Genomic DNA, 72,089 nt, shown 5'->3' with positions numbered 1-72,089 from the left:
TAGTAGGAATCTCGTTTCCTGGAGGACTGCAAAAGGGCTTTCTCAAAACCTAGGAGCATGTTACTTCTGTAATTTTATCTTCAGGGTTATCTTCAGGGGGGTGGGTTGGGAGGGTTTTGTATTGGGGATTTTTTAGACCATCTCGTGGGGGACAAACCATGCGCCACACCTCCCGTGGGATGCGCGATCTCGCACCTTCTTTGTCCATGAAAGTGTCCCTTCACGGTCTGTAATTTTATTGGGCCTTTTGTTTATTTGCTTTTTCAACATGAGTCAGGATGGAAAACAGTGAAGAAAAAGGCTTCAAAGCTTCCCGAACCAGCGGGGCGGCTGCTCCCACAGCTCGCCTCCCTGTCCTCCTGGAGCTTCACTTGACACACGATGGCTTCCTGGGTGAATTACGTTATAAAGATGAAAGGGCTTTTTTCCCTTAAGGATTTTTCTAAGGAAAAGAGCCTGAAGGATGCTCTTCACGTTCTTGGGGATCACAGGCTGCTGAGCAGAATTCATCGGGGCTAGCGCCCACGGATGAAAGATCCCATTACTGGACGAGTCGGGGTGAAGGGTGCTGCCACGGAAGCCGTTATTTGTGGAGGACGAGGCCAGGTGACTTGGGAAGACCCAGCTGGATCCTGTTACTCTATGATCAAATGCCGAGAGTTTCCTCCAGCAAGTGGCTGCCCTAGTTTTACTCCTGCTCATGACCAGGATTTCAAATGGGCTCTCCTTGGTCTCTGAAAACCCCGTACATTCTGTCATCGGCCCAAAGTCACCATTGCACACCTCCTCTTTCTAACCATTAACGCTTCCCTCCTCCTTCCAGCGGGCTGAGGGTCCCGCTCAGGCTGCAGTGAGAAACCGGCCGGAAGCAGTTGGAAGGACACCCTCCTGCCGAGTCACCTTTGACTTCACCTCCTCTGCGCACCGCTAAGCGCCGTCCGCTTGCTGCCCTCCTGCACGAGGTTGTATTAGAAACTCCATTTCTCCCGTCTTTCAGGAGCTTCTGTCTTATGATGAAACTCTGTCCCTTGGATGCTCCTAATGTCCCATCAACATCCTTTCGTCAACATGATACGGTGTTCCCATGCCCAGAGTGTGCCTGCAACACGTGGACCCCCTGGCCTCCCTCACCAGGGGGCTCCGTCCCCGCGCCCCCCAGCATCTGTCTGGAGTCAACCATAGCTGCCATCTTCACCGCCTCCTCTCCTGGATCTAGGGCACCTGTGCTCTTCCACTTATTCTGTCTGATAAGCTGCGAGTTGTAATCATTAAAATAAAATTTTAGGGGTGCCTGCGCGGCTCAGGTTGGCCATCTGTCCTCGGCACAGGTCACAATCCCGGGGTCTGGGGGTCGAGTCCCACTTCTCCCTCTCCCTCTTCTACTCCTCCTGCTCATGCTCTTTCTCTCTCAAATAAATAAAAATTTTTAAAAAAAAATTTAAATTAAAAAAATAACATAAATACTATATGCACAATATGGAAACTATAAGCAAGAAGGAACAGAACAGAAACCCCACACATCCACAAACAGCCACTAGCAACACTGATTCAGGTCCTTTCAGGGGTGTTCCTACACACTTGTACACAGACGACATCTTATTAGTTATGATTCTTTCCCTTTCAAAGATGGCAAATCAGTTCAGATGAGGCAAGGAAAAACTGAATTTCCCAGACCATCCAACTGAAAAGCGGGCAGGTTACGGGCTCAAATCAGGAAGCCACACAGCTCTACCAACACCAAGGGAGCACTGCCGTCGTCTGGCCTCTGGAGAGTGACAGAGGGATCACAGACACACTCACCACAGCTGCGGTGGCAGAGAGTCACACTGTGTGGTCAGATGCCTTCCCCAGCCCCAACCAACCCCATGAGCCCGGGAAAGAGGGAGGGCCATTTCCCCCAAAATGCTAGTGACCCAAAAGAGTGTCTATCTCAACAATCATGCCATAATAATATTTTTACACTATTTCTTTCATTAATAACAGGAATATTTCCCATGTCAACAAAACATAAACGTTTTGCAAAACCCGTCTTAGTGACTGAACCCTCGTCACATGTGTGGATGTTTAACAATGTAACTGTTCTTTATCGATGGCCATTTAGCACGTTTCCAATTTTCCTCCAGTCAGTCAGTACTCGCACACACACACTGAATGAACTACTACACTTCAATATTTTCGATAAATGGAATTTCTTTAAAAATTTTTTTTTTAAGAAATGGAATTTCTGAGTCAAAAGGCATGTTTAATGCTTTTGGGTAGGTTTTTACTCACTTATTACCTTCTAGAAAACTGCAAATGTACAACCCCACCAGCGAGATAAGAAATTACTACTTTCCTTCCGTGTATAGTAAGTTTTTCTCTGTCTCGGTCCAATCCTATAAATAATTTTAATTGTTTTCCTTTTGTGTTCATCTGATGACCGTGAGGCTTCCCTGCTCTGTTCTTGCTGTGTCTGCAGGAGCCTCGCGGTGGTTGTGGGTTAGCGGAGGGTCCACACTTCCCTGAAGCCTCCCCGAGAAGCCGCGGGTGGTCGTGATAACAACAGGACAAGCGGGGACGGTCATTACTTACGGAGTCCTTACGAGGGGCAAGTGCAGTGTCAGCTGTCATCAGGTCATCCCCTCTGGGTGCACCCTCCCGCCTGCCGCCCTCCCCCACCCAGCCTTGCACACTGCCCCCGGGGCCCTCTGACCCTTCCCTGGGATGCTTCGTTTGTACTGGAATATTCTGCCGGCAGCGTCCACACAGCCGCCTCCTTCATACAAGCTGGATTTCTGTTTCATTATCAACATCACAAGGAAATCTCACTTCAGTGCCTGAATCTACATCAGTCCCTGCCCACCCCGCCACGGTCCCTCAGCCTGTTTTCTGGTCCAGACTAGTTCCTAGTTGTGTGAAGTCATCTTGTCGGTTTCTTTGTGCTCTGATCATCGGTTTCCCCATGAGAAGGGAAGTGGGGACCTGTGCTCTGTCCGTCCCGTGTCTGCGCGCCTGGATGCCCACCTCACCTTTGTCCAGCCCTCCGTGTCTGTCGAGGGAGTGAGGGCTCGTGGCTACCCAGGTGGAAAACCATAGTCAACCTAGACTCATGTTTTCTTTCCCTTAAGGCGTACTCATTGGGTTTTCCTTTTCTAAATTCTCTTGAGTCATTCACGTCTCCTGTTGAAGAATCACTGGATGATTCTGAGTCACTTACATCTGGAGTATCTTAATGCCCTCCTCAGTGCCCTGACTTTATTCAGCTTCTCTCTCTACTCATTCTTGTAAAAGGCTATGGCATTAGCGTTTCTGTAAAAGTGAGAGAGAAACATGTCATGTGTAAATCAAAGCTGGTGGTAGCTGTTTCTGAGTGGAAGAGATCCCATCGGTAGGGAGGTGAGCTGCTGGAAGGTCTCCTCCCGCAGCAGCTAACTGGGGGGGAAACGGGGACATGTTAAAGCATCTGGCGGCTGTGGTCCTGGGAGAGGGCGTAGCCGGGGACATGCGCCCTGACTGCAGGTTGAATATGCGGAGAAACCCCAGAGCTCTCTAGGAAGCGGGAACCCAAAATGCTTTCGGTCATAAATCAAGGGAAGTTAGTTTAGTGAGAAAGTCAAAGGGGAGGGAGCGGAGGCGGGAACAGAGTCTGGGAAAAGCTGGCAGAGCAGCAGGTGGGAAGGAGCCCTGTTTGTCACAGACATTCAGTAAGGTCTTTACACCACAAGTGCCTTGCAGGACAGGCGATGGCGGGAAAGGCATGGACAGGGAACCTTATTCACATCCCAGGGACCTGGTGCAGGAAAGGATGGGTTAAACAGCGTGTGTGCCCTCGTGTATCTCAGCTCGGAGAGGAGGAGGAGGTGCCAGCTGGACTGGGGTTCTTCAGAATAATGGGACAAGTGTCCTTGTCCGAGCAGGGGCACCGGGCAGCGCTGGCTTGGAGCTCAGAAAGTGAGATACAGAAATTGACCTCTGAGACACATTTGAGGCCACTTTTCACTGTAAATCCGCTATGGGGTAAGATCTAGGGCCATCCTCTGCCTGTGGATGAGTATAGGCTGCTTAGCCAAACATCCCAATGTCTCCATGTTCTGGCTTTTCCTAATCTCTGTAGAGATTCTCCAGACTTTGCCCCTAGGGAATCACGTTCTGTGAGCAGAGGAGACCGGAACACACGTTTTTGGCACCAAGTTTCGGATCAGTGTTGGGAGGACGGTGAGACTCAGGGTCATCTCAGGAAGACAGGACGGAAGATACTCCGTGCTCTTAGCCTGGAAAAGGAAGATGCTGAGGACGCGGGATATTTCTTTATTTTTTAAAAGATTCTATTTATTTATTTGACATAAAGAGAGAGAAGTCGAGAGAGAGAGAGAGAGAGAGAGCGAGCACGCACGCACAAGAAAGCGGAGGGCAGAGGGATGAGTGGACTCTCCGTGGAGCTCTGGGGTGACTCAGCCTGGCGAGGGCCTCCTCTCGCTCAGAAGGAAGTGTTGGTTTCTCTTCCAGAAGCCCAGGAAAGGCCATGCAGATATGGGGTGGGGGTGTTCTGGTGGATATGGCCTTTGTCTCACGGCTCTAGGGCCTTGGGAGAAATAGCCTGACTTTGCCAGGACAACATTTCCATCAGGTCAAAGGTGTTTAAAGAATTAAAATGACTTTTTATGGGGCACCTGAGTGGCTCAGTCATTAAGTATCTGCCTTCAGCTTAGGTCATGATGCCAGGGTCCTGGGATCGAGCCCCACATCATGTTCTCTGCTTGGTGGGGGGTTTTCTTCTCCCTCTCCTTCTGCCTCCCGTTGCCCCTGCTTGTGCTCGCTCTTGCAAATAAATAAATGAATACTAAAAATAAAAACAAAATCACCTTCTATGAAATAAAATAAATGTGTTCTAAAAAGGTGCCGTATTTACCCTGTGGCATGCTGTGACTCTCCCGCCCTACCCCACTCCCCCCGCCCCTGCCCAGCAGCAGGACCCATTCCCATGTCTGAGAAGAACTTGGCTTCTCCGGAAGAGGTGCAAAACATCCCCAAGAACATCCCCAAGTCAAGCCCAGAGCCACTCAAAGAATGTTGCTTTCAGTTTTGGGGTTTTGGGGGGCACTAAAAGAATCATTAGCGTCACCATAATCCACCCTCTCACCAGTGCTCAGAACTGAACCAGACTTGTGGGTTCAAAGGGCCAACAGTGGAGAAAAGTAGACACTTGGAGCGGGTCTTGTCCTCGAGGCAGAAATCTGGTTCCGGAACCTATGGTGGCATCCGTAGTGAGGGTGGGAAGCGACTCACTGAAAACTCAGGGGTTCTGTGGTCCAGGCGTCCCTCTGGGAAGCTCTACTCCAGACATGATTAAGAAATCTTTGAATAACACTGTGAACACGAGCGTCACAGGATACAAACGATTGAATTCTGGACCCAACTGGCTGGTCATACAGAACTTCAGGGACACGACTGGTGAGAGGTGGTGTTGTTGGCACCTAGAGATGAACCGTCCGATGATATTGTTTCTGTAGGAGAAAACGGCCGTAAGCACACAGATCACCCACTCCTGGACTCTCAGAGCCCGTTTGTAGATCACGAGCTGCCGGTTATTATGTGGGAATTTTAAGTTTAAAAAGTACTTCGAATTTGGCTCAAATTGTGTGCAGATAATCATTGTAATTAGAAAGATAATATGGCTGAGAAAACCTACAGGCAGAAGTTCAATAAAATAATTTAGTATCGAGTGACAAGGGCATAGACCCGGTTCAAGTATACATAATTCTAGCTTTCAAAGCCCTTGGAAAAGGGAAACATCAGTAAACCATCTGCTTTCCTCTGCTAGTAAGACTTTAACATATTCATATGTATAGTGAGAAGGTAGAATTTTTTTTCTGGAAAGGGAATTGGAGACAATCAGAAGACATTTTATTCCTTCATGCCAAGTGCACTGAGCCTGTGTGGCTGTGTCCCCTTTATACTGTACCACACCACGACTGAAAACAGCTCCGTCATCCGGTTCCTGAAAAACCACAAAGTGAGCTGACATTTCATTAAAGGAACAAGAGCAGATCATCATGCCTGGGACATTCTTCTAACAAGTACATTTACTGACCTTTCCTATGTGAAAGTCCATGGCATTTTCTTTTTTTTAAATTTTTGTTCTTTTGGGAATCTCAGAAGAGGAAAGCTAATGAAAAGAGGATTTTATGCTCCAAAGTTAAAAACACTTTACTGAGAAATGGGAGTGACGAAGGGCGTTCAGGAGGGCTCTGAAATACCCACAGACATACCCTAATTTCAAAGTCTTGAAATGCTGTTTCACAAGGCTAATATTGGGGCTGATGATTCATCCAAGAGAAATGATACACCCTCGGAGTTTCGCTCCTGCGTGGGATGTGGAGAGCCAGGGGACTGATGTCATCTGGGCTCAGAGGGGCCAGAATCCCAAGAGATTTCCCGAGCTCCTCCGGCACCTGTAGCACAGACGGGACCCTTCTTGAGGCTCTGGGCTCCCCATGGGACTGGCTATGGGGAGTATCACCTGCTGCTAAGACGGCACTGAAGGGGGGGAGTCTCTTCTGTTCCTCTGCACCAGCCTGTCGCAGGCGAGCCTGTGCACCTGAGCCTCAGGGCTGGGCTGCTCAGTGTCCTGGACCTCCTCCCCGAGGCAGACCAACTCCTTTCTGTTGCCCGTGGAGGAGGATAAGGGTTTCCTGCTCCCCTTCCATCCGGAGACATCTAAGGAAAGAATCAGCGAGCTCAAAACTAGGTTAGGAACAGCACGAAGGTAAAATACAAAGAGAAACTGGAGTGAGAAAAGGAACAAAACCAAACCAAAACCAAAAAAACCACAGTCAGGACTACAGGGATATTACAAATGATCTAACATACGTGTAACTAATTGCTGAACTGGAAGGAAAAGTAAAAATGAACAAGACAGAAGAAGTATTTCCTAAATTAAAGAAAACCAGCAAGCCCCAGATCCAGGAATTCTGGAATGTCCCATGCAGGGTAAACAAAGAAACAAATAATCACACAAAAATCCTCTCCGCGCAGTGCTGGGGCAGGTGGGCTGTGGAGCCAGGACCAAGAGGGCTTACAGGAAAACAAAGAATTTTAGCTGACGTCTCCTCAGAAGCGATGTAGGTCAGAAGGTAACTGAAGAATGTTTTTAAAATGATGAAAGATAAGATCATTGTCAGAGAGAATTCTAAACTCAGAGACAGTTTCTTTCAACGAGAAGGGAAGTAGATTAGCGGGGAGAACAGAGCTTGTCAGGCGCCCCGGAGAGGGCGGACACGGACACGAGAACGGAACACGTCTCCAGTTCACCCACGAGCGTGGATCCAAGGTCGTGTAGAACTTCCGCAAAGTACAGATCTTTCTCAACAAGTTTCCCTTCCATCGGTACAGGTCTGCATTCATTGGCCTCCCGGTTACCCTGTACCGTGCGCGGGCGGGTGCGCCCTTGCTGACCTCTGTCACGGTGACTGCCTCCTGGAAGGTGGGCCCTTTCTCCGTTACACCCGCCAAGCCGACCGGCAATCACTAGCCCAGGCTGTGGAGTGCGTTCCCGCGGCCCCCACAAGGCCGGGCACCTTGTACTTCACCACTGACCATAAACAGTACGTTATCATCCCGCTGATACTGCCCACACGGTAATCAACCACTGACATCTGCCCACTAAGCCGTGAGGACCCGCAGCCAAGTCAACCTGTTGAAAATGTTTTCTTATAAGGGGGAGAAGATCTTTCCACCACGTGTACTCGGTCCTCACAATATTACGTTAATCTTTTCTGGAATATGTGGAAATATACGCCAGTATGAACCTGTAGGCTTTGCAAATGAAAACTGAAATAAATGTGTAATAGTTTGGTCTTCCACTTCCACGCCTGATTAAATTATCATCTATAAATGCTGTTGCCAATTCAATTTCAATGACTTGGCTACAGTTTAATTCAAATTAATATAAATCATGCTGAAATGCATTAATAAGTATGAAAAACAAGTTTTTAAGAGAAAAGGTTTACCAAGAATTTAGCAAATGATTTTTTTTGGCTGGTCTTTTATTTTTCTTTCTTAAAAATGTAACTATATTAATTCATTTAATTTATTTATATTTATAGAGATGTCCTAGGAACTCAGCGTTGGTTACTTATGGTTTAGATGGACTGTGATATCCACTATTACAGGATTTCTAAATAAAATCATACGACTTGAAAGAACTCTAAATCAGCCAATCTGAATGCCTCCTGGGAGACACTGCTTAGAGAATGAATGTCCAATCTCGTTAGAAAATGAGATTCTTCTTTAATTCAATCACAGTGATTATGAGCTATAGGAATCACATAGAACCAGTCCAAGATACAAAATAACACTCCATGGGTATCGAGTAGAAGGGAGAATTGTACAAATCGGGATGTGTCAGGAGGTAGTCATCATGGGTGGGAACAACCTCAAACAGAACCAAAGTCAAAGGCAGCCATGCTGATACGTGAGGCGTCTGGGATGGGCCCGCAGCTGCCGTGCCTTTGCTAGTCTCTGGCCCTCGAGTCTAACAGTCCACCACCAGCTAGTCCTTCTTCTCTGAGTAAAGCATTACTTTCTGCTGGAGTGTTACCTGAAATGATAGACTGAATATTCGGACATTAATACATTGGGTGAGTTATTTCATTTGATCACTTTCTTCCATGAATGAAACAGGACTGTCTGAGGAATTGCTTGGAATTGGCAGCCTGGAAGGAAGCTGGAGGTTGGGCTAGACTATGTAGGTGCTGGGTGCGTGGCGGTGGGGCTTCCGTCAGGCCCTCGAGAGCTGAGGAATAACGCATGGTACATGTCATCAGAGGTGTCACAGTCCAACTGGGGACACCAGACACACACGTAAAAGGTGAGCAAAAACAGAAGCTATTATGTTCTGTTGCCATGATTGGCACAGACAGGACACTCCACAGAGAAGGGGGAAATCAAGCGATGACAAGATCTACAAGTGGTGTGTTCCGACTAGGAAGAGCCAGATGGGAGGCATCTGACTCCCACAGAAGCAAGGCCAGTCTGTCACCACAGACCCTCAGGGCTGGAAAGGGTCTAAGGGAGATTTATGACAATCGTCTACACTCAAGGGGACTATCCCTCCCTCGGTTTGCCTATGTGCTTGAACGTCTCCAGTCAGGAAGTTTATGCCTTGGAACAACTTGTTCTGGCTCTGCTGTTAGGAAGGTCTTCCCACATGGATTCAAAACTTGCCTCCTTTTGCTTTTCAGCTCAAGATCTCAGTTACCCTTGGGAGCTGCAAATATGTTGACCATCACGCTCCCAGTTGACATTTTTCAAATAAAGAAATGTTCCAGGGCATCTGGGTGACTCAGTCGGTTGAGTGTCTGCCTTCAGCTCAGGTCGTGATCCCAGGGTCCTGGGGTAGAGCCCCTGGTATTGTCTGTCTGCTCTCTGCTCAGCAGGAAGTCTGCTTCTCTCTCTCCTCTGCGCCCCCCCCCCCACTCCCTGCATATGTGTGAGCTCTCTCTCTCTCAAATAGACAAAATCTCTTTCTTTCTTTCTTTCTTTCTTTCTTTCTTTCTTTCTTTCTTTCTTTCTTTCTTCTTTAGAGTAGTTTGGATAATTAAGGAAAATGAGTAAGGAAGGCTGAGTGAGAGCCATGGACTCATAGCCCAGAACCCCCCAGAAGGGTGGTAATGTGGCAGACCCAGGGGTTATGGGGGTTAGAGAGGGTTACAAGGGTTACATCTGAGCATGCGTATGTATTGGAGTCGAACATTTTGGAGAGTCCTTCCAGCAGATGACATGCTTCTGGGTGTGATGTCAAGACTGAGACAAATCAATTGGAGATGAAAGTCTTTATACTTAATATGACCTGGGAGTACCGAGGCCCCCACAGCTGCTGAGAAGCCCTGATCATGGCTGGGGTTGGGTACAAAAAGGGGTTTCAGTCTCCATTGAACAGGGGAGACTGACCAGGAGGTTGGGAGGTGGTAGGGTGGCCACAGCCAGATGATGCTGTGGATGAAGCGGTGAGCCTGAGTTGGACACTAGGCTATGGGGAGTCAGGAAATCGCAAGCCAGGCCCTCTGTCCCATAGCCCTCCCTAACACCAGGACTGCAGGGTGAGGGAGGGTCAGAAGCTTCTGTCTCTAAGGGCTGTAAGGAAGCAATGTCACAGAGAAGTACCATGTTTTAGACAAGTCAAGGAAATGGGGAGATTTTTCTGTAAAATCCAGAGAAGAAAGGGGTTTGTTTATAACACAATGATGGTTCTGGAAGGTATAGCAGGTGTGTATATGTGTTGGAATTTAAAAGAAGCAGGAATGAGAAAAAACATATGCATAGAAGAATAGAAAGCTGAGGAATTATTTAAGGGGATTATTAGGGGACTATTCATCGACACAGAAGTAGAGGCGTGAGGTACAGTTCAATAGAAGGAACTTCAATCTCTTAAGGTTGGTGGAGGCAGGGGTGGTGGGTTATGTGTTGGCACAGGTGCCCTAGAACAGTGAGGGCCAGGAGTTGTGCCATCAGAGGGGGTGAGGACTTCTTCCCCAAGGGCCAGGAGAGCCCTGACTGGGGCCGTGATTAGGATGCTTCTGGAATGGGAGCAAGGGCTCTGGTTCAGTGGGGGTGAGGACACTGGCCAGGAGCATGTTGACAAGTGCTGTCTGGTACATGGTTGGAGCTGAACACGTTTGCTGAAGGAATGAGCACAAAGGAACCTGTTGCAGCGGTGCTGGCCAGATTCCTGGTGTGACGGGCAGGAAAGGACCCACACCACAAGGTTCCAGCACTGTGTAGACTTGCTCCGAGGCAGGCTCTGGCTGGTGGAACTGGACACACCCACCCTTTCATGCACTGCTCCGTCCTCTCCACATCCTCCCGAGTACACACTCTGGGCTTCACACCAGCTGCCCATAGCGGTACAGAGAAAAGACGAGAGCAGTAAGATGGTGGCATTCATGAAGCTTGCCGTGTAGACAGGAAGGGAGACATCCAGTAGTTAATTATTCATGCTGGGCTTTCATTACAGCTGTAGTCTTGAGTCTTTCAGGAAGGAATGGGCTGACCTGAGTCCCACTAGGGTTCCAGAGTCCCTTTGGTTGGTTTCCACCACCGTGTCCCTCTGTGCTACCTCTTGATGGACGAGAACATGCTCCTTCTGCCTGAACTTTGAACTTCCATGCTTCTCCTGTGGTCCCATCATACTCACTTGGCTTGTTTTTGAACTGAAGCTATTACCTCATTATGTTTCCTACTTGTTTTTTTTTTTTTTTTTTTCAGCTTTCCTGAGTTCTTTATGTTTTTCTGTGAAATCATCATTGGTGTTAGAGTACAGATGCCCCAAGCTGGACGCTTACTAACTTAGCTCTAATCTGGTCAAGTTTGGTCAAAATGAATGTTAAGTACATTACCTTGGACCTCTTTAGAATACTTTGAAACATTTTATGAAAGTAACTGAAAGTAGAGACTAGCATGACCAGAGCTCCAGGATAGAGAAGGAACTCATCATTCTTTCTGTCCGTGGTGCCTCGGATAAACAGTGGACATTCGAAAGGATGGTCAGTGAAAGAATGTCTCTGTTTATTAGGATATGGGAAGCCAGGGTTTTAAGCAGTATTTGAAGATTATTGAAACAATACAGATGTTTATCTGAGGGTGTATTTGTCAATTATTGTGATTTTGGTAGAAAAATGATCCAACAGATTATAATCATGTAACATTCACTATCGTGCTTCTGTTAATGTGACTTGGCCCAGATCAGAATTCTGGAGAAGAATGCACTCTGATGGCACCTTTTGTTAACATTGGTGTTTCTACTCAGTTCCAAATCTTGTTGAAGGAAAGGGCTTTGTCACTCCTCCTTGCCACTTCCCCATAGCACATGTCATATGAATAAATATTGATTGGATACTTATATAAGTCACAGAATGAATTTTCCATGGAAAGAAAACTTTACTCCTGGGTAAATTAAAAAAAATCAATATGAAGTTAAATCTCTTTCCTTAACATTGGGAAAAGTGAGATGTGCTTTTAATGACATACATGAGTATGTGGAAGGGTTCATATCCTGCTGGTCAAACCTAAACATGGGCTAGATTGTCATTTCTCCAAAATTACTGGCATTAGAAGTTTAATAATTTCAATATGTAGATTCTGTACTTGTTTTGTGAAGTATTTACTGAAGGATTTCATTTTCTTTGGAGTGAATATAAGTGACATTGTGCTCTTAGCATCATTTCTCACATGATCATTTTGACTGATAGAAATACAAGCAGTTTTTATATGTTACTTTGTATCCTCTGATGTTGCTGAACACACTTTATTAGTTACAAAAGGTTTTTTGTTGTTTTTTCTGTTTTGTTTTTGTTTTTGTTTTGTTTTGGTTTTTTAGATTTCTTGAGATTTTCTACACTCATGTTATCTGCAAACAATCACAGTTTTGGTTTCTTCCTTTCCTATTTGTATGCCTTTTATTTTTCTTGCTTTTTGTATGGGTTACAACTCCCAGTACCGTTTTGAGTAAGCGTGATGAAGTGGATGTCTTCATTGTTTCTGAACATCGAGAGAAAAGTTTCACAGTTGACTACGTTGTTAGCCATAGGTTTGTTTCAGATGATTTTTTCAAGTTGTTGTAATTCATCTGTGTTCCTAGTCTTCTGAGTTCTTTTCCTGAGAGATTTTGACATGAATGGACGTTGGATTTGTCAAATGCTCTTTGTACATCAATTTTTATGATCATATGATTTTTTTTCCAGATTGTTGATTTGGTGGTTTTTAATGTTGAGCGAGCATTGCACTTAATTCTTTTATTCATTGTTTGATACAACTTGCTAATTATTTGAGGATAATTATGTCTAAGTTCATGAGAATTATTTGTTTGTAGTTTCTTCACTTTGTGCTGTGTTTATCTGGCTCTGATATCAGGATAATCCCAGCCTCATAAGATGAATTTGAAAGTATTCTTGCCTGTCCTGTTTTCTGGAGTAGATTGTGCAAATTGGTGTTCATTCTTCTTTAAAGATTCGGTCAGATTCTCCACAGAAGTCTTCTGAATCTGAAGATTTTCCTTTGAGAGTTTGGTAATTACAAATTCCATTTATCCAATGGTTACAGGGCTATTCAGATTATCTATTTAATCTTAGTTGATTTGTGGTAATTTGTGGATAGAGTACAGAGAATCATAATTTCACAAAGATATCTCAAGTTTGTATGGTGAAGTGAAAATAATGTGACGGATGGAAATCGGATGCTAATGACCTTGAAACAGGGAGAGTAAAATCGATTACCCAGGTGGTCACCGTGTGAACAAAATGTTCTCAGAAAGGGAAGGGGGTGACAGCAGAGAACCAACAGAATTCCCGGGAAGGCTGGCATCTGGCCCATGTCATTGGCTTTGCAGATGGTGCCAGGAGCCAAGGAGTGTGGCGCCCCTAGCCGCGGAGAAAGGTAAGGCAATGGACTCTTCACCAGGGCCCCCAGAAGGACTGCAGCCTGCAGACCCCTGATTCTAGCCTGAAGTTGTGGTAACAACTTCCTACTTCTCACTGCAAGAGCTGTAAGATCATAAACTTGTGTTACCTTGTGCCACTGGTTCATAATTTGTCCCGGAAGCCATAGAAAACAAAATGCATTTTGAGGAATTGGTTCATTTCTCCTAAATTGTTGAATTTATCCTACCATTTCTTTATGATGCGTTTAATCACTATAGGGTCTGGAGTAACCGTCACTTCCCCCTGATGTCAGTAACTTCTTTCTTCTCTGTATCTCCATCACTTGCTTGAGGTTGATGAACAAAGAACAAGCTTTTAAGCCGTTGGTTTTCTCTTTCGTTTTCCTTTTTTCAGATTCATGGATTTCTACTCTTTGAAATTTATTTTGTGTTATTTATTATATTCATTTATTATTTCCCTCATTATGCTCACATTTGTATTATTTTGATCATTTGTTTTCCATTTCTTGGTGTAGGAACGGTTTTAAATGGAAGCTTTCTCCTTCCTAGCGCCGCTGTGTTGGCCTGTGAATATGGCCTCCCCACTGACTTCCACATATCCCACCATGCTGTGTTTTCCATGCCCTGCATTTACCTTTGTTTTAATTTTCCTTCAGGAATTCTTCCTTGACTCATGGCTCATTTGGAAGTGCTGTGTTTAATTTCCAAGAGCCTGGAGAATTTCTTGTTGTTCTTTTAGTATTGATTTCAAGTTTGATGCCGTTATGGTTACAGAGCCTCCTCTGAAGGGTTTAAACTCTTTTAATCTTGCTTGGGTTTATTTTATGTCTCAGGATGTGGGACATGATTTGGGTCCTAAGCCAAGCTCCTCTCCTGGTCTCTTTGGGGTGTCTTGTATCCATGGCCTGCACAGGTCCCTTGCCCGAGGTCTTGGCATTTAGTAAATTAAAGACTGACTTTTCTTTAGCCAGAAGTCGAAAAGCAATATTCTTCTCTTATCAAAACAGCATTGTTTGTTCTGGAGGCCATGTTTTTCTTGCCAAGTCTAGATAGTACGTGCTTTCTTTCTCTGCAGGGACTGTGTTGTTTGATCTTGTGAAAACAAAAGAAATATAAGCTCTTAAAATATCATTCACATCTGTAATCTTACTTAATACCAACAACTGTCCGTTTGAACAGCTTTTGGTCAGTCAGGATTAACTAAGACCAACCCTTTGGAGATAATAATTAGTGCAGATTTCTTCTTTAAAAAAACTATCTATTTATTTAATTATTTATTTATTTGCCAGAGAGAGAGAGAGAGAGAGCTCACAAGCAAGGGGAGCAGCGGGCAGAGAGAGAGGGAGAAGCAGGCTCTGCACCGAGCAGAGACCCTGAAGTAAGGCTCTATCTCAGGGCCCTGGGATCATGACCTGAGCCAAAGGCAGATGCTTAGCAGACTGAGCCCCCCAGGTGCCCCATTAGTGTAGACTTCTTCATCTAAACAGCAAAATGTGTTTGGCAAGGCATGAGATTTTTAGTTGATTTTCCAGAAGGCACTGATTGGTTTTGATCCACTGAAATTCCTCTCCCATTCTCTGTAGAGAACATCATCTGTTTAAAAGATGATTGTCTGTGATTAGGGATTTAATATGTGTTTATTAGAAGGGGCAAAGCTGGTTGGTCTACTGGCCAGCTCTGTTGGATGCCCTAGGTAATGTAAAATTCCATTAAAAATTCTATAAAATAACTTGAGACTTGGTATTGTTTAAATAATTCCAGTTCTCTTGTGTAAGTATTTCTTTAATGAATTTATTAAGTATAAATACTTCTGTCTTTAGAATTACATTTTAAATGCTTTTTACTTTATCACTATTTATTAAAGGATTTCTATGATTACTCCAAATTGTATTTTTAAATCAGTATGCCAATGATTATGTAAGCAATAAATCCTTGGCAGGATTGATGTATTCCCATCTACCTTACGAGTTAATCATGCTTCATCATTAGTATTACTGCTCAGACAATGCATATATTTTTTTTTTTTTTTTACTTAGCAAAGGCAAAAAGTCAATGCTGAGAAACATTCTGAGTTATGGTCTATCCAACAAAGTTTTCTAAATTTCACTATCCTATAGGCACAGGTGCACCCTGAAAGGCAAATGGTCCACTGTTATCAGAGAGACAAACGCAGGGACTTTTAATAATGGGCTTGAGGTACTTCTCCAATGGATCTCCCTGCCTCATTCTCAAACCTTTCAGCCTTTCTCTGTGTTGTTAACAGAGGGAAATTTCAGGGGCGCCAGCCTGCCTTTTCTTCACCCCTCAAAAGAGTTTCGGTGAAAAACCCCCAGCCACGGCATCCACAGTGATCTAATGCCGGATCCCACCTGCCTCACGGGGTTTATCTCCTGACTTCCATCTGGGGCACCTGCTCTTTTTGTGGCTTTGGGGCCAAGAAGAACAGAATGTCTCCTGAGCAACTGCTGTGTTTGTCTGTGAATTATGCACATGTTGAGAAACCCAAGGGGTAGGTCTGTGATCAGCTGGAGTCAGCGTGTAGGATTTCCTTGCCGTGATACCTGCTGGAATCTGCAGGTTTGTGAGAACAAATACTTTGAAACACTAGAGCCTAAAGCAAAACAGAGTTTAGGAATGACTGTAGATACATTCTGTTTTTTTTCCTCTGCATCCTGCTTGGCAGCCTTTTCGTTCTGTTTCGCAGCTCAATCCGAGACGATCTCCCCTTGAGATCCTTAATTACACCGGTAAAGACTCTTTTCCACGTAAAGTCCCATCGGGAGTTTTGGGGAGTCGGGACATGGGTAAGTCTCTTTAAGTCACTACACCACCCATACTCCGCTCACTGCACGCACGCTCACTCCCGTGAATGACTGACAAGAGCAGAGGGCACGTTTCTGCCAGCATCATAGGTGACCTCAGGTCCCAAACAAGAGTCCCGGGAGAAGAGGGCCCCCAGGACAGTGCCGTGCTATCTCCCCAGCTGGCCCTTCAGATCACCATTTCCAGATCAGGTCTCCACGAACTGGCAAAAAAGTGGTAGGATAAGAAAAACTGCGACTTGTAGCTTATCAGGTTTTTAATGACTCGTATCCAAGTCAAGTCCTACTTTATAAAATGTTTTCGTTTATTAGATTTAGGTCTTCACTGAAAAATTGATCTGAGAATTACTTGCCTTTGCAGACCAATCGACTTAGGATGTCTCCAACTAAAATGAATCAGAATGAACAGTGAGCTAAAGAGTGGCCAGTGATGGCTGGGCGCCTGCCTTCGTGGAGTCCTTCAGTACCCAGCAATGTTACTAAAACTCTAACCATCACTTACACCCAGAACAGTCATTGAGTCTTTTCATTCGTACCTGCACTAGACCGTGCATTTCTCTGTCTGTGTGCAAAGGGGTCGAGAACATAACGCTTTTCATTTGTGCTGGAGTGACCGTGCCGTTCATGCAGGACTGCCTATCTCTTAAAACAAAATAAAACAAAAGAGCTGTTCCCCACCCACCCCCCTTACCGACATTGCACGTTTAAAAATTTCCTTAAATATGCTGATTCAATTTTGGCACTGGTTCAGCTCCATGCAATTATTCAGTGGAGGTTCAAAACTCTGCAAGGATTAACCCATAAATCTGTGTCTGTGCACTGCCGGGGCAAAGATGATGTTTGCATGGTAAGTCAGTGACCGTAGGGCAATGTTAAATGCCCATCCAGTAGATCTTATTTTAAACATATCCAGGGGCTTTTGTGAGTTATTTAGCCTGGTTATAATGGGTGCCATAAAATCTGGTTCATATATAATTTATAAGTGATGTGATAAATGGATTAACTTTGCTTAGCATTTATTGGTTCTTCCCATATAATGAAATAGTGTGCTTCTATTTCAATATATCATTTTGCTGAGTCACATAGATGCCTTGATCAGGGAAAATTGCTGGAAGCATGACAGGCAAATGATAATTAAACCATTATTGTAGCTGGCTTTTGCATGGTCTGATAGAAACTGCACTTACTATGCCCAAAACAGGATAAAAAATGTGTTTTTCTATGTTCTCATACCCTAACCTGCTTTCTCCACCGTGTCCTGGTTGAAGTGGAAGCTATCAAAATGCATCAAAATGCCCAAGCCAACACCTAAAATACACTCTCAAAAATTTTGTCTTTCTTCTGTTTAACATTTTAAAAATTAAAAATAAGTCAATAGGCTTCATTTTTAGAACAGTTCCAGGTTTACAGAAAAACTGGGCAGAAAGTACAGAGACTGCCGCCCACAGCGTCACCTGGCTAGCTTCCTGCCCTCGTGGGATGCATTTGCTACAATTGATAACCTACACGGATACATCCTTCCTGACTGAAGCCGGTGGTGCAGGTCAGCCTTCCCTCTTGGGCTGTGCAGTTCTGTGGGTTCGGACAAATGTGTCTGCTGTTACAGTGTTACACGGAGTGGTTTCACGGCCCCACCTCTCTGTGCGGCCCCGTTCACCCCTTCCCCCAACCCTGGCAACTGCCGATCTTCTACTATCTCTGCAGTTTTGCCTTTTCAAGAACATCACGGAGCTGGAGTCCATAGTCTGCAAGCTTCTCAGATTGGTATCACCCTCGCAGTGATAGGCATTTGGGTTTGCTCCTTGTCTTTTTGTGGCTTGACGACCCTTTTCTTTTTAGCACTGAGTAATATTCCGTTGTCTGGATCTGCCGGCTTGTTGGTCCGTTCATGTGCTAAAGGGCATCCCGGGTGCTTCCAGGCTTGGCCGACTGTGATCAAGATGCTATAACGTCTGTGTGCAGGCTTTCCGGTGGACATACGTTTTCAGCTCATTTGGGTAGATACCAGAGACCACAATGGCTGGATATTACAGTAAGAATATGTTTAATTGGTAAGAAACTGTCCACGTGTCTTCTGTCGTGGCTGTGTGTTCTGCATTCCCAGCAGCGATGAGCGAGCACTCCTGTTGCTTCCCGTCCTGGCCAGGTTTTGGTGCTGTCTGTGGTCTGGATCTTAGCCCTGTAGGGCTACCTCATGTTTGTTTCGTTGGCATTTTATTGATGGCATATGGTAATGGGGCACCTTTCCATGTACCTATTTGCCATCTGTATGTCTTCTTTGGTGGGGTGTCTGTGTCTGTCAAGATCTTTGGCTCCATTTTTACCTGGGTTATTTGATTTTCTCTTGCTGAGTTTTAAGCATTCTTTGTATATTTTTGATACAATCCATTTATCAGGTACGTGTTTTGCAAAGATTTTCACCCAGTCTGTGGCTTCTCATTTCATTTTCTTCACACTGTCTTTTGCCATCTGACATTTTTAGTTTCCATCAATAATTCTTTCTTTCATGGATGCTGCTTTGGTTTTATACCCAAAAAGTCATCGTCAAACCCAACGTTCCCTGGATGTTCTCCTCCACTCTCTTCTAGAAGCTTATAAAACTTGTGTTTGACTTTTAGGTCTATGATCCATCTCAAGCTAATTTTTGTGATGCATGTAAGGTCTGTGTCTAAAAATTTTTTTTTTCTTTTAATGTAGATGTCCAGTCGTCCCAGACTCATCCAATGAAAAGATGGTCCTTTCTCCATTGAATTGCTTTGTTGCTTTGTCAAAGACCAGTTCACTATATTCGTATGGCTCTTTTTCCGGGCTTCTTATTCTGTTCTATTGATCTGTTTGCTCCTTCAGCAACCACACCGTCTTCATCGCTCACAAAGTGTTGCTGTCAGTCTTAAACACAAGCATTATCCTTCCTTCAAATTTGTGCTTCTCTTTCCATATTGAGTTGGCTATTCTGGTCTTTCACTTCCACATAAATTTTAGGTCAGGTTGTTGATATCCACAAAATAACATGCCCTTCAGAATGGAGGCCAATCTATAAATGAAGTTGGTAAAAATTGATGTTTTAACGCTATTGAGGAAGACTGTCTCCATTTATTTAAATAATCTTTTACTTCTTTCACTAGTATTTTATAGTTTTCTTGTTCACACCCTGTGCATATATTGTTAACTTCACACTAACTACCTTTTTCTTACTCATAATCATCTCATAAATGTGTTTTTGGTTTGTTTTGCCTATTGTCAGTGCTGAAACTCAGGTCTTTGTCATGACTCCCCTCAACGGTGACCATAGCATTGTAAGGGGTCATCCATTCAGAGTCTTCCTTCAATTAATCTTTTCTATGCCAGTTGAGTTATCTTTTTAAATGGGAAATATGCTTCTGGCCCCTGGTTTCTGGGCCCTTTATATTAACTTTGGGATAAGGTTCAAACTCCATAGTTTGACAGGAAGTGCTTTCCATGACTCATGAGTGTACTCAGAAAAGTCTGGGCTCCATCACTCAATATCCAGGACCGATACTTCTGACACTTCCGCAGAAACCACCAGCTCAGACCCCCTCACCTTCTCTTTTCTCACCTCACCTCACCCCCTCACCTTCTCTTTTCTATCCAGGAAGTTCAAGATCATCAAACCAACTCAACTTCCTCACCTCAGTGAATCTGTTTCCACTGACCTGGTGAGTTCGGAGCCTGCCACCTGCCCTTCATCACCGCGGCTTTTGGCCCTGGACGCTGCACTGACCACGGGACCCACCTCGGGTCTTTCCTTTCTCACTGAATCGTGCACAGCACATCAACGTATGGGAGCTTCACCTTTAAAACACTCCAGAACCCAACCACTTCTCCCCAAGGTCACCACCACTTGACCCTGACCTCCCTGAGTTTTCCTCTCCCACCTGTCTTCTCACCTCCATGCACCCCACACCCACTATGAACTATGAGTAAAATGCTGAGGCCAGAGGAGCTTCTGCTCAAACCCTCCATTGGTCTCTAATGTCCTTGCCATGACCTCTGCAGGTGTCATGATCCAGCATCTTTCCTGGGGGCTCATCTTAGCACCTCTGTGCACAGCAGACACGGTGACTCCCCCTCACCTCCCCCGTGCTGCTCCTGTTGCTTCCCCTTCCGGGTGCCTTGGAAATCCAGAGCACAGTGTGCAGAGCCTTCCCAGACCCTTGCAGGAATGGCAGCCTCGGCTCCTGTGAGCCTTGCTCACACCTTGCCGTTTCGATATGGCCTTACCGACCCCTTTAAATACACCTGTCTGTGTTATCTGCCCTCCCTCCCTTTCTCTGCAAAGCGATTCCTACCCCGACACACTCATGTATCAATGATACACACTCATGTATCAATGATACACACTCATGTATCAATGATACACACTCATGTATCAATGATACACACTCATGTATCAATGATACACACTCATGTATCAATGATACACACTCATGTATCAATGAATGCATCTTGTCTGCCCCTTGCAACTGGTGTGCTTTGTTTCCAGCCAACAGAATAGGTCTTAGCTTGCAGGTCATGCTCAATAAATGTTTAGTAGTCAGCGTGCTTGTCTTTCCTCTATACCAGGGGCTTTAACAAGCCAGCCCTTCCTTTTCTTAACAGCTCTCTGGAAATATGATTGATCCTCAAAAAACTGCCCATATTTAATGTATGTAATTTGGTGAGTTTGGGCTTGTGCATATACCTGTGAAGCCATCACCCTCAAGGCAGTACAGAGACCCACCCCTTCCAAAGTTGCCTGTGCCTCTGCCTTTCTTTCTTTCTTTCTTTCTTTTTTTATTTTCTGTGATATCCATTCACATGAGATCTACCCAAGTTAACAAAACTTTTTAAGTGCACAGTATAGTGTTGTTAGCTACAGTTACTGTTTTGCAGAGCAGATCTCTAGAACTTACTCTTGAATAACTAAAACTTGATAACCATCTGAGCAACTCCCTGTTCATTTCCCCCTTCCCAAAGCCCCTGTGAGTACCATTGATCTCTTGGCTTTCTAGAATTGGCTACTTTGGCTTTCTCACATGAATGGAATCGTGCCGTGCTCAGATGAACCTGGAGGACATGATGCCAAGTGGGGTGAGCTGACCACATTTTTCACAGTTATGTTCTAATGAAGAAGACTGGCGTATAATCGGCATGATTACACAATTGAATTATTGTTTTTCTCATTCATTTAAGGGATAACTTGCATATTGGGGATGAAGTGTGTTTCAGTTAGATTCTCCTACTTTTGGTCGTTTTGTCATTCATTCTTTCATGTTTTTATTATTATTATTGAATACAAGTTCTTTTTTTAAGATTTTATTTATTTATTTGAGAGAGAGAGCAAGAGAGGAGGGTGAAGGGCAGAAGGAGAAGCAGACTCCCCACTGAGCAGGAGCCCGATGTAGGACTCGATCCTGGGACTCCAGGATCATGACCTGAGCCAGAGGCAGACACTTAACTGACAGAGCCTCCCAGGTGCCCCTAAACAGAAGTTCTACCTTAAGAAAACTTTACCTACTTCTTGAAGGTAAAGAAGGCATGCTCTTATTTTCTTTTTTTCTTTTAAGAGTTTCTTTACTGCTTCACATTTAGATCTTAAATCTACCTGGAATGAATGTTTGTGTATGGTGTGAGGTAGGGGTCAAGGGGCAGTTTTGTTTTCATACTGATGTCTAATTGTGCCATCCCCAGCTGCTGAAATGATGTATTTCTCACAGGTGGAAGTATCACACGTGTTAGAAATCTGATGGCGTATGTATAGTACTATCTTTGACTTCTCTCTCTTTTTTTAAACTGGCAACATTGCATTTTTACCAACATCACACTCTTTCAATTACTATACTTTTATAATAAGTCTTGAAATCCCTTTTATAGAATTGAGGAAGGTTTATTCTGAGGTATAGACATAAGAGTGGGAATGTTAGACATGGGGCATATATATACATATTTTCTCTGATAGTGTCATACCACTTTTCAGAATAGCTTTGGAATGACCACATTATCAATATATTCCTCCTGGAGTAAGAATTTCTGTTTTGTTAACAGCTTTCCTTCCAGGCAATGGGTACCAGAGGTCCACAAATCTTTGAAGATGAATGGAAGACCTCATGGAAGGATCGTGCACCATGGGTGTGGACGGACTAGTTCGCCACTCCACCTCTCCCCCCAACTCTCTTCTCTGAGAGGCTAGCGATTTTATCTTTCCTGCTTTCCAGAAGACCAGAGGCATTATGCCTGAGGTCATTCCTGCACGTGGATGCTGGAGATTGTGACTTTCAGTTTTGAAACTAGTAGCAGCAGTGACCTACAGGAAACCAAGCAAACTTTCATCCATTAATTCGTTCATCTGTCAATTTAGCAAACACTTGTTGAACACCTACAGCTGCAAATACATCAATGAACAAAATGGACAAAACCTCTGCCATCCATGAGGCTCACTTTGTTGTAGCTGGAGCCAGGCAATAAGACATAAAATAATTGAATTGTACTTTGAAGGGAGACTTGAAATAGAATTTGACTAAAGAACTTGAAAAAAAGAGGAATCGAGATTCAGTGTAAGATTATTGGCCTGAAGAGAAAGTTGTCATTTACTTACATGGGGGAAACTGTAGGAAAAATAACAGGGCTTGCAGGTGTTCGTGGAGATGCCTCTTGCATATCAGAGGGACATGCAGGACTGAGTCCAGGGGAGAGGTCTTGGGGAGACATTCACAGGTGTCTGCCATCAGTCTGCAGTATATGTGGACCCAGAGGATGGGTTGCTCCCAACAAGAGGGTGAGGGTTTGAGGAGATGACAATTCAAATACGTGCACTGGGGAGCTTGGAGAGCTAACGGAAAACAGCAACAATAATTGAGAAGTAGGAAGGAGTGAGATGAGAGAAAAACAAAGCGGCTGTTGTATCCTGAAAACGAAGTAAGGAGGCACTTCCACAGCTTTTGGGGTGATTATTAGCTCCATAAAGGTCACGGACTGACAAAGTGACATGCCATAGGAGGGATCACCAGACTCAGAGGATTGCTGTCAGCTCTGTCAGCTCTGTGCAGTGGAGGGAATGTGAAGACAGCTAGGGAGGGAGCTCGGGAACCCGGACTAACAGTTCTCAAGGAGAAGTGTAGGAAAGTGCTTTGAGGTCTGCAAGGCGGTAGAGAAGAAAAATGCATGTTAGGGATGCTTTGTGAGCACTGTTCCGACTGTAGCTAGTTTCACGACTGGAAATGCTCCCAGATGTCCCAAAAGTATATGTGGAGTTTACGCGGCTCCCCCGCCACAGGGGGGACAGGACAAGTCATAGGAATGTTCAGTGCCGTGACCTCTTAGAGCATCTGTGCTCTAGTACCACCTGCTGCCACAGGGCATTTGGGGTCCCGGCAGGGCCTCTGTTGCTGAGAGCCGCCACGGCTGCCGCCCTGGCATGTGTCCTTGCTGTCGTTGCTGCTGCTCGGCCTTGGGTGTGGCTCTCCAGCAAGTTCTGCAGGCGCGGTTGGCCTGGTCCCAAGCAGAGCAGCCCGTGGAGAGGCAGCTGATAACACCTGTGGCTGGGCTTGTCTTGGACATGGTTTAGAAGCATCTCAAGCCATAATTTCTGATTATCAGATCTTCACTGCACTTTCCAAAGATCTATTTTCATGTTTAGTTACAAATCTGGACCCAGATGTAAATTCACCGGACTGGATTGGGGTCCAATTTGAGTGCCCAGGGTCACAGCTTCATCTAGCAGCTCCGAAAATGGGCTGTGGGGCAGACGGAAGCATCCTGATCCTCTCTCACCGGTGAACCACCCTGCCCCCAGGAGACGCAGTGGCTCCCTCAAGTCCAGTCTTGTGGGGTTAGCCTACTGGTTTACCACGTGTAGCCCACACGCACATCGCCCCAGTGATCTTGTGGGCTCCCGTCTCAGAACCACAGGGCTGGTACAGTGAGGGCCGGGGTTAACTTCCCCAGTACCACTGTATTCTTCCAGGAATCTGACCAGCAAAACTTCCTGGAAATCAGAGCTTGAATCTGAGCACATGTTACCCATTACATGTACCCCAAGTGTGGAGATTGTCGGTTGTAGGATAAGTAACAAAGTGTTGAGAAGCAGGGAGCTTGGTGGGGTTTGTACTAAGTCATGGCGGCTGAGTAATACAAAGCACGTTCTGAGTATACAACGACTGACACAACTTTCAAAAGCACCCAACATTCCGACTTTCCAGTGTTTCTCTTGTTGTCTCTAAGTTATAATAGGTATCTTGTGATTCCCAGATTTTGAAATATTGATTTCACCATCATCAGTAAATAAAATTTTATATTCATGTTCATGCAGGGATTCTAGAACATTAGGTACATGATGCTCATTTTGAAAATTGTCCTTAAAAATGTTCAATAACAGTAATTACTTGAATTTGTAACATTTAATCTTGGAATAATAAGGACTATGGTACGGAGACAGAAAGTAATAAAAATTAAGCCAGGAAATCCTAACACTGTACTGAATTAAGTTTGCAGGAAAGTATCCAGATGATACATTTTCTCTATTGTAATGGTTGGCAACGGCCTATAATTTTTGCCTTTTATTTAACTTTTTTTTCTGTTGGGTTTTTGATAATGGTCGTTATTTAACTCATAAAATGTGCTGGGTGACTGACATCTTTTTTAAGGCTGAATAATAGCTTATGAAACACCAGAGTTATTTTTTCTTAAGATCATGAGTGAATTTGAATTCTTATGTTGGGTTCAGTCTTCCAAAGCTTTCAGCAACTTTTTCATAACTTTCTCAATGTCTTGTTATGTTACTACTCTATTTCAATTGATTAATTTTTTTATTTTATAAGTGATTCAATTCCTTTAATTTTCTATTTTATGATTCTTATTGATTCTATTCTTTTTGATTAATCTTTGACTGGAGGCTGACTTGGGAGAGATGGTAAACCGGAAGGAACAAGGTGCTCTGAAGGTCACCCCTGGTGGCCTCAGCTTCATCTGATGCCTTGTCTGGTTACATGAAAGTATGTTGGATTCTGACTTTAGAGATACAAGTGGTCTGGATTCTATCCTGAATTGCCTGGCAAGTGTGTAAGGCCACAGTCTGCCGGCTCTCTTCTGTTCGCTGCTCTGTGCTTTCTTTAGATCTTGGACACTCCTAGCCTACAGGGACATCTAGTCACTCGTGGTTCAATCCACAGGTGTTGAATGACGTTCCCTTGCCTGCCTCGGTGACGACTCCTCCAGGGACCTGGCTTGTCCCTGTTATTCACATCTCCCAAAAAGTGTGCATTCATTCTCTCCATTATTTTTCACCTTTGGAAATTAGATATTAAAACAAGAAAAAATGGAATCTATGTCAGATTTCTCCCAGGATTTGAATATTTGCCTAATGTTTATTGTTTCATATACATTTATATTATTACATCTTTGCAACTGCTTATTCAGATTTCAATTGTTTCAAAACTTGAGAATGGATGAGTTTTCTTATGTAAACTATATTAAAAAGAAAAAAAATGAAAAATATAAGCTAATTATAGATTTTGAAGAATCTCTCTCACACACAAGAAAACTCAGGTTTGCACATGCCATCCTTTTAAACATCACACACTTACTTAACCAATTTTGATTAGAAAAAAAATCTCTTGACAGTACATTTTATCTGACCCAGTTCTCTAAAAATTATTTTGCTAAATGCAACTTGTCATGTATAAGGTCTTTTACTATGTCAGTTATGGGAGGTATTATAAAGATAACTTCTATGATCTATTTTCTTGCTTTCTTTTTGTTATTGAACACTTAAAATTTTTAATTTTTACTTATCTCTTGGATTTTTTTTTGTTATCTATCTGCATTTTTGTTATATCTCTGATTGTACCATGGATACCTAATTTTTCCTAGGTGACTTAGTGTCCACATTTCACCATTTCCTGTTGGGACATAGAAGGTCTCAGCCACAGGGGACCATCATTATTCTCCCCTCTGCCACCTGTGGCCCTTTATCCACCCAAGGCCCCACTCCCTCCAATGTCACATGTTCTATTCACCTTGTAAATATATTTTAAAGAACTTTTAGGGAGAAATATCATCTATACATTTACCTGTATGTTTATCATTTCTGTGGTTCATCCTAAATCTCCCTTTGGGATCATTCTGCATCTGAGTGAAGAATCCCTTTCTGCGTTTACATTGGAGCAGGTCTGCCAGTGACCACGTCTCTGCTTTCCTTCACTCCAGAATGTCTTCATGCAACCATAACCCAGAGGGCACGTTTTCCAGAAATGGGACTCCGGGCGGCTCCTCTGTTCTCAGTGCTCTGTCTTCTGACCTCACTGATGGGAAATCCACAGCCCTCAGAACCTGCCCCCTACAAATACTAAGCTAGTTCCTCTCTGGATGATTTCTAAATTTTTTTTTAATCTTTAATTTTCAGAATTGTGTGTCTGGGCAAGTTTCTCTCTGGGTTTATTTTACTTGTGTTTTGTTTATCTTGCATCTGGAAAATTTATATTTTTCACAAGATTATCAGCCACTATTTTTCTACAAAGATTTTTTTTTCACTCCAGTTGCTTTCTCCTGTCTCAGGAATTCCAGTGACATTCATGTCAGAACTTTTCACATTGTTCTGCAGGGACCCAAAGCTCTGCTCCTTTTCTTCTTTGTCATTCAGGTTGGATAATCTCTCATGCTGTGTTCTAGGTCACTCTGCTTTACCACTGAACCCACTCACAGAGTGATTTATTTTTCAGTTATTGTATTTCTCCGTGCTGAACATTACAATTTGCTTTTTCTTGAGTTTCTTTTTTATCTGTTGGGAATTTCCATTTCTCTCCTAAGAATTCTGTATTTCCATTTGCTGCAGGTGTGTGCACCTTGACATCATGGGGGATACTCGGAACAGCTGCTTTAAACCTTCCATCATTCCAACATCTGAGTCATCTCAGGGTGGGCGTTCTTCATCTCTTCCTTTGAGAACTGCTCAGTGCTTCATGGCCCTGGGCATGTCGAGTCACTTTGGACTGTAATGCAGGCATTTAACATCTAACCCTCTGAGGCTTTTGAGTGCTGTTACATCAGGACAATGTTCACTCGTTCGTTTTGACCAGTGATCCACCCCCTTGGTTAAGGTGGCAGCTTGGGGGTGGCTGTTCAGTGTCCGTTTCGCTTTCCAGCCTGAGCAAGTCATCTGAGTTGCCCTTCCAGCACCACAGGCAAGGCTGGGACATGGGCAGGGGTGTAGGTGGCCGCTCAGTTGGCAGAACCTTCCCTGCGCTTCCTCAGCACGTTCCAGATGTGGGCGGCTTGGAGTCTAGAACCTTTATCACTCCCTGCATGGAACAGGGGTGCCCTGCTCCTGCTTGCTCCTTCATGAGGTTTCCCCACACTTTCTGAATCCCAGGGAGCCCCCTCCATGGTCCCCTGGCTGGAAACATGTTCAGACTTGCAGCTGCAGTCCCGTCCCGCAGTTCTGTGTCACTGGCCCACCTTCGGGGTGGAGTAGGGGGAGGAAACGCGAGTTTTACTCCCATGATCTTCTTTCCACCTAAGCTTCCGTCCACAGGGTGGGTTTTTGCTGTGCTTTCTGGTTGCAGCTCTGCAACGGACCCTGACCTCAAGGGTGCCTGGAGGGAGAGTAGGACCACCCCACGCACTCTGGCAGCTCAGAGAGGCCCACACTTTCGATTTTCTGTCCAGAAGGACAGTCTGTTTTGCAGGGTCCATTGTCCAGCTTTGCCACATGGCTCCGTGATTCCACCAGCTTCCACTAGGGTGGGAGCCAGAGAGGAAATGAGAAAGAAGCAACACGAAGACCAAGCAGGTGTTGCCATCCTGGTGTCCTCCAACACCCATGGGCCTCCTGACTCTGCTTGCCACCCGGTTCCACGTGGTGGGAGCCCGGTTTTGTATTTTGTCTGTAACTTTTAGCTGCGGTGGGTCATCTGTACTGGGCTTATTTGGCCTTAAGTCCCCCAAGAAACTGAACCCCATATTTGAAACTATTACTTAGTAATTTAGGGTCATTTCACAGACCCGGATCGGTGAAGCGTCCAGTACTGTTTCTGAATCTTTAACATGACTTCACTTCTGAGGACGACGCATCACATAAACTACGTGTAGGAGGAGAGGAAATTTTGTTTTCAGTGTTTGTAGTGACATGACATAGTAATTTGCCAACAAAACGATGAAAAAAAATAATTTTTATTTACATTTGGAGTTGTTTCTATGATTACGAAGAAAAATGATAAATGAGTCCATATAGACCTGAGTAATTAACACATGTAGAGGGAGGAGAAAGGAAGTGCTACAGGACTGGGAAGAATTGTTGAAAGTGTGTCTACGATGCGCTCAGGCCCTGGGCAGGATCGTTGTACGTGTGGTTTGTGCTTGTGTGTTAGCAAGTGTCCCCGGAGCATCATTAGCCAGCATAATCCGCTCGAACAGTGTCAGACATACACCCTGGGAGACACATTGCCAAGAAGGAGGTATTGTGTGTTCCATAAAATAAAATAAAATAAAAGTAAGATGAAATAAAATAAAGTAAGATAAAATAATTAAAGTAAGATAAAATCAAATAGAAGTAAACTAGTGATCATGAATCTGGGCTTTAGTGGTTTTTTTTTTAAATCTTTTTAAAAATTTATTTTCAGCATAACAGTATTCATTGTTTTTGTACCACACCCAGTGCTCCATGCAATCCGTGCCCTCCTTAATACCCACCACCTGGTTCCCCCAACCTCCCACCCCCCACCTCTTCAAACCCCTCAGATTGTTTTTCAGAGTCCATAGTCTCTCATTGTTCACCTCCCCTTCCAATTTCCCCCAACTCCCTTCTCCTAACTCCCCATGTCCTCCATGCTATTTGTTATGGAGTCCATGAAACTGAAGGTAGTCTCTATCTTTAATCACCGATTATGCTCCACAAATAAGTGAAACCGTATGATAATTGACTCTCTCTGCTTGACTTATTTCACTCAGCATAATCTCTTCCAGTCCCGTCCATGTTGCTACAAAAGTTGAGTATTCATCCTTTCTGATGGAGGCATAATACTCCATAGTGTATATGGACCACATCTTCCTTATCCATTCGTCCGTTGAAGGGCATCTTGGCTCTTTCCACAGTTTGGCGACCGTGGCCATTGCTGCTATAAACATTGGGGTACAGATGGCCCTTCTTTTCACTACATCTGTATGTTTGGGGTAAATACCCAGTAGTGCAATTGCAGGGTCATAGGGAAGCCCTATTTTTAATTTCTTGAGGAATCTCCACATGGGCTTTAGTGTTTTAAGTCTAAGGCCAATTCTGAAATGTTACTTTGTGATGGAGGATTTTCAGGCCATTACGTGTATTCTTCTATACATTATATGCACAATAAATAGGGAGACTAAAAGCTTTCTTACATAAGAGGGGTTCCATTAAATTTAACTGTGTAGTATAGAAGAGAAACTGGTAGAATGAGTGAATTCCAGGCCTCCCTGAAAATCAGAGACAAGGCATCTTACCTCATCCCCAAACTCGACAGCCCGGAGCCCCGGCCCCTGGGGTGGAGGGAGCTTCTTTCGGTGAATGGATACACGTCCCTGTTCTTGTAGATTCCCAAGTTAGGCCGCCCCCGAGATAAACCGTGCAATGCCTTCATGTTCTCAAAAAATACAGGTATAAAGGCACCCAAATCAGAGTTATAGAAAGATATTTAATACATTGAAAATTTAAAAAAAATCTTAAGATACCAATGTTCATAGCAGCAATGGCCACAGTCGCCAAACTGGAAAGAACCAAGACGCCCTTCAACGGACGAATGGATAAGGAAGATGTGGTCCATATACACGATGGAGTATGATGCCTCCATCAGAAAGGATGAACACCCAACTTTTGTAGCAACATGGACGGGACTGGAAAATATTGTTATTTTTAAAACAGGGGTAGCTGTCCGTGTTTGAGTGATGTGCAGTGACAGTACAACATAGATTCACGGAAGCTGTAGCTTGTCATGAGGTCAAACTCAGTCCATGAAACTGAAGGTAGTCTCTATCTTTAATCACCGAGGGATCCCATGCCAGATCCTTTTGCAGAAAATCTCAGAAACCTGAAAACTAGCAGAGCCAAGCAAACCGCAGATGCCCGGTATTCGTGGAGACAAGCTGGAAGGTTGTCTTCTGTCTTCTGCACAGAATGGCTGACATGTGCTCTTTGTTTTGAATCTTGATTGAGGGCGCTTATTATTAGAGCGTGCTTGATTGCTCCTAATTTTGAATTGTAATAATAAAGTAATTGTGTTATATTTTCCATTGTCAAGTTTCCATTCCCATACGTCTGAACATAAAAGGCATGATTGGAGATTTCCAGGGTAACCAAGGGACGTCAGTGAGGTTGCACCTTTTAATTCATTATGTTCTTAAAGCTAGTGTTGTGAGAAGGTCAGCCCCAAACCTTTGAAAGGAAACATTCAGTTCAGCTCTGATTTCGTGAAGCCCATGAAATCGCTGCTGGACTCTGAGGAGCGCTGCCACTTAGTGTTAGGGATAGGGTTAGGGATAGGTAAAGGGGCAAAGTACATGAGAAGAACAAGGTGGAGGTCACCCCTGTCCCCGGGTGGCCGCAGTAACATATGTGCATACCGACCCTTCCGGACTGCTAGATCAGCGACCTCATGGCCCGTGGTCGCTCTGTTCACCTCGCTCCTCAGAGAGGGGTCAGCTCAGCGACACATACACGGACTGTCCTTCTCCCCTTGCTGTCCTTCTTCCCCAGACCCCTCTCCTTCAGCTCTTTGCACATGCTGGTCAGCCTGCCTGAGCTCCCTGTGCCTTCCTCTCCTCCAGGGACCAGCTCCTCCCGTGCCCCCACCCCTGGACTGGCCACACGGCTGCATGTGTTAGTAAACGTGATTTCTGCACAGAATGTTTTCCTGATGGGTTCCCATCAGACTCCCTCTGCTTTACGGTCTTGTGACCACTTGTACTTGTTTGTAGAATTTGTGACAATCCGTGGGAACAGGTCCACAGCAGTGAGTCTGTCCTGTGTGTGCTCTCTTTGAAGCGCCACACTGTCCATCCTGTCGCAAAGCAGACGAGCCACAGGTGATGAATGGATAAGTAGCTTTTCACTCTGATTCCTTCCTCCTGACCGTGACCACAATGAGCCGTGCTCTGCATCACGGCCCAAGCGACAGACCGGAAGTGCAGATCTGTACGTCCTGGCTTCCATTCCTTCAGGGCTTGTCTGTTGCCTGAGAGGGGAAGACTTTCTCCCCAGGAGGCCTGGCAGCTGCCAGCATCCCCTGCCATGCCTCGCCTGGGCGCACGCCTCCTCCTCTGTTTGCCACAGGGCGCCTTCCGTTCCTCGTCTGGAAGCCTGTCATTTCCGGGTTATCCTTGGTCACTTGGCCCTTTTGTGTTGATGTCGTATCCCGACTCTCTGATCCCCTAACACCGCTGTGCACACCTGTCTCCTATTTACCAAATTTTCTGGACGCAGCCTACTTGTTTCCTCCGGGAGACTCAGCTCTCAAGGGCCAGAGCCTGCCGCCGTGTGTGGAATGAGATCGTGCTCCCAGTGAGCCTCTTCTGGGGGGGGGGGGGTGGCTTAGTGCACATTAAGACTGAATGGGTGGGGCGCCTGGGTGGCTCAGTGGGTTAAAGCCTCTGCCTTCTGCTTGTCATGATCTCAGGGTGCTGGGATCAAGCCCCGCATCGGACTCTCTGCTCAGTGGGGAGCCTGCTTCCTCCTCTCTCTCTGCCTGCCTCTCTGCCTGCTTGTGAGCTCTGTCTGTCAAATAAATACATAAAATCTTTTTTTTTTTTTTTTTTTTTTTTTTTAAAGACTGAATGGGAGGCTTAGAGGAGGCCTCCCACAGTGATGTCAAGTCCAGGGCTAACGGGAGGCTGGGTCTGGGTCTGTCTCACTGAGCTGGAGGAATTTTTCCAGCAACAAAAAAAGATGTTTTTTTCCTCAGAAGATAATTTGGTTGTTCATTAGAATTCAGCGTGTGGTGTTGTTAACTCACATCTCCAGGGGGAGCACTGCACACGCTGGTGACGTGGGAGGTCTGACGCACGTTTGGGGATCGTCCCTGAGATTGGGGTCGGGGACTGTGGTGACGCCGGGACATCAGGGCATTGTGACACTTAAAATAACAAGGCTTTCGGAAGTAGCCTTGTGAGATTGCTGGCTCTGTATCTCTCACACGGGGGTGCAACCGGGCACGACTACTTATTCTCAATGGGACAAAATAGGTAAGAAATGCCCATATTAGGAGCTAGACGTTCTGCGTCAGGCTGGGCCCAGAGGAGCCATCACTGTGCCCAGATTGACTATTACTTGCAGGATTAAATTCATGTTCACGGGCTTTCAGCGGCAGACAACAGGCGTCCAAAGGAAGGTGACCAGATGTCCCAGCAGTTACATAGATGATGGCAGCCACGAATCTCAAGTAGGATTGACGGACGACTGCAGGGTATGCTTGGGTGGCCTCAAAGACGGGTGGGGACATGCTGGCCACTGAGGTACGAGGTGGTGGCTTGTCTAAGGGGTGTGTGTGCTGGGCGAAGGTGGAGGGAATAGAGAGCCCACTTCTGGCTCAGGCTGTTGCTGGAAGAGAGACTGTATTGATGTTCCCCCCAATTTCCACAGCTTTGGGAAGGCACAGAGATCAGACCACTTGGGGACAACATGCCCTCTCCGTGGAGCTCTGCTGGAACCAGACGCTTGGGGAACCCTTTTCCCATCAGACTTCACATAGTTCTCTGGGCCACATGCTCTGTCAAAATCCAGCACTGCTGAGAAAGCTCAGAGCCATCAGGAAGTGTCAGCCGGCCTTCAGGAGGGACGCAGGATGTCCCAGCACTTCATCGGGGGTGGCGAGTTATAACAGGAGAGCCAGGACACCCCGACCAATTTCCGCACATTGACTCCTGGCTGGGAGTTGTCCAGACCCTTCCCCGCAGGCGCGATCTGCTTGCAACAGGCAGGGACAGGCCAGGGTCTTAATCACCTCATCCCAGCAGCCCAAAAAGCCCAACAGAAGCCCCAACCTCCACAGATCCCAGCGGAGATCCCAAGGATAAACTGATTCTGCCACTCTGTACCACCCCCAAGGCTGTCTACACCCGGCCCCCTCGAGTTCCAGTCACTCCACCACCATCAGTCTCCCCGGTGCCCCAGGCCTGGAGGATCCACTTTCTCCGGGACCAGCAGCCAGGCTGCACCCCAGGCGGGGCCAAATGCCCTACAAGTGCTGGCGTGAGAGATGAGAGAACCTGAGAGACACGGTAAAGATGGGGCAGTCCGACCCTGCCGCTCCATGATGTCTCATCAACATTTCTCCTCCACCGACCCCCTCAACTGGACACTGGAGCCCAACTGTTCATTCTGGGAAACAGTTTTCAGAGAGGACCTGTTGGTGCATCTCTGGGGGGGAGGACGCAACCGCCCAAAGGGGGAAACCCAGAGCCCTCTTGGCCCCCTACTGTGACTACTGTAAAGAAAAGGGTAATTGGAAAATGTATGTCCCAGATGGGGAAAGACCCAGAAGCCCAGCGGCTACAAGAACCCTGAGAAGGGGGATGTCATACGCTTGTGGAAATAGATTCAGACTGAGGGGAACCAGGCTCTCTTCTCCTTGACCCCCATGAGCCCGCGGTCAGCATGAAAGTACGGGACCAACCAGTGACATTTACTGGCCCCAGTGACACTGGGGCCAAGCACTGTGTTGTCACCTCCCCAGTGGCCCCTTTCAGCAAGAGGACTGTGACCATTCTTGAAGCCACTGGGACACGGGCCATACAACAGCCTTTTTGCCAGACTCATCAGTGTGAACTCAGGGACAAAAATGTCCAACATGAATTCTTTTATCTACCTGATTGCCCTGTCCTCCTCCTGGGCAGAGACATACTCTCCAAGCTTGGGGCTCAGATAACCTTTAAGCCCACCGGGCACACCAGCCTCCGATGGAACCCATGGCAAGAGGGGACGGGGTCTCTGGTACTAGCAATTACCAAGCCGAGGGAAGAAGAATGGAGGCTCTTCTGTGCCCAGGCCCACATGACCACTCCCCCAGAGTTCAGGCTCACCTTCTCTTCGAGATGGGCTGAAGATGACCCTCCCAGGCCTAGCCCCAAATCGGGCCCCTGCACAAGAAAAGATAGAGACTGGGAAACTCACCGAGACTGTTGGGCCCTGGCAACGGCCAGTTACATATCCGTAAAGGAGACCGGACCCCGTGGCAGCAGGATGGCCCCCGTGCCTCGGCGCTAGCCGTCACAGTCCTCCTCAGGAAGGAGGCAGACAAGCTCACCCTGGGACGAGAACTTAATGTCAAATCCCCTCATGAGGTTGCGACCGTCATGAACACATAGAGCACCACTTCCTTTCCAGCTCTCGGCTAGCACAATACCATGGGCTCCCCGCAAGAATCCATGGGTCACCCTTGAAAGAGTAAGGACATTAAACCCAGTAACCTTTCGGCCCGGGGGGTGGGGGGAACCAGACCTTGACTGCTCTGAGGCGACTGATGAAGTCCACGCGAGCGTCCAGACCAGGGATGGAGCCGTGAAGGATCCAGAGCTCACACTGTTCAGCGACGGCAGCCGTGACCTACAAGACGGTGTCTGGAAAGCAGGTTATATGCAGTGACCGCGACCACTCAAATCCTGGAGGCTAAGGCGTTACCAGCTGGACGGTCAGCACAATGCACTGAACTACATGCCCTAGTCCAAGCCCTCACCCTCAGTGAAGGCAAGCGAGTCAACCTCCATACTGACACTCGGTACGCCTTTGCTACCGTGCACATCAGGAGAGCATCTGCAGGGAGAGGGGCCTCCTTATCGCCGCAGGAACAGCTATCAACAGCAAGGAAGAGAACTAAAACTCCTCGAAGCTGTCCAGTTTCCAGGGAAAGTAGCAATTCTGCATAGTAAGGGACCCCAGAAAGGAGATGGCCCCATAGCACGGGGAAATTGTCTGGCAGATGAGGCGGCCAAGACTGCATCCAAAACGGATGAACAGAGCCCCTTCCCCTATCATGGCCCTGATACCCCAGAAGAAGTCCTTCCAGCCAGTTACACTGAAAAAGAAAGAAAATGGGCCATGGCTGAGGGGGTCACCCTAAGTAAAAAGAGACGATGGGTGATGCCAGAGGGGCACATCTTCATCTCAACAACAACAGGAGGGCATCTAGTCAAGGAACACCACTGGCTCACCCACCTGGGAAAAATGGCAGCAGAGTCCCCCCTCCCGGCCCCCCGCCAGGAGCTCTCCTGCATCCGCCAGCCGCCAGCACCGTGCGGAGCAACCAGCAGCAACGCACAACACGTGCTAGATACAACGCTTGGCCCACCCCTCGGCCGCGCCAGGTGTCCGGAGGAGGGGAGCAGCCCCACTCAAAGGTCTAGAAATAGACGCAGATGGGCAGTCGAGCAGGGGCCCAGACATCTCCTGGTGATGACGTGCACGTACTCTGGAGGGGTCCAGGCCTTCCCGACCAGGACGGAGCAAAGCCAGGAAGTAGCCAAAGTCCTCGTGTGGGATGTCGTGTCCCAGTTCGGACTGCCATCGACCACGCACAGTGACAACGGGCCCGCATCTGTAGGGACGTTGTACAGGTCTTGACTGAGTGTCTCAGCATCACCTGGAGGCTCCACACCGCCCACCGGCCCCAAAGCTCACGGAAAGGAGAGCGAAGGAATCACACCCTAAGGGGAACCTTAGCAAAGTGTTGTCAGGAGACTAACTTCCCAAGGCCAGATCTGCCACCCTGGCCCTCCTGTGTGCCCGCTGCATCTCCAGGATGCTAGGTTTCTCCCCTTTCAAAGTAGTGTATTGATGGGCTGCCCCCATGCCTGGGGAGCCTTCCGGGAAACTTACATCAGATTAGGAATTAAAAAAAAAAATCAAAAAAGCAACTTCAGGCCCTGGGACCACCCTAAATAAGTTACATAGGTAACCACCGAGAGGGCGCCCATCTCCTCAGCATCCCAGGTGCCTTCCAGGCAGGAGATTCAGTCCGGATCAAAGATTGGAAAAGGGACCCCCTCACACCACAGTGGACAGGGCCTCACACTGTTGTTCTAACCACCCCCACTGCCCTTAAGGTCTCTGGTGTCACCCCGCGGGTCCACTGCAGAGTAAAGAAAGCCCATCACCTGGATGAGAAGCCACATCAGTGGGAAGTCCAGCCAAACCCCACAGACCCGCTCTGGCTTTGCCTTTGACGAGCCCCCACTGACTGACGGACACCAGCTCACCGTAGTTCCGAGATCTCACGGGCACAGTATCCCTCCTCCTAGGGTCAGAATCTACACTGTTGCGCCTTCCGACTAGACTTTGCCCCAGAGACTTGCCATCGCTGTCGTTTATTGGGTGACCCTAGGGTGTATTCCCGCACTTACTCGTCCACAGGCTTTATCTGCTGTTGGGCTGCCACGATGACACCCTCTAACTGAGGTTGTGGATCCCAGTTTTGCTGGTCCTCTGCTGTCTACTCCTGAGCACATTTCTCTGTGGTTTTCCTGACCCCAGTCAGTCCTGCTCTGTTACCTGGTGTGTTGTTCCTCCTCACGGCCTTCAGCTGGCCCGACCTGTCAGTGGAGGGCAGGCACCCCACGCAATCAATCATGCGGGTCTGTCCGTCTCTTCCCCGATCCCTCAATCATCCCCGGGAGCGACACTCCACGTATATGGAAACCTTGCTTCCCCTGACGCTCCCCTGTGGCCATTCCCCTTCTCATGAGCCTGCTGGCCACATCAGGAACTATCCTCGGTGCCACCAGCATCGTGGTGTCACAGGCTCTGGACCAGGGGCTCACTCAATAACTCACGGCGGATTTTTCCGCCTTCAGTCAGCCCTCGCTGTGCTGAGACGCCAGGGGCTGGGGTGTCAGTGAAGGGCCATGGAAAGACAGCTCACGGGGATGGAAGGCACATTGGGGGTCCCTGCATCTGTCCACCTGGGAGACAGGAAAGGACAACTTCCTGTGTCCGGGAAGCCAGGCACAGGGAACCCCGTGGCAGAAGAGAGGCAGGAGGGGACTGAGGGGAGACACACTTTGTCCCCTGCCTGCGTCCTCAGTTCACAGACCAGCCCATCTGGACCATTCTAAAGCAGCGTCCACACTTGAAGCAAAGAGAGATGCTTGGCTTAGCTTCCTCATAAACAAATCCTCACTCCCATCAGCAGCTAGAGAAGCAGATGGGTCCCTGAGCACCACGGGCCGATGAGAGAGGGATAGACTGGATAGAGGATTTCCGAAGGGCTCGTGTGATGGCTGACTGCGTGGCTTCTGCTGTCCCGATGATTATTTCCTTCTTCAGGAGGTCGGAGGCTCTGTCTCCTCCAATGGGCAAGGTGGGTCCTGTGACCACTGACGTCTTCCAGCCCCACTTGGAGTCAGACACACCAGGCTCGAAGCCCAAATCTGCTAGTCTGTCTCTAGGCCATCACTTCTTACTCTGTATTTCCACTTCTGCCCCTGTAAATGGGACAAATAAAACCAAATAGATAAGGCCGTCCTGGGGATGAAATGGGGTGGGGCGGGTTATGTGACAGCAACTGTGCCCAGCAACGCGCTCATCAGACCACGTCTGGGATCCGATTTCGAATGGGGTAGCTCAGACCATCCGTCAGCAGGGGGAGAGTTTGGGGTCAGAGATCAAACAACTGGCCCTCATTCTTGTGCTTTTCACTCCTTTTTACTGCGTATCCTTTTCGACTGTCTCCTTGAGCAGACAACCTGATGTTCACTGTTGGTCTCATTTTCAGCTCGGTTTTATGTGATTTTATTACCACGGCAGCAGGTAGAGAAGCGAGACACACTAGCACCCATGGTGGACAGAGCTGGGAGACTCCCACACCACGGGGCTCTGGCTCCCAGCTCAGTGCTGGCCCAGCTGTGTGTGGGACAGTCACGGACGCTGGGACTTACAAGGATCAGTAGAGCCTCAGTAATTTAGCAAGACGCAGGCAAGGGCTGTTTCCGACAGGATGCTCGTTTTGCTACTGCCCCTCAGGTACTTTAATTACAGCTACATAAATGGGGTGCTTGAGAAAAGACGGCGCGTTAATAATAGAAAAACCCGAGGGAACACTCGGCAGTCATCATAATGATGAACGTTTCAGGCGAGCATGGCTGAGGCAGCCTCGGCGAAGGGTGGACGCTGGGCGGGCGGGAGGATAGGAACCGTCCGAAGCCGTCTCCCACGAGACACTTCTAAATTACAATGGGGAGAAGTCGTAACTTTGCAGTGCAGGGACTTGGAACACGCCATCGTGGGGAGACGGCCAACACGGACATTACTGCTTCCCCTGACCACAGGCCTCCCGCTGGGTCGCGGACACAAACGTGACCCCAATGTGCGTCACTAGACGGGCGCAGCGGGCGTGAGCAGGCACCTGCAAAATGGCACGCGTGAACCGGGAAGACGAAAGAACCACTCCAAGTTAAAGGGCACGGGAGGGACGTGGCCACCACACACGAGTCAGGGTCCTGGAGTTCGTTTTGCCAGAAAGTACACTTTGGGCCAACTGGGAAAATCCCCCAAAAAGCCAATAATAAAACCATTTCCCTGTAAATGTTCTAATCTGTATAAACGTATGTTGGGTACAATTGTTTGTTGGAAAGGCAGGCTGAGCTGTTCGGTATTCGGAGAGGAAGAGAAAACAACACATTTTTTTTTTTTTAAATGTGGGCATCTGGGTGTCGGCGTGAAGTTCATGGGACTTAGTATCTCTCTGGCATCTCTTCAGGCCCCATTTCAAGCCCCATTTTGGGAGAAGACATTACTTAAAATAAATAAATAAATAAAACACAAAATAACAAAATTGTAGTGGCTTCAAGTAATCCAAAGTTTTCAAATATCAGGAATTGAAGAAACATACTACCAACGTTAAGATAACCAGTGTTTTCTAATGGTGGCCTTAAAATGATTAGAGAGGTGACTTTTATGACCAATACAAATAATGCAAGTTTTAAGATGTAAATCCAGTAATAAAACAAGTGGACTATGGCATTTTGCACCGTCCTGGAGAAATGCACTGCATTTCCCCACCTGAGAGCCAAATGCCCACATGCGCAACTGCCTCAAGACAGAATGACTTGCTTTACGGCTGATATTTGCAAACTACTGCGTATGCATTTTTGCATAATACTGTCATATTTAAGAACAATATTCATATTTTAATGTTTTAAACACGTTGGGGATTTGCTTTCAGGATTCAAGAAAACCAGGGTTGATCCAATATTGGAAGCCATTGGAATGTGTTTAGTCATGTCTGTGTTCCCTTGGGAAGGTCCCATAAGGTTCGTGTGTTTACCCTGATCGTAGTTGAATTTATAGGGAATCAGTCTTCCTGCAGTTTGCTGTGGGCAGACGTTGACGATGACAATGTGCAGGGTTTGATCCCTCATGTTTCCTGTGCGTCTCCCTTTCTTCCCCCATTCTGATGCTCTCACACCCACATCACAGAGGGCCCCGGGGAGCCCATCGCTAGGCTTACCCCTTCAGGGTTTCATTCCTGGCTAATGTGAAAAACAGGCTCCCTGACCCCAAGCCCTAGGGTGTGCATCTCAGACACATGGGGAAGTCTCTGGGGACCCCTGAAACCCACAGAGAAATTCTCCCAGTGGGGTGTGCGCTGCTCAGCCTCATGGCACGGTAGACAAGACTTCTGGGACCCTTAAGTCACGATGATAAGCCAATATAAAATGACCGGCGTGAATTTATTTCCTCCCTGGCTTTTGAAACTGAATCCCCTTCTAGTTAGGGTATCAGCAGAAAAATCAGCATGATTCAGTTTTCAGATTGTCATCATTTGTACTCCTGCTATGGGGACAACAGAAGAATCGTCATTTGCGTTCTCTATTTCCTTCCTCCCCACATGTGCACCTATATTTTTAAGCAGGAGATCCTGACGTGCCTTTGCAGACGTTATGCCGTGAGCACATAATGGATCCAGTGGGTACAGACACAGCCCTGAAACACACTGGCTCCTCTGCCTGAAGGAGGTCGCCTGCTCGTCGATTACCAGCACCCAAGAAGTCACTCGTCCTGATGCACTACGGTAACATCTCTAATCAGTGTGCACAGAGCAGGAATGTGTGCTTGCTTAAAACATGGGGTTATCAGCTACTGCTGCCCTCCTCTCTGACTGACGCTGGGGAAATCATCTTCAAGCTCAGCAGAGGTGTGACATGTCTCTGACTGTGAATCTTTATAACAGGTATAGGTGATCATGTTGTGGCCTGCACGGATGTTCTGGGTCGTGTGTAGTTAGATCCTTTAAATTCTCAGCTCTGCTCAGCTGACCTACAAATGAAGGTGAAGTTAACTCCTTGAATGGCCACTGTGTTGGATATCCTGCACTTGGGCCTCGTTTTAAGGTCCTGTATTAACAGGCGTACACAGGAACAGAAGGTGGGGTCTTTTACTCAAGGATCTTGTAATTTAACTGGGGGAATAAGGCATAAACTCGTGACACCCTGAAATGAAGAGCCCCATGTGGGGATATGCAGTGATGAAGACCGAGCTCTTGAAACCCAAGCTCTGAATTCAGACAGAGCCTGGAAATGCTCTGCCACTTGTCTGTCTGTCCTGGCAGTCTCTTCCATCGTGGGCTGGCAGGGGATCTAGGCGGCTTGCGGAATGATGGACTGGCACACACAGGTCAATAGCCAGATTGTTCTGCTTACCTGGCAGAGGGCCTGCCTCATGTCTGGGCGAAAAGAGAAACATCTGAAACACTTTGCAAATGATTCTCTGTTGATACATTGTATCTGTTATAAAATAAATCGTGTTTGTAGATGCTTCTGATTGGCACGCCCATTTCCTTCAGCAGGGTGTGTTCTACCGTTGTGAACGGTTTCTAGCGTGATCGTAAACTCTGATCCTCCCCAAAGCTCCAGCTTCTCAGCCGCAGACTGGGGAGGAACCGCTGCTCCCCTCAGGCCTGCAGATGGGCAGTCATGTCCCGCGCCGTGAGGGGGGCAGTCTGCATAAATCTGCACGCGCGGCTTGTGTATTCTCGCCCACGTGCTTGTTTGTTCCATCATCTGGTTGCATCACTGTGGACCACAGACGTCTGCGTTATCCTTCAGTCATGTTCCGCTGTGGTTATACTCCAGCCCTAGTTTCCATTTTTCTTGTTCAAATCGCTCCTGATTTGGCCCCTGGGAGCTCTTTCGGTTTTCTCCGAGTTCCTCTGATGCGCTTTCCTCATGTGTGTGTCTTTTTGCTTGGGCTTGTTTCGTTTTTGTGTTTTCTTGGTTTGGGTTTTGCTGTTTGCTTTCGGATAGCATTTCCCTACTTCCTGGCATTGCCGGATAGCTCCGTCTCCAGTCCTAAAGACCGTTGTTTCTTCCAGAAACCCACCTTCTGTTTATCGGAAAGTGGTGTTAGAAACCAAGGTCTGGGCACCAGCTGCGCTCCCCGGTACAGAGACATTACTGTCCCTGGTCCTCCTCGGCTGACAGAGCAAGGGAATGCATGCAAGTGAGCTAGCAGCTGTGTAGGTGTGTCTGTGCCCAACTCCGTGCACACACAGCCACATCTGGATCAAGGCAAATGTATTACTCAGAACCATCACCACTGGGATCGTCTAGCCTCATCTCTGCTCATCTGTGAGCTCCTGTCCAACAGCGAGGAGCCTGGCTTCCACCACCCGCCGTCCATCTACAGAACCGTTTGATTCCAGGAAGCATGTGTGCTGGTTTCAGAATTGTTAACCTGCTCCCCGCCCCCCACGGGAAATCAGCTGTCACTAGACTGCCCACCGCAGAACATCCATCTGTAGGGTTCCAGGTCTTGGCTGCTCTGCTCTGTGTTGTTCATTACGTGTGTGTGTGTGTGTGTGTGTGTGTGTGTGTGTGTGTGTGTGTGACTCCATTTGGAAGAATCTATTGACCTCTCTGCGAGCTCACTCATTTGACCTCCACCGTGTTGGGTCTACTCATTAGCCCCACATAAAGCTTTCTTCATCTCTCTCCCTGAGTTTGGCGTCTCACATTTAATTTTGATTCCTTTTGGGACTTCCACTCTCTCTGCTGACCACATCCATCTGTTCTCTCATGTATTCTCTCTTCTGATTAGAGCCCTTAACGCATTAATCATGGTTCTTGTAAACTCCTGGTGCGACGGCTCCAGCATCTGTTCCATATCTGAGTCTGGCTCTGGGGACGGCTCATCGCTTGCCTCTGTCATGCCTTGTACGTTTGGTGCCGAAGCCAGACATGTGGTGCTGTGGAGTAAGGAGGCACCTCGGGCTTGATGTGAGGAAATACGTTCATCTGGTCCGGAGGTCTGAATATTTGATGTTTGCTGTCTCTGGTGCCCTTGTCTTTGCCTTCCCCTCGAGCTCAGGTGTTCCCGAACACTCCTCAGAGAGAGAAGGTCTGTGTTAGCACCCAGGAGCCCTGCTGGTGGGCAGCGGGGTTGGAGGAGGGCAGGCATCTGTCTGCTTCAAGCCGCATCTCATCTTGGAGCTGACCAGCATCTGGGCCCCACGTGCTTTCTGCCCAGGCTGCTTCCAGCGCCCCTCACCATGTTGCCTCTGAGCTGGGAAATGTGCATCTTCTTCTTCTGGTGAGATGGGAAGACAGGGGGCCTGGAGTGGGAGGATTGCCCCTCCCCAGCTGCTGTGAGGCGTGACAGCCTTCTCCCCACAGGGTGGGCTTTGGTTGTGGAGAAAGTTCTGGGCATGGTTCAGCATGTTGCTCTTCTCCTCCTGTGGCCAGAGCTGGGACAGATCTTCAGCCTCCGGCAATTCATCAAAATGACAGCCTTGTGTTCCTCCCAGCGGAGGGTCCAGCACGGCCGCATGGCCGGCTCCTCCTGGCTGTGATTCTCTGGATGAACCTGTCTCTCTAGATTTCTGGGTAGGATTTGTCCTGACCGCCCTTCTCCTGGGTTCCAAGGAAAGTCCTCAGCTTGTAGTACATCCAGTTTGATCTTATTGTAAGGACAGGAGTGATGATCTACAGGATCCTTACATGCCCGGGTGCCAGAATTGTCTTGTAAGTGGTGTTGAAGGTTTTCTGTTCAGGATACATTAGCTCCTTCAAAGGAACAGGGGATGTTCTCAAATTTTTGAAGATGTAAATCCAACTTCGCTTTTGAAGTTAATCTTTAAAGTTGAATTGATGAGGTTATGTTCTAGGGAATAATAATGAAAGCTTTGGTTATTTGTTTTAATAAAATATTCTGGATTTGATCAATTGACCTCTAAAATCACCCCAAAGCAAATTTTATTAACGTTTTCCAGTCTATCCTGGTTCTTATTTTGTTGTTCTAAGTATATATACATTTTTTTTCCAATAAACGTTTGAATTTTAAAATATTTGGGTCTAAATTTTAAATTGGATTACCAAACAGACTGAAGGAAAAACTCCAGGGTAATTTTGATAATTGTGCAGAAGAATGAAGTTTAACTTCCTGGAGGTACATGTTCTGTTCATTCATTTCAATGCAATTGAATTCAAAAAATATATACTGATTTCTACTCTTAAATCATTAATTGGTTGAGTCATTTTTTTCATGTATCCACTATGTGTTCCCACTGGAGACACAAAAGTAATTAACGTTGTTTCCCTGATGTAAAGGAAGGGTAAGTAGTGAGGGGGAGAATGATTTGCATTACACAGGTCTAGTCGATGCTATCACTCGAGGACATGCTCATATGAAGACAAGGGAAGACAAGTTTGATAGAGGCAGCTTGTACCGAGGGTCAGGCATGGAGCCCTTGCCATAATTTGCTTGATGTGACCAATGAAGGGATGAATGGGGTTCTCACATTTTACAGGATGGGGAAGGAAACACAAGCAGAAGTGATTTCTGTGGGAAGACATGAAACAGCATGATAAATCCAGGGTCTGTGAGTGGAGTGGTGAGTCTGTGACTGAGATTCAGGGAAGAAGTGTTGGGGGCGTGATGCTGGAGGAGATGGACAGGGATTGTACAAACACAGGGCTCCTGTGTCCTGTGAAGTAATTTGAGTTCTATCTTGTAGGCAAGAGGAAATCATGAATGTGTTCTAAGCTGGAGTCACCTAACCAGACTAGGATGTTAGAGATCGTTCCTGAAGTGATGGGAAGGAGGGATAGTTCATGTGGTGCTGACACATGATGAACAGAAGATTTTCAAATATTCTAGCAATGCTGACAAATAATTAGACCACTGGGCAATCTGTAGTAAATGCTAGACAGAGTGGAGAAAAAGAGATGTTATCGGAATATAGAAGTGGGATGGGTTCATTCGGTCAGAAGATAGGGTGTCATGCAGAGACATAGCTCAGTGATATAATCAGATACAAGGATCAAATGGGAGAGAATGGAAGTCCAGCCTTATGGTAGAAATCTGCCTAAAGTCAGTGGAAGAAATGATGGACCTGAGATATCATCGTTTGGCGACTGTCCGTAAAGTCGCTTTAGATAAGAAACATCAGCGGTTGTCAAAATTATTACACAAGAGTAAGAAGAAAAACATGGTCTCTATCTCATCTCAGAGTATCTTCCTCCAGTCATTTGTTAGTTATCAAGGGCAAAATAGTAACTTCTTCATAGCAGAGAGTATCTTGTTCAGGTGATCACCTGATCAAATTAACATCACCGTCATGGGACAAGTTGAGACTGAATGCCTTCAGATACAACTTGCTGGCAAGACCATGACTTCATACCTGTGGCATCTCCTCCAAAAATGCACGCCCCGACTCTAACCAGGAGGAAACCTCCAATGAGCTGACATGGAAGGACTCTTCACAATGACTGGCCTGCACTCTGTAGAGTATCTTGGTCATAAAATGGTGGAAGATTATAGGAAATGAAAAAGACAAAACTCAGAGCAAAGAGGACGTTAGATTGGATCTTGCCTCAGATAAGGAGCATTATGGGAAAACTGCCAAAATGAATAAAGTCTGTGACTCAGACAACAGGGTTATATCAATAATTACTTCCTGAATGCAAAAATCATACTGTGGTTAAGACATAGAAAGTCTTTAGTTTTTTAGAAATTACACACTGACATTTGGACAACTGAAGAGTCATCATGTCTGCAACTTAGACTTACGCTTTCCCCAAATATTTACAAACACACACATACACACACCTAGTGACAGAATGACTGTAGTAACATGGTAATATGTGGGAATTGCTTTTTGCAACATTATTTGTGAGACTGAAAGGTGTGTGTGTGTGTGTAGTGTTTCGCAATTGTATCTCCTGTACAGTTTCCTGTGACCATCACCAGCACAAGATTCAGAACAGCTCCATCCCGGGGTCCTCATGCTACCTTCTATGGCATAGTCCTCCCTTCCTCCTCCCCCCGACCCCTGGCAACCACTATCTGCTTTTCATTTACATAAAATTATCATTTCAGAGAGTGCTATAGAGATGGAATGAGACAATGGGTAATTTTTGTGATTGGGCTTCTGTCATTCAGTTCAGTCCCCAGCTGTTGCTTACACCGGTTATTTGTGCCCTTTTACTCTCAGTGCTGTTCCATGCTGTTCCATGCTGTTCCATGCATGGTGTGGATCGACCACAGCTTGCTTCATTATTCACCCCTTGAAAGGTTTTTAAGTTGCTTCTAGTTTTGAGCTATTATGAATAAAACTGCTATGGGCACTGGTGTACGGATTTTTGGGTGAAGGGGTTTGCATATCTCTGGGATAAATGCCCAAGAAGGCAATGGTTGCGCACGTTGTCTTCTGGCAAGTGCATTTTTAATTTTGAAAGAAGCTGCCACACCACTTTGCAGAGGGGCTGCCACACTATGTTCCCAGAGGCAGTGAGTGTGCAAGTGGACAGGCTCGCGACCTCTTCGGCACTGTCTGGTGGGGCCCTTTTTACTGGGGCTTCCCTGATAGCTGTGCAGTGACCCTCGTTGTGGTCAAGTTTGCGTTTCCCCAGTCCTTCCACCGCTGAGTGTCTTTTCATGTTCTTCTTTGTCAGCTGACCATCAACTTCAGTGAAATCTATTTTCTCTCCTTTGCTCATTTTCTAATTGATTATTTGCTTTTTTACTGTTTAATTTTGAGATTTATTTAGATATTCTTGGTATCAGTCCTTTGTCAGATCTGTGGTCTGCAAATATTGTCTCCGGCCTGTATGTTCTCTTTATCTTAACAGGGTACTTCACACACCCAAAATGTTTAATTTTGATGAGGCCCAATTTAGCAGTATTTCCTTTTCTACATCGTGCTTTTGATGTAAAGACTAAAAAACCTTTACCTGGCTCCAGATTCCAAAGGTTATCTTCCTGTTTTCTTTTTTTTTTTTTCTAAAAGTCTTATGTTTATATTGTTTGTGATCAATATCAATTTTGAGTTAATTTTTACATAAGGTATGAAGTTTATTTAGAACTTCTTTTTCTTCCCTTCCCTCCCCTCCTTTCCCTTTCCCTTCCCTTTTCCTCCCCCCTTCTCTTTTTCTCTCCCTCCCTCTTTCTTTCTTTCTCTCTCTCTTTCTCTCTCTCTCTCCCCCTCCATCCCTCCCCTTCCTTCCTCACTCCCTACCCCCCTTCCTTCCTTCCTCTCTTTCTCTTTCTCCTTCCTTTCTTTCTTCTTATGGCTCTTCAGTTAATCCAGTGCTGTTTGTTGAGGTCTATCCAACATTTATAGAATTACTATGTCCTTTGTTAAAGGTCAGCTGGGCATATCCGTGTGGGTCAGTATCTGGTTTTCGTGTTCCGTTCTTTGATCTGTGTGTCTGTCCTCTGCCAATACCACACTGTGTTGGTTACCGTGGGTCTATAGTAGATTTTAATATTGAGTAAAATTATTGCTCTTATTTTACTCTTTTTCAAAATTACTTTAACTATTCCAGGCCTGAATATTTCCATACAAATTTTGGATAGGGTTGTCAGATAGGTTGCTGGGATTTTGATAGTAATTGCATAAACTTATAGATCAGTTTGGAGAAAATTGACATCTTTGCTATAATGAGTCATTATCAATTTTTATTTCTACATTTTACCTTATTATGCTGGTTAGAACTTCCAGTAGGATGTTGAGTAAGGGAGATGAGAGCCCACATTCTCCCTGTATCACAGGGAAAGCACTGAGTGTCTCATCATTGATAGGATGCCTGTTGTGTGGCTCTGTGGTTGTTCTTTACCAGCTAAGGTCTGTTCTTTGTTTCTAGTTTGTGGATTTTTCATTGTATCATGCATGGGTGTTAGACTTTGTCAATGCTTTTTCTGTTTCAACTGATATGTGTATACAATCTTTCTTCTTTAGCCTGTGGATGTAATGCGTTATAGTGGTTGATCACTGAGTGTTGAACTAGCCCCAAATCCTGGGAAAACCCATGTATTCATGGCGTGTGGCTTTTTATGCAATGCTGGACTTGACTATCCATGGCTTACAATATGAATTGTTAGATTTGACTGTGTGAACTCTCTCATTAGAGGATTCCATTATAACATGGACAACTGGAAACTAAGTGTAGGAATTCTACAAAATAGAGTCCACTTGTCAGACAGATGAGCCAGATGGGATAGTCCCTTTCTAGCCCTAAGACATCTGTCATACTCTCATGACATTATACACACACACACACACACACACACACACATTCACACATACACACACTGTCATGTTACTTACATACACACATACATATAGTCTTATTCCACACACATACTGTCATGTTACACACACACACATACATACTGGCACGCTGTCATGTTACATACATACATACAGTCATGTCACATACACACATACATACATACTGTCATACTGTCGTGTTACAGGGGAGGGCACTTGCACCCTGAGTGGATGCTGTACTAGAAAGTCTTTGACACCCCTCCAACAAGAACTCATGCGTTGAACCAGGTGAGTGACGGTGAGGTGTGTAATGTCGATGGGACAACGACCCACATAACAGGACACGTCTCTACTTGTGTGTGGCAGAGTTCTCGGCGATAAGGAAAATAAGGTGAATTCTTGAGACTCGGGTCTGGCGACATTTACAGCCATTGCAGTAGAGTGAATGACGCAAATACTAAGAGAGGCTCACAATAACATTGCATCAACCATTGAATTGGGGTCCTGCAAGTTCCCTGGAAGGAAGCTGTCAGGAGTGGGGGTGCGTCTTCCTGTGAGACACTGGAGACACGAGTGAGTTATTTGCGGACGAGTGCCATGGGAATTTACAGTGGAATCAGGGCACCTGACAGCTACAAGAAGGACTGGTGAAGAGAGGCAGCAAGCAAAGGTATGCGTATTTGACCTTAACAGTTTTATCACCCTAGAAAGTTCTTGTTGCAGACGCCTGGGTTCCTTTACATGAAATTTTGCAAAACTTGAACCTTATCTGACTGCTCAGGAGGCCCTTAGTCAAATCTATGAATCACATTTATGTTTCTGTTGAGGACAGGTTTTGTTTTGTTAAAGCACAGCACAGAGGATTTTTGCTGCTCCTTCGATTAAGACTGAGATAAAGTTTTTCATTTTATACATTTTTGAGAAGAAACACCGCTACCGTCACCTGTCTGAAGGACTCCTTCTCTGCGTCATCAGGGTTCCAGCCCCACCTGCTTTGGTCCCTGGACCAGGCTGGGAACACTCTCCTCCCTGATGTCCACGTGGGTCATTTTCAAGACATTTCTCATCACCTTTCAGCAAGCTCCCTTCTGATCGTGTAATTGAAAACTGAAGTCCCTTTACTGTGACCCACCATCTGACACACTGAGTATTTGAATTATTTATCTACACATCGCTTGCATCTCTCTCTTCCCAAGTTAGAAGTAAGATCCATGAAGATAGGAATTTTTGTCTGTTTTGTCCACTGATGAGCTTTCAGCATTGAGGACAGTGCTGGCAACAGGGAAAGCAGTCAATAAGCATGTGTTAAATTAATGAGCAAACAAAGAAATGAATCACCACCAATCCAACAAGCCAAAGTATGAGTAATTTTGGGACAGGAAGTAAGATTTATTGTCAGGCACGAATAAGGAAGGGGCAGCACCGAGGTTCTCATGAGTGCAGAGCCCGCCCCCTGTCCATGGAGCTGTGACCAGCAATGTGTTGGACCCCACAGTCATCTGGGATGAGCCGCTTTGCATACAACATGTCTTCAAAATCATCCTCATTGAACTGAGTAACACCCCACTTCGTGGAGATGTGGCTCTAGGGAACAACGGAAGGAATGGCATCAGGAAGGCTGGACACTGGGGCAAGGAAAGACAGGATGAGAGCACAGCTCATCTTCTGGTGCCCAGAGAACTTGAACTTGGCCCTGCAAACGGCCTCAGTCACATGATCCTTGTTCTGCAGCTTGGTACAGATGGACATGATGATTTGGCCCATGTGGACCCTGGCTACTGTACCCTGGGGCTTTCCAGAGATACCACAATACTTGTCTACAACCCAGATCAGTGATGGCATGAGGTCAAACATGAATGTCCACTGGAAAGGTCCATCTCCAAGGTCCCTTAGGGCTACCTATATAATCATCAAGCTGCAGACAGCACCAAGAGGCCACTGTCTACAGCCACGGCTCACTGGGTCCCCATGGGGAAAGAGCTTGATGGGTGTCAGGCAAAGTGTGGATATTCCTAAGGTGAGCAGTCTGGTTTTCCTGCTTCTTCCTCACAAACTGAAGGCAAAGACACAGATGGTTAATTTTTTAAATTAAATTTATTTTTTCACTGTTCCAAGTTTCACTGTTTATGCACCACACCCAGTGCTCCATGCAATACGTGCCCTCCTTAATACCCACCACCAAGCTCACCCATCCCCCCACCCTCTCCCCTCCAAAACCCCCACTTTGTTTCTCAGAGTCTCTCATGGTTCATCTCCCCCTCTGATTTCCCCCAACTCCCTTCTTCTCTCCATCTCCCCATGTCCTCCATGTTATTCCTTATGCTCCACAAGTAAGTGAAACCATATGATGATCGACTCTCTCTGCTTGACCTATTTCACTCAGCATAAACTAATATGGTTAATTTTTATTGGTTTTTCAGGTTGCTCCCTAAAAACTTTGAAACTATCAAAAAGACCAGTGGTGCTTGGGCTGTAACGAAGCCTACAGGAACTTGAACAGGTTTCATAATTTAGTGACATCAGGTGGTGTGATGCTTGCCATTACTGTCATGTTTAATATTTTCCTTCAGTGAATAAGGGAAGAAGTAGTTTTAGTCCAGAAAAAGCAATGCATTTCTATGTCATGAAGATCTTTAAAAAGCACTATTAAAAAACAAAAACAAAAATAAATCAAGTGTGAATTTTCAGCACAAGTGCCCACACAACTTAATGAAATGTATTTTATTAGCTCTTCACTGGGTGAGAGGTTAACGGCCATTTCGTGCAAGCTCATTAAGAGAAGTGGAGCTGGAACTCAGGCTCATGTTTGAGTGGATCTCCAGGGGGACACACAACAATGTGTCCCTTTTATGGACATCCAAGCCCCAGCCTTTCAACGATAATGCATCTTGCAGTTGGAGCTGAACTGGCTTCTTTCTAGAAACTGCTGGAGAAGCTATGTCCATGATTTTGCCTGCAGATAGAGACACATCCCATTCTATGCTAAAAAAAAACCCTTCACCACACACTAGAGACTACCTTCATTGGCCTTACTGTACTACTTATTACTTGTTATTATTGTTTTCCAAATTTCACCTTTTTCAAACCCAGTCTCCACCTCCAAAACAAGGATGTTATTAATAGTGTGCTGCTGCAAACCTCAGAGGGCAGACTCCCCGATTCCTGGAAGGACGACCCCATGCCGCGATTCCTCCCAGCACTTTCCTGACCCAGGCAGAGCTCCTTCCTTCCCTGCCATCTTCATATTTGTGTCAGGACCCGAGGAAAAGACCAGTAAAATAAGTGACAGTGCCCAGTTCATGAGTTCTCATCCACATAATTGGCTTTAGGGTTCCTTGGGGTTGTAGAGAGCAAGATAGAGTCATGGGTCAAGCAGTGACATCAGCAGCCTAGGCCAGATACAGCAGATGCCAGCACAGGCTGGAGGCACCAGGAACAGATAACCCAGAAAGCCAAGAGAGCCTGAAGGAACCGGGGCTGTGGTCACTGGAACCAGAGGAGCTCAGCCAAGACCCAAGACTGGTTAAACCCCTTTTAAAGGGGAGGAGTTCTGCAGCAAACCGTCAGACTCTGCAGACGGTGCCCCTCCCATGTCTGACCACCTCTGAAAGGTGGATCTCTGCCCAGAATAGAGATGCTATGTGGCTTGAACCTAGGAGACAGTGAGTGTGGGGAGCTGAGGCCTCGCCTCGGTGTGCGCTCATGGACTGGCTTTGTGCTTGGCTTGTGAACTTCCTCCCCCTTGTGTCTTGTTTGTTGTGGGTCTTTGTCTTGTGCTTTGCTTTGTGTGATGCATAGGAAGCAGCATTAAATGTGTATGAAATGTCACTGAGTTTGGGATCCTGAACCGGCTTCACAACTGTGTTAAGTTTGCTTTATGACTGAATGAGGCTGACATGATGGAAAGACACGACTCATGTGTGCACATTTGTAGCGTGCTTGTGACCCATTGGGGCTCAGGGTCTGCTCCCTCCCGCACCCTACAAGCCCGGTGCTGAGGGGGTAGTCCTTCAGAACACGGAGCTCTCAACAGAGTGACCATTTGAAACCAAACATATTAAAGACATTAAATTTTATTATGTAAATTATTTCGTCCTCTATATCTTGAAGCATAGTATTAAGATTTATTTGTTGAAAGAATAAAGGAATGAGTTCTAGTGAACACAGTACAACATTCTTTTAAAAGTCATGTTTTTGTGGAAATAATATTTTTTTTCCACATAGATGAAATACGGTATTAAGTCTCATCCTTTCTGACCATTAGCCATTATTTATGTGTATCTTGTTTTACTTAAAATATATGTTCCTAATTATTTTTCTTTTTAATAGTGAAAAAATTTCCATTTTCCATGAATTTACCATCTTGAATTGGTTGTTAGAGTATTTGCTCTGAAAGAGAAAAAAAATCCACGTCAATATTCATGGAAAAAAGGGTCCATACAAAAACTAATCGATACATTCTTTTCAAGTTTCTTTTTGGTTTAACTAAAGAAACCTTTCTGTAGTAAACAGTAACTGCCTGAAAAGTGACCCCCCCAAAATAATTAAATGTGGTAAGATCATCTGTACCAGGGCACCTAGTGTGGACTCTGGTACGCGCACAGATCCGAGAACACACTTCCTGCTCTGGGGCTGCCAGCTGCCTGAGGCTGGGCTGGCCACACACTCACTGTCCCCTCCTGATCTGCAGAGCATCCCACCTTGCAGGTGTAGCCAGGTGAAATAGGCCAATGTGTATAAAAATCACTTGGAATTGTTCCTGGAACATCGCAAGGACCCAGATGATAGTAGTTAATAATTGGGTGACAGTGATGACCACGATGATGATGGTGGCGATGATGGTGATGATGCTGGTGATGATGATGGTGATGATGGTGGTGAAGGTGATGGTGATAATGGTGGTGGTGATGGTGGTGAATGTGATGGTGATGATGGCGGTGATGGTGGCGAAGGTGATGGTGATGACGGTAGTGATGGTGGTGAAGGTGATGGTGATGATGGTGGCGAAGGTGATGGTGATGAGGTGGTGAAGGTGATGGTGATGATGGTGGTGATGATGGTGGCAATGATGGTAGTGGTGATGGTGGTGAAGGTGATGGTGATGATGGTGGTGAAGGTGATGGTGATGATGGTGACGATGATGGTGATGATGCTGGTGATGGTGCTGGTGCTGATGGCATTGGTGGTGATGATGGTGGTGAAGGTGATGTGATGACGGTGGTGAAGGTGATGGTGATGATGGTGGTGATGGTGGTGGTGATGGTGAAAGTGATGGTGATGATGGTGGTGATGATGGTAAAAGTGATGGTGATGGTGGTGGTGAAGGTGATGGTGACGATGGTGGTGGTGATGGTGGTGAAGGTGATGCTGATGGCGATGGTGGTGATTATGGTGGTGAAGGTGATGGTGATGATGGTGGTGATGATGGTGGTGATGATGGTGGTGGTGATGGTGGTGAAAGTGATGGTGAAGGTGATGGTGATGATGGTGGTGGTGATGGTGGTGAAGGTGATGGTGATGATGGTGGTGAAAATGATGCTGATGATGGTGGTGATGATGGTGGTGACGATGGTGATGGTGATGGTGGTGAAGGTGATGGTGATGATGGTGGTGATGGTGGTGGTGAAGGTGATGGTGACGATGGTGGTGGTGATAGTGGTGAAGGTGATGCTGATGGCGATGGTGGTGATTATGGTGGTGAAGGTGATGGTGATGATGGTGGTGACGGCCATGACAATGACGGTGACATCCCAGGTACCTAGGACAAGTTGCCCAAAATTATTGCTTGTAGTACTTTCTAAAGACCACTGATCTCTACCCTTGATAACACCTGAAACTCATTAATCTGTGGGAAAAACACATTTGTGCCTTCCCACGTGGACCTCGGATATCGTAATAAAGGGGACGAACTGGGCGTGGGGAGATAGGGGATGTTCTAAAGCCCCCCACAAGCACCAGGAGAACCGCCACTCTGAACAGATCCTCTCTCCACATTCTGCTGTGCTCTAAATCACACTTCATTTTTTGTTTTTATAGTGATGTGAACTGGTGCTACTCTCCTGTCCTGCATCATGGCACAGCCCGTTCTACTCTCACCCGCAAGGTGGCTTAACATGGGCTCCACCACCTGCTCTGCTCCCACTTTCCAAGGAAGACTGACTCTCCCAGGCTCAAGGCTCCCTCTGCACCATCTCTTCTCCCTTCTGGTCTCCTCTTGGGTCTGTTGGGTTCCTTTCTCTCCTGCATGTTCAACCGTCCTTTCCTTGAGTCCTTTCCCTCACTTTAGAAACACAACCAAGGGCACCTGGGTGGCTCAGGGGGTTAAAGCCTCTGCCTTCAGCTCAGGTCATGGTCCCAGGGTCCTGGGATTGAGGCCCGCATCGGGCTTTCTGCTCAGCAGGGAGCCTGCTTCCTCCTCTCTCTGACTGCCTCTCTGCCTACTTGTGATCTCTCTCTCTGTCAAAAAAATAAATAAAATCTTTAAAAAAAAAAAAAAGAAAGAAACACACCCGAGTGTCCTTAACCACTCCCACCCAGTGTCAGCTACCTCTCTCTCCCAATTCACTTTCTTTATGAGTGTGCTCAAGCTTCTCGACAGACAAGGTGGCAGTGGGCACCTCTTCTTTCTACATGATTCCTCTTTCGCCTTCATGCCTGACGGTCCTCCTCACGCCAGCCCTTCTGCTGAGACCGCCCTCCAGCAACCCTGACAGCCGAATCCAGTGGTCTTGGTTATTACCCTTCCTGGAACATCTGGCCCATGCCACCAGGCTGTTCTGCATGTCTCCTCATGTTTCTGATTATCTTGTGTGTTTTCTCTTGTGGCTTGTCTTTGTATGAATGCCCTTTGATAATGATACTCCCTAGGGTAATATTCTGGGCTCTTTTCTCTGTCTAAATGTTCTCCTGGAGTGGTATCAGTCACTATAATCCATATGTTTGCTATTGTCAAATACGTCTCTAGCATCCGTCCATCTTCTGTGCTCTGTATTAGCATATGAAAGTGGATTTAATTGCATGCCTGTTAAGTCTGGTTTGAAGGCCATGCCTCATAGTCTTGATATCATCATACCAGCTTTCCTCTAAGGCCACTGCACTCCATCTTCATAGTTCTCACTGTGAGACCTTCTTTAAATAGATATTAATATCATCACCTGCATTTGTGATTTTAATCAGTTCAGATTTCTGCATTTAGGTAGCTTTGTTTAGCTAAATCAAGCTATATGGAGTTCAGTTCTCTTGGTACAAATGGTTTAAGCTTTTTCCCAAATATTTTTATTTGAGCATGCATTTTTAACTGATTTTCCAAAAGACACAGATGACTGTGGATCCACGGAAAGCATTCATAATCCCAAGTTAAACACCATTCCCTGTAAAGAAGACTAGCCAGGATTAGAGATGGTTTTGAGCAAGACAGAGTGGTCCACTGGGAGACTAAGCAAGCAAATCTGATTTAATTATACAACATAAAACTCCAGAAACACATTGAAAATTCTATTAAAGATTAAGAAGTTTGACATTATGCAAAAAAGGACAATGCTTTGTGGTTTCCAGTGTACAAGTCTTCTAGCTCTTTTGTTACATTTATTCCTAAACATGTAATTCTTTTTGATGTAATAAATAAACTTGCTTTCTTCATTTCCTCTTTGACTTGGTTATCTTCAGTGTATAGAAACACAATTGGTTTTTGTGTGTTGCTTTTGTATCCTGTCACTTTTTGGATCCTCTTCCATGGTTTTAACAGATTTCTGTGTGTGGTTTTATATGTATAAGATTGTGCCACCTGTGAACAAAATGATTTCACTTCTTCCTTTATGATTGGATGGCTTTTCTTTCTTTCTTTGTGTCATTGCTCTGGTCTGAACGTCTAGTACTCTGATGTTCTTAAGACCAGGAGGCATGGAACTCATGAATACAAACACCATGGGGACCATGTCATTCACTCCTATGACTACCACACTCCATGCCATCTCATCTCAGATGAGTTTCAAAGGGACATAATTCAGAAATTTTTATGCATTCTTTTTCATGGAAAGCTGTAATTTATTTATTCACTTCAAACTTATGGCCTTAGGTTGAATAAAATCATTTTTGCCTTATTCTCTTTCAAAAGAATGAGATCACCAATAGTTTCCTAAAACTCAGAGACCATCCCATGGGTCTGTCTGTTGGGGCCTTCAGTGCATGCTGAGGGTAGAGGCCATGGAGGGTCACAGTGGGAGAGGGGTCAAGGGCATCCCCCCAGGGACCGTGACCACCATTCAGGTTCTAAGGAGCTTGGCCTTTTAGAACTCAGTCAATGGAAAGTCACAAGATTTTTCCGTCTAATCAGAGCTGTGTTCTAGAAAGACGATTCATTCAACACAGAAAAGAACGGATTCATGGAGACCAGACAAGGTGATCAGATTCATCTGGATGTGATTTTCTGAACATTCTCCACGTAGTTCCTTGTCCTTCCCTCCTTTCTTCTTCCTTCACTTTTGCAAACGGTTTTATCCTTATTGCTTTCTTCCTTCCTTCTGGCTTTGCTTTAACCCGACAGAAACACCACCCGGTGTCAATGTTGATGACAGTTGATGCCGTGAAAACTAGGCTGGTTTTCCATCCCTGGGCAAGGACCACTGCTCTTGAACGGACTCATGAACCTTCTAGAATGGCAGTGGAAGTAGGAAGGAGTGGATGTGGCTAATTAAAGTAAAGCCCAATAACAAATAAGAGAATTAAAATGTAATATTTTTTTCTTAAAAAAGAATGTCTTTACCTTTAATGTTAATTTAAATACATCATTGGAAAGTATGGTTGAATTACCTCATGAAAACTCTCAGCTAAAAGAAAGTAAAATAAAACTCACCGATTTTCATCTTAAATCTCAAACACTAAATATGAAACATCACCTGCGCAATGCCAAGCTGTCTTGTAGATAATAAGCGTATAGCCTGAACCACATTTGGGTTACTTTCTACCACATCTGGCTGTAAGTCAACAGCTTGGGAGCAAAACCTCTCTCTCCATTTTCTGTCACCTGAAAGTGGGTGTTCTCGCTTCGAGGCTTTATCCCTACTCTGTGTGGAAAACACACCTGTGGATTTATTCACCCGGTTCTCCATTAGAATGCCAAATTAGCATGGCTCTCCTGTTTGTTCCTTGTTGGTGGACAAGTGGAGTAGGGGGTGTGCTGGTGGCAGGCTGGCTGTAGGGTCCTCGGTCCCTGTGGACACAGAAGAGAGAGGGCATAATCCCATGCACTGACTCCCTCCATTTTGGCAAAATCCCTACTGTTTGACATGGATTGGAACAGGAACAGTGATGCCCACTTGGGAAAAATTGTTACAAGCAGTCAGTATGGAAAATATAAGACGAAACTGCCTGGTTTTAAAAATATATATTATTTATTTGAAAGAAAGAGAGAGCACAAACAGAGGGAGGGGCAGGGGGAGAGGGAGAAGCAGGTTCCCCCCCAAGCAGGGACCCTGATGTGGGACTTGATCTCAGGACCCTGGGATCATGACCTGAGCTGAAGGCAGGCACTTAACTGCCTGAGCCCTCCAGGTGCCCCCAAACTGGTTTTAACCACAAAGAACCTGGCCCTATGTCCAGCCCGCCGGACGTGTGTGTCTCTTTCACCCTCACTGCCTGTGTAACCATGGGGGTTCTTCTGGGCTTCTCTTACTGTCAGTGAGCTCGTCTACAGAATGCGGCTGGCAACGGTGGCCCTGTGCACCACCGGGTCCTGACAAGCAGTAGGCGTCCGGCACGTGGGAAGTGCCGTACATGCTCTTGCGAAAGCACACAATGTGTTAAACCTGCTGACAGTACGTGCAGGCTTTTCCCTCCTTCCCGAAAGAGAATGTGCGACAAAGCCCTTGGCTCCTGCCTGAGATAGGGTTGCCTGGTTTAGAAGTAAAAACACAGGAGACCCTGGTAAATCAGAACTTCAGTGCACAATGATTATTACTGTTTTTCTAGTATAAGTAGCTCATGCTGCATTTGGGTGGTACTGATACTAAAAATCATCCATTGCTTTTCTGTGGTTCAACTTTAACTGGGTGTTTTGTACCTTCTCTGGCAACCCTAGAAGGGATTACACTGAAAGATTGTTTTTTTTTTTTAATTTAAATTTTATTTTTTATAAACATATAATATATTTTTATCCCCAGGGGTACAGGTCTGCAAATCGCCAGGTTTACACACTTCACAGCACTCACCATAGCACATACCCACCCCAATATCCATAACCCCACCCCCCCTCTCCCAACCCCCCTCCCCCCATCAACCCTCAGTTTGTTTTGTGAGATTAAGAGTCTCTTATGGTTTGTCTCCCTCCCAATCCCATCTTGTTTCATTTACTCTTCTCCTACCCCCTCAACCCCCCATGTTGCATCACCTCTCCCTCATATCAGGGAGATCATATGATAGTGGTCTTTCTCCAATTGACTTATTTCGCTAAGCATGATACCCTCTAGTTCCATCCATGTCATCGCAAATGGCAAGATTTCATTTCTTTTGATGGCTGCATAGTATTCCATTGTGTATATATACCACATCTTCTTTATCCATTCGTCTGTAGATGGACATCTAGGTTCTTTCCATAGTTTGGCTATTGTAGACATTGCTGCTATAAACATTCGGGTGCACGTGCCCCTTCGAATCACTACGTTTGTATCTTTAGGGTAAATACCCAGCAGTGCAATTGCAGGGTCATTCTATTGCAGGGTAGTTCTATTTTCAACATTTTGAGGAACCTCCATGCTGTTTTCCAGAGTGGTTGCACCAGCTTGCATTCCCACCAACAGTGTAGGAGGGTTCCCCTTTCTCCGCATCCTCGCCAGCATCTGTCATTTCCCGACTTGTTAATTTTAGCCATCCTGACTGGTGTGAGGTGATATCTCATGGTGGTTTTGATTTGTATTTCCCTGATGATGAGTGATGTGGAGCACTTTTTCATGTGTCTGTTGGCCATCTGGATGTCGTCTTTGCAGAAATGTCTGTTCATGTCCTCTGCCCATTTCTTGATTGGATTATTTGTTCTTTGGGTGTTGAGTTTGCTAAGTTCTTTATAGATTTTGGACACTAGCCCTTTATCTGATATGTCATTTGCAAATATCTTCTCCCATTCTGTCAGTTGTCTTTTGGTTTTATTAACTGTTTCCTTTGCTGTGCAAAAGCTTTTGATCTTGATAAAATCCCAATAGTTCATTTTTGCCCTTGCTTCCCTTGCCTTTGGCGATGTTCCTAGGAAGATGTTGCTGCGGCTGACGTCGAAGAGGTTGCTGCCTGTGTTCTCCTCAAGGATTTTGATGGATTCCTTTCTCACATTGAGATCCTTCATCCATTTTGAGTCTATTTTCGTGTGTGGTGTAAGGAATGATCCAATTTCATTTTTCTGAATGTGGCTGTCCAATTTTCCCAACACCATTTATTGAAGAGGCTGTAAAGTACTCAAGAAAGAAATTGAGGAAGACACAAAGAAATGGAAAAATGTTCCATGCTCCTGGATTGGAAGAATAAATATTGTGAAAATGTCTATGCTACCTAAAGCAATCTACACATTTAATGCAATTCCTATCAAAGTACCATCCATTTTTTTCAAAGAAATGGAACAAATAATCCTAAAATTTATATGGAACCAGAAAAGACCTCGAATAGCCAAAGGAATATTGAAAAAGAAAGCCAAAGTTGGTGGCATCACAATTCCGGACTTCAAGCTCTATTACAAAGCTTTCATCATCAAGACAGCATGGTACTGGCACAAAAACAGACACATAGATCAATGGAACAGAATAGAGAGCCCAGAAATGGACCCTCAACTCTATGGTCAACTCATCTTCGACAAAGCAGGAAAGAATGTCCAATGAAAGATTGTTTTAACTGGTTTTTGGGCTATTCTGAGATCTTCCCCTTTCTCAACCATGTCCTGTTGTGTTGAGCAATGGAGAGGTAGTGTGGCAAGAAATGAGCTGCATTAATGGCCTGGGTATAGCATGTGTCTGGACACGTGGGTATTCCTTGTTCCTCATCTGTAAAACAGATGTGACCTACCAGACAGGGCTGTATGTTATCATGTGTAAATAAGTTAACTAATATAACAGGCTTTAAAAAGTGCCTGGTGCGTAATAAGTGCTCAAAATTCTAACTGTCACCGCATTTTACCTATTCCATTATATTCACATTTTTTGGACATTTTAGGATTCTTAAAATTGGGGGGTTTCTTTCAACTATGGGCAATCGGCTTCCCCTGTTGTCCTGGTTCATCTGCCGATCCTAGATGTTCACTGTGTTGTGACTTCAACTGGTTATGTGCATTATTTGAAAAAAAAAATGTTTCACTCCCTAGGAGAGAGAATTCTCAGGCACAGCTGGGAATCTAAAGGAAATGCGAGAAGAGAAGTCTTTTTTTTAGAAGAAGTTCTAGGCTCAGGGCAAGATCAGCCTTTCACCTGAGTAAGGTGTGTTCGTTCTTTGTGCATTTTCATGAGCACAAACACGAACAAAGAATAGTTTGTTTAGAAGTAGAATCCTTGAAAATGAGATTTTTAAAAAAGATTTTATTTGTTTGTTTTTAAAAATTTTTTTAAATTTATTTTCAGCGTAACAGTATTCATTGTTTTTGCACCACACCTAGTGCTCCATGCAATCCGTGCCCTCTCCAATACCCACCACCTGGTTCCCCCAACCTCCCACCCCCCGCCCCTTCAAAACCCTCAGATTGTTTTTCAGAGTCCATAGTCTCTCATGGTTCACCTCCCCTTCCAATTTCCCTCAACTCCATTCTCCTCTCTAACTCCCCTTGTCCTCCATGCTATTTGTTATGCTCCACAAATAAGTAAAACCATATGATTTTGACAAGATATATGCACACCCATATTTACCTCAGCAATATTCACAATAGCCAAGATATGGAAACAATGCAAATGCCCACCAGTGGATGAATGGATAAAAAAAGAAAATGTGGACCTTGAAGTGAGAAAGAAGGATATCTTGTCATTTGTGACAACGTGGTTGGGCTTTGAGCACATGGTTCCAAGAAAGAAATCAGACAGAGAAAGACAAGTACTGCATTGTGTCACTTACATGTGGAATGTAAAAAGTTAAACCTAAAGAGAGAGAGAGAGAAAGAGAGAGGGAAATGTGATCACCAGGTGATGGAGCATGAGGTGAAAAGATGGATGGTGTTAAGGGTACAAACGTGTAACAAGTTTGTAACAAATTAGAGATCTAATGTCCGCCATGATGAATATTGACAATATTGGGCTATAGAAATGGGGTGTTCCTATGGCAACGCCAACACAATAGTAACACACCACACACCCTGAATTTACAAAATGAAACATGTCTAATTTGTCAAGTCAAAAATGGTGGAGTCTTCTGCCATGACTAGACGCACCTACCTCTTGAGGTAACAAAGCATTTATATCTTATATGTTTCTATTTACATGAAATGTATGTGTAATATACATATTGAATTACATATACATATTGAATTTACATATTGAATGTAAAACAGTACAATATTTCTCTTTGACTTATTCCACTTACCATAATGTCTTCAAGATTCATTCAGGTTGCTGCAAATAGCAAGATTTCATTCTTATTTATACGTATATGTTTACACTGATTTATGTATCCATTTGTCCATTGATGAGCTCCTAGGGTTTTTTCCACATCTTGGTTATTATAAATGATGCTGCATGAACATGAGGGTGTGTGTATGTATCTTTTTGAATTAGTGATTTTGTTTTGTTTGGATAAATACTTAGAAATGGAATTGCTGGATCCTCTGGTAAGTTTTACTTGAAAATTTTTTGAGCAAACTCCATACTTTGACCATAGTAGCTACATCAGTTTACAGTTTCATTTAGGTGCACAAGAATTCCCTTTTCCTCACGTCCATGCCAACGCTTGTTATTCCCTGTCTTTTTGACAGTCACCATTCTAGCAGGTAGAGATGACATCTCATTGTGGTTTTGATTTGCATTTCCCTTGTGATGAGTGGCATTAAGCATCTTTTCAGGTACTTGTTGTCCATCTGTATGTCTTCCTTGGAAAGATGACTATTCAGATATTCTGTCCATTTTCAAATTGGATTTTTTTTTGCCACCAATTTGTATGAGTTCTTTATATATTTTGGATATTAGCTTCTGGTCAGATATATGATTTACAGATATCTTTTTTATCCCATTTAGTAATTTGGTTTTTCATTTTGTTGATGATTTCCTTTGCTGTACAGAAGCTTTTAATTTGGTTTCATCCCACTTTTTTATTCTTGCTTTTGTTCATTTGTTTTTGGTGTCAGATTCAAAAAATCATCACCAATACCGGTGTTGGAGCTTGGGGCCTGTTTTCCTTTAGGAATTTTATACTTTCAAGTCCTCTGTTCACATCCATTTTGAGTTAATTTTTATGTGTGAGTGAGTGGTCCAGTTTCATTCTTTTCCTCGTTGCTGTCCAGTTTTCCCAGCACCATTTATTGAAGTGACCATCTTCTCCTCATTGTATATTCTTGGCTCCTTTGTTGTAAATTAATCCATTGCTCTGTGTGTCTGCTTTGTGCAAATACCATATTGTCTTCATGCTATAGTTTTGTAATATACTTTGAAAGGGAACATGATGCCTCCAGCTTTGTTCTTCTTTGTCAAGATTGCTTTGGTTATTCAAGATCTCCTACAGTTCTATTCAAATTTCATGATTGTTTTGTTCTGCTTCCTTCAAAAATGCCATTGTAATTTTGATAAGGCTTGCACTGAATGTGCTTATTGCTTTGCGTAAGGTGGACATCTTAATATTAATTTTCCCATTCCATGAGCATCAGATATCTTTCTCTTTATTTGTATCTTCTTCAAGTCCTTTCTTTATCATCTTACAGTTTCAATGCATAGGGCTTTCACCTTCTTGGATAAATTTATTTCTAAGTATTTGATTCATTTTGATGCAATTATAAATGGATTATTTTCTTAATTTCTTTCTGATAGTTTATTATTACTGTGTAGACATGCAACAGATTTTTTGTGTATTCCTTTTGTATCCTGTGACTTTACTGAATTCATTGATTAGTTCTAACAGTTTTTGATGGGACATTTAGTGTTTTCTATATATCATATCATGTCATCTGCAAATGGTGACAGTTTTATTTCTTTCCTTCCAATTTGGACATCTTTTTCCTTTCTTTTTTTCTCTATTTTTCTTTCTTCTCCTCCCCCTCTCCTCCCTTCCCTCTTTCTCCCTCTCCCTCTCCTTCTTCCTCTATCCTCTTACTCCTCCTCCTCCTCCTTCTTCTTCTTCTTGCTTTCCTGATTGCTCTGGACAGGACTTTTCTATTTCTTGATGTTAGAGTAAAAGTTTTCAGCTTTTCATTTTGGGTATGATGCTGGTGTGGGCTTGCCGTTCACGGGTTTTATAATGTTGAGGTGTGTTCCCTCTCTACCTGCTTCGCTGAGATTTTTTAACACAAGTTGATGTTGAATTTTGTCAAGTGATTTTTCTGCATCAGTTGAGTGTATCATGAGGTGTTTAATCCTTCATTTCGTTAATGTGGTCTTCACGCTCACTAATTTGCAGATGTCGAACCATCCTTCCCTCCCTGGAACAAATTCCCCTTGAACATGGCCTATGATCCTTTTAATGTATTGGTAAATTTGGTCTGCTAGTGTTTTGTGGAGGATTTTTCTAATAATGACATTTCTGCATCAATAAGAAGGACATTGTTTATTTTTATTCTCGAGACCAGTCCTGTGAGGCGAGTAGAAACCACACCTCCTATGCTCTCGAGAAACAGTCTTCATGCAGCTTGGTTTACTGAGCACGTATGGTGTGCTAGGCACCGGGTTATGCAAAGTGTCACAAAAGCAAAGAAGGTGGCCATGAGCCTGCTGTATTCTAGGTCAGAGGCTGGCAGATGTTTTCTGTAAAGGGCCAGATGTTCCTGTTCTAGGCTTTGTGTCCATACAGTCTCTAGCTTCCACTCAGCCCTGCGTCTTGGTGTGAAGGCCGCGTAGATGGTACTTGGATGAGCATGACTGTGTTGCCAAAACTGTATGGACTGGGGTGTGAAGAGCCTCTGACTGCTACGTGTCATAAAGTATTATTTTTATTGGAATATTTTTCATCCATTTGAAAACATAAAACCATCCTTAGCTCTCAGGCTGTGCAGACACAAGTGGTTGACTGGAGTTGGCTCACAGCCCATATTTGTCCTGCCCATGATCTGGAGCTGAGCGGAGCCGGACACAAATAGGCCGATGACAGACAGCAGACACCTTGAGGGGAAGCTGCAACCGAGACTGCGAGACAAGGTCTCCTGTGGGAAGAGGAGGCAGGGAGGCTTCTCCAAAGGTGAAATGGGCAGTGTGGAAATGAGGAGAGGCAGCTGGGACTCAGAGCGTGGGAAGAGCCTGTACACGGATCTCAGGGAGGAAAGACGCTGGGGAGGCTGGAGCAGCTTGGGAAGACCCATGGGAGGGAAAGGACGCCGCAGAAGATCAGAGAAGGCTGAGCTGAGGGAGGGAGGGAGGAAGAGAAGGGCGGGTGCCGGGCAGTGAGGCTGCGGCCACAGAAACCTTCTGCAGGCAGGGGTCCCTCGTGGTGACGTCAGGAGTAACTCAATGAATCTGCATTCGCAAATAGAGGCTCACTGGAGTTACCAGGGAATGCATCTTGTGTGTGTGCATGTGTGTGCACGTGTGCATGTGTGTGCATGTGTATGTGCGCATGTGTGTGCACGTGTGTGTGAATGTGTGTGCACATGTGTCGGGAGAAGGAGATCACTCAGCATCTGCTGTGGGCCAGGATGGCCCTTTTCCAATCACTGTTGATGTGGGCTCGGACACGGGGAATTAGATCCAGAAACTGAATGACTGGTCGCCATTTATTCAGTTCCAAAAACAAGTTCATCTGATTCTAAAGCCCGAGCTGTGCCTTCAGTTGCCAAAATCAATGAAAAAGAAAATAATTGTCCATGATAGTGATAATATCTTCCATTGTGCATGAGAAAAAAAATAAGAACAAAGGAATAGATTTGTTGTGGGAATGGATGAGGCTTAATCATGAACTACTTTTATGTCTTCATTTTGAAAATGTATTATTTTATTTATGACCTAAACTCTGTAATGACACAGAAGAGAAAGGTTTCATGACGACATTTTTGAACTCATGCACTGTTTATTCCCTATCCTTCCAGAAAAGGAGGGCTTTCGTTCTTGTTTACTCTCTGTGGATGTGCTCCCCGCACTTTCAGATGCTTTAGAAGAAAAGATCAGAAAGAAAGATTCTCTTTCTCCTTGTTTTCATTTAATCTATTTGTCTTTCTTTAACAGATTTCCAGCATTGTTCCAAACTCAGATTTCAGTGAAGAAACTCCTGGTTTTAGTGAAGATCTTCGGCTTTTTTCCTAAGACCCGGTTATGGATACAGTCTGTGATTTTTTGTGACTCCTAGAAAAGCAAGGCCCCAGGTGCAGCTGGACATTTCAAAGCAGTCGGACGCTTGGGGCTCTGGACTGTGCGTACTACTGGGCTTGTTCAAACAGGACTTGTTGGGTGGTTGGACGCTGCACCACCGGGAAGATGGTGTTCGGGGGTAAAGACTGGCACGGACATCACCGTCCGCGCTCACACCTGGCCTGTGGCCAGCAGAAGTCGATTTGGCAGTTTCGAGAAGACTTTGGCCTGTGTCTTATTTGTGTCAGTGTCTCTGTTACATGATAGTGAGGAAGATGACCTCAACACGCTCGCTCACTGAACAGCACAAAGGTACATTGTGACCACGGGCTAGTGATTTGGGAAAGCGTTGTGGATCCTCATCTGTGGACTCCAGATTTGTGGATTTGCAGACTCACTAAGCTTCACTGGTAATCGCAATATCAAAGCTCAGGGCACACACATGGCCCGTTACAGACCCCCGTGAACGGCTGGCACCTCAGCCCCCACCTGGCGCTGGATGGGACAGCACACTGCCCTTTCGTCACAGACCTCGGACTGGAGACGAGGGTCCTTCCCGCTGTCTCTTAAGTGACACGTGTTTTTGTTTTGCACTTTTGTGGTTTTGTTGGTGATGTTAGTGTGTGCCACGTGCCCATGGTGGAGTACGGAAATGCTATCCGGGCTCCTAAGGGCAAGGGGCTGTAACTGCTCGTGGAGGAGGCGTGTGTGTGGCTGGAGGCTGTCACACTCGGGCCTGAGTCACAGACCGCCGGCTGGGAGTTAAGTGATAATGACTCAACAATGTACATGAAATAGTGTCTTTCGACATAATCACACATACAGCAAAGTCACGTATTCACTGAGTAAAATGTGACCAGAGGTTCCCAGGAACCTCACCCCATGCTTCCCCGAGAATAACTGTTCAGGGTTTGTGATCTCAGTGCTCGTGGCGATTCTGCAGAAGGTCCCTACCATGGATCATGGGAACTGACTGCGAGTGACACATACACTTTGAAGTCCTCCCATAGAGCGAGGGGCTCGGCACGCTCTCCCTGGATGTCCTATGACTTCTGGGGCTGGGTTGGGCCGTGCCCAGCAGTCAACCTGCTTCCTTGGGGAAACTCTTTCTAGAGGAAGCCAGCCGCCAGGAACAACCCCAGGCACCCTAGGACTGCCACGTGGGAGAGGCCACGTGTAACTTCTCCCACGTAGGGTACCCACTGAGTCAGACTGTCCTGGCCATGGCGCCAGATATGGGAGTGAAGAAATCATCTTGCAAGTGGGTCCGTGGCCCAGTGGTTCCGGTTCAGCCACCCGGGCCACCCCCTGCTGGTCTTGTCCTCCTGTCTGAGTCCCTAGAAATCACGGAGCATCAAGATGTCCTCGGTGGTGCTGTGCTCAGATTTCTGATCTACCGATCAGTGGTTGTGGGTTTATGCCACCAAGTGTGCAGTGGTTTGTCACCCAGCAAGGGAGAGCAGGAACAGATGGTATTGGTCCTAATTTCAACGCATCAAAACATATAGCAAGATAATGACAAAAGTAGAGGAAATCTAGCAATAAGTATCTACTGAATTTGACTAAAAATGCAAGAATAATACTGGAGTGCTTTAAAGTCTCTCATGGAATTCAAAGAGCAGGTATTTCAATAGATAGAAGGTGTGCGGGGAGAGAGGAAGCGGGAGGGATATTGGCTTGGGCTTTCCTTAGTCTTGGGGAAGAGGCGGCATGACGTGGCCAGGGTTCCTGGAAATACAGGCCCCTGGTGTGGCCACCAAAACTTTACACCCTCATTCTGAAACGAGCAGCCCACCTTCATCTACCGATGAAAGACTTGACATTCAGAGGGTTAGACAGTTTGTGCAGGGACCCAGGCATTAGGTGGGTCTTCTCTCAGTCTGGAAGATTTTGGTAGGACCAGGACTTTTGGTGTGACTTGAGCCTGTAACTCTCCAGTCGGTTGGCTAGTGGTTGTCACGGGGAGGTGACTTGAGCTCAGCACCTGAGGCTCACCGTTCACAAAAAGTGTTCTGAGAAAACCTCATTGGTGGCACAAGTGACTCCTCCCTTCCCTCCACCCGCCACCCCTGTCCCGCCATGGAGCTCTTATGCAACTCAGTAAATCAGTGCCTGAGAAGCTATAGGTAGCATTTGGAGCTAGAAACAAAGCATTTTTACTGCAGGATGAATTCTGTGGGCTTTCTCCGTGTTTCCTGCAGGACAGCTGTGGGAGCCCAACAAAGAGGCTTCTCGGCCAAATGAGCAGAAGAGATTCTGGGGTTTGGCATTCTCCTCCACTCTCCATCTTCCTTCCTGTCTTCCCTGAAAGGTCAGCAGCTGACATCCCAGGCCCAAGCTTCTCAGCGGTGTCCCTCTTTGGTGGCAATGTAATTCCTAGGATGGTCCTTCTAAATGGTTAAAATCCTAACCCCTGGCTTAGCATCTGTTTTCAATGCCCTTGCACATGGGCAGCCAGCATCACTCTCATGATGCAGCTGATGACAAGGAAACAGGACAATTCCAGCCACAGCCTCTGGGAAGCACTGGGAACTCCCCTTGGCCTGTGCCTGGCCTCCCTTGGGGGCCCACCTTGCAGGTGCAGCGGCACTGCCTGGTTGGTGGGGAGTCTGCCCCACGCTGTGCTGCTTATGCTGTGTCGTGGCATGTGGAGAAGGCAGGGTGACCGTGCCTGCAGGGTGCCCATGTGAACTCATGATGTCATAAGTCAAGCTGCTTACGGGTGAGATGGAGCACCAGGTGTCACAGGTGGGCAGGGGCGGGACCCACAGATGCTCCACCCCTTTGAGGACCACACCCACCCCGTCCGGTGCCAGGCTCTTTCTCTCCTGCAGGGTCCCCCACAACACTGCTGAATTGCTGGATCTGGGAGCCTGTTGGAGTTTCCAGAGTCTTTGGCAAGTGCTCTGAGTTAATAACTGGGCTGAGCTCCCTAGAAATACAGCTTCCATTCCTTTTCACCCGAAAGGGATGAACTTAGTGAATGAACATCAGGGACTTCTGGCAGGAAATGTCTTTCCTTTGGTGCGTATTGAACCTTATTGGGAGACATTACTTCTGCTCAGTGGGGATCCGCAGAACCTCAAATTTGATGACGATATGCAATGATGTGTCTTAAAAACACACAAGGAATCACTCTAAAATGTGTGCGCTGTGGAATTCAGGACAAGACGATGGGCTACAGAGGAGGAGGTACAAGGCATCCAGCCAGCCAGAACCGGGATGGCGAGGCTGGCTGGTGTGGAATTTCGATTTTATGCCCAATGCAGAGGTCGTTGGAAGGCATTAACCACAGAGGAGATGCTGCCTTTGCTTAGTCCCTCAGCACACGCAGCTTCTGGAATGGCCCGGGGTCACCAGAGGGAAAGCAAATGCTCAGGTCTGGACCTCAGCCCTCTGAGTTAAAGGTGGTGATCTGAGTCACAGTGAACACAAAACGGGCCAATGCTGGTGCTAGAGCCGTGGATCCCGCTGCCAAGGGATTGGATTCCTGGGGAGTGAGGGTTCCAGCACGACTCCCAATACTCAGGGCTGAGCAGCCCACGAGCTGGTGGTGGGAGAATCGTGGGGCGGAACTGGTCAAGCCCAGAGCAGCAAGCTTGGGTCTGAACTCCTGCACCAAGTGTGGTGAATGCACGCGTTGGGACAGTTGGATGTTTGAAGGTCCCTGGAGAGGTCACGGCACTGGGAGTGAACACTCGATCCTACGACGTAGACGATGACAAGGGGTGAAGTGGATCTAGCCACCTGCTTGAGTGGGAGGACGGGGCAGCTTTGGGCTGAGGTCGGAAACAGGAGGCCTGGGCTCCCAGCGGAGTGTGTGGGATGGCAAAGCTGCACGTCAGCCGGGCCCGGGGTCAAGCATCCCTGGTCACACAGCTCCGGCCGCTCCTGTGAGTCTCTGCTCTTTCCGTCCACACACTTGTTAAGGTGGGATAGCACTCCTGTGATCGCCTGGCGTGTGATTCGTCCCCTGAGCCCGGTGCATGCGAAGTGTGTGCATCGCAAGGACAGTCCCAACGGGTTCCGAGTTAGAAGCAGACGCGGAAAAGCAGTAATAATGCAGCAGGAGGCGGGTGAACCTTGGTAAGCATTTCGGGAGCAGAAATAATCGTCAAAGAGGAAGGGTCAGCTCTGGACAGAAGGCGTGGCTCAGGCAAGTGACAGTCACAGTGAGAGACACATGAGTCCTGGTGAGTATGTGACCCGAAGAAGGGCCACCACATCTGCTGTGTGTCCACCCGACCCCAGCCGGGTCTGTTGTGAGCTTGGTTGGGGATCCAGCACCTCGGGAGCGGGTGGGCTGGTGAGGGCTCCCTGCCCGCCGTTCTGCAGACTGACCAAGGGTGCAGCACCCTCTGGCCTGATGAGCTGTCAGGGGAGTAATTCTGCCTTGTCAGGGTAGATAAAATGGGGAAAAGTAATCAGGGAGAGAGCCTTCCTCAGTGGCAGGAAGGTTTTAAAGGACCAATGAACACTTACATTTTAAAAAATATATCATGGGGACTGTGTCTATAAGCCTGGCCCACTCTTTCGGAACCATAAACCCACAGTATCGCCAATGTCCTTTTGGGATCTGTTTGTGGGTGGAAGATACTCTGTGCCCTGACCCCTCTACACCTAAGTCCAGGCGACATGCGTGGTCCCATTTCTGCAACTACCTTTGCACTTGGAATATCTGCAAAAGATTTCCTTCTCCCTGTCATTAATGGAGGGCACATATGGCACGGAGCCCTGGGTGTGGTGCATAAACAATGAATTCTGTTACACTGAAAAGAAATTAATAAAAAAACAAAAACAAAACCAAAAAACTTTTCTTTCTAGAGAGGGAAAAATAAATTTGTTCTAGGAATAGAAAAAGAAGAAGTATGGATGCATGTATAAGTATGTATGTGTATGTTTTTTCTTCCTTTATGTGCCATATGTTTCTTAGGCACTTGACATGTATTTTCTCCTTTTATCTGCAAAAAGTCTACAGAGTAAATACAGTTATCATCCTGCTTCAGATGTCGGAACATGAGGGATTAAAAAGTCACTCGCCCGTCTCCGGTGTTGAGGAGGGTAGAGGTGGCATTTGCAGCTGGTCATGTCTCCAAAACCCCGGGTACCTTCCCACTGCCTCATGCTGCCTTCCAGAGGGGCCACGAGCGATAAGAACAGGCATTGCATACGGACTGACTGTGGCCTCCGCTATTGCTGTCCTGGTCTGCATGTCTGCTCTCCCGGCTCCGATCATGAGAAGCCCAGAGCTGGGTGTCAGCTCTCTGCTGCTTCTGGGTTCATACTGGATGGTCACTGACAAAGGGTTGCCCTTCAATCCGTATGTGTCTATACAGCACCTACTGCACAAGATACAGCAGCCCAGAAACTGTGGGGGAACCTCCCGGCTTCCGAGGAAAGTTTCCTGGAGGGTTTTGGTGCTAAGACTATGCAAGTGGAAGGCAGGGTTTGCCTTGAAAACACTCACACTGTCTACAGGGAGATGGGGAGCTTTGGGCCGTGTGGTTCAATTTTATCACACTTGTTGTGTTTTATGTATACTTCGTTCGCCCAAAGGATTAATATGAAAACTTCTGTTTAAGCTACTTCCCCTGGTTCCTTCCCGACTTCCTCTACAAATTAAACTGTGAATACCCACACAAGCCCAGGAATGCAGACTTTGACATCCAGTTAAGATTTATATGTAACCTCCTGAAAAAAGCTTATCAGGAAAATGTCTTTCATTTGCCCTGAATTACAGGTTTTTATTAAGATAAATGCAAATTATTTTAATGACAAAAACAAAGAACTTCAAGCTTAGGGTCACTTCTCCTTGAAGATAAAACATCTCAGTGAGTTCCAATTGGAGTCACACTGATTGAGGACTTACACTACTTTGAGGATGAACTATGGACATTGGCCCATTTCTCCCAACTTATCAGCATTGTTCTGCGTAAATGCCCAGCAAGGAGCTTGCTTTGAGTGTCTCCGAGTTACTGCTTATGACCGTTAGCTGCCCAGGGTCACTCAGGCTCAGCTCTGAAGATTAGAAGTAATTAACGAAGAGCCATTGACACAACTAAGCAACTGAGTTTTACCACAATAATTCCTTTCATTTTTTGACAGTTTAGCTCTTTATTTTTTAATTATTTTTGAAGATTTTATTTATTTATTTGACACAAAGAGACAGAGATCACAAGTAGGCAGAGAGGCAGGCAGAGAGAGAGGGAAGCAGGCTCCCCACTGGGCATAGAGCCCGATGCGGGGCTCCATCCCAGGACCCTGAGATCATGACCCGAGTCGAAGACAGAGGCTAAACCCCCTGAGTGACCCAGGAGCGCCAACAGCTTAGCTTTTTAAATAATCCTTCTGAAAATGTAAAAATTCAAAAGATTTTTTTATTCTAATTCCTTAAGGACAAAAGAATTATAAGGTACACATTCACTGCTTCTTGTCAAAGTCTCCTCATGGTGAGCAGAAAACACACACAGTGTGACAGACTCTGCATCTTTACCCGAGAGCAGGTATTTCACAAATGCTGAATGGCTGAATTAACAAACAGATGAAATAAGGATAAAAATTTCTATTTCACTAAGAAATGGAACTTGGAAAAATATTTGAGTCTAATTTAAAGAATAGTCTTACTTTGGATGGTTTTTCCAATTTTTGGTATTATGGATAATAATGGGTACATATTTAGAGACATTGTGGGGATAAAACAGTGTAATGCCAAAAGACATTTTTTAATATACAATCATTTTTCCTCATGTACTGCTCTTAGGGCAAAGTGGTATCATTACTGTTTCCATAGGAACAGTAATTTTTGAAAGCCAAAATGAATGTTAAGAGAGAAAAGTGCATAAGGAAAACACAGTCATTCTAAACATTACTCCGTGCCCCCGCCCCACTCTGTGGAATATCAGTTGCATTATTCGTCTGTATAAGA

At 45.7% G+C, this 72,089-nt stretch overlaps 1 pseudogene; it reads right to left on the bottom strand.

The window, feature by feature from the left end:
- Nucleotides 1-49,603: 49,603 nt before the first annotated feature.
- Nucleotides 49,604-49,730, bottom strand: LOC125082773 (uncharacterized; annotated as a pseudogene).
- Nucleotides 49,731-72,089: the final 22,359 nt, after the last annotated feature.

Source organism: Lutra lutra, chromosome 12, assembly GCF_902655055.1.
Source record: "Lutra lutra chromosome 12, mLutLut1.2, whole genome shotgun sequence".
Taxonomy (NCBI): domain Eukaryota; kingdom Metazoa; phylum Chordata; class Mammalia; order Carnivora; family Mustelidae; genus Lutra; species Lutra lutra.
This window is presented reverse-complemented; position numbering and strand designations above follow the sequence as displayed.